Consider the following 72,089-nt stretch of genomic DNA (forward strand, 5'->3'; position numbering starts at 1 on the left):
TATTCTACATCTTACCAGTTATTAGACTTTCAATAAAAAGTCCTATTACGGGCTTCTCTGATGGCGCAGTGGTTGAGAGTCCGCCTGCCGATGCAGGGGACACGGGTTCGTGCCCCGGTCCGGGAAGATCCCACATGCTGCGGAGTGGCTGGGCCCGTGAGCCATGGCCGCTGAGCCTGCGCGTCCGGAGCCTGTGCTCTGCAACGGGAGAGGCCACAACAGTGAGAGGCCTGCGTACTGCAAAAAAAAAAAAAAAAAGTCCTATTAAACGTATCCCATATCTTTGTGTACTTGAAGGAAAAAGTTTCCTTTGTCAATCTAGGAATATATGATGAAGAAAGTGGCATTTCTAAGATGTCACAGAGGGAGAATGTTTATCATTTAATAGAAGTAGGCTTTTACAGCCCCATCCTGCAGTCATTCCCAGTTCAACCCTTTTCAATGTGAAGCCGTCCTTTCACTCTCACTCTGCTGAGAGATAATAGAGTTGGCAGTAATCGTCAGCAAAATAGCTTTTCATAAACCTATTAAAGTACTAAAAAAGACCTTTATATTGCACACTGTCGCCCTATTTTTTAGTTGTAGAAGCATGTTATATAATAGGTTTCATCATTTTTAAGTAGTCAGTGCTCAGGTCTGATCTATGTAAGATAATGGCCAACATCACTAACTTCATTATCAGTGCTGTGTTACATATATTCTTCTGGATAATCCTCACAACAGCCCTGGAAGAACTTTGTTCCCCTTTTACAGATTTAGAAGCTTAATTACCAAAGGTTACCTAATTAGGATTTTTCTTAATTGCAGTGGGTCAAGATCAATACCTTTTTATTTTGGAGGTTCCACATAATGGGTAGGAGACAGGTTATGTTGATAGTAAACTTACAATGGTTGTAGAAATTTCTGTTTCTTAAGGAGTAAATTATGGTTTAAACTCTTTTCATGTTACTAACAGTCACTGAGATCTTAAGAAAAGTACAGGGCTGGAGGTGTATACTTTGGGGGATTTAAAATCCTATAAGTGATGTCACTAGATTGTGCTTTCAAACATAACATTGACCTAGATGATGAGTTTCTTACAGGAAATGGTTGACTGCCATGACCTACTAATTGGACTAATTCCTTCGTGCTCCTAGTATTACCTCAGCACGTCAGTGTAGTCCTTGATTCTTAAACTAACTTTCATCCTTGTAGCCCATTCTGCACAGTCTATTCCAGTGTTCTCTTCGTGACCTTCCCTACCAATGAGCACATAGTCTGCTCCAATTAAATTTGAGAAAGAAACAAGTCAGATCTCAGATTTCTCTTTTGTCTTGGTTATGCTGTTTCCTTCATTTCTCATGACTTTCCTTTCAGAATCAAGATCCTATCCATCATTCAAAACTTAAACCCGCTTGTATCTGAGTACAACCCATATTGAGCTCTTCCCTTGTGAGCTCTTACTTAACAAAGGAGTCATGAGAAAACACAGCAAAGGACAGGAAGGACTTACATCACTCTCAGTGCTCACTCATACTCATCCAGGTAACTGGTGTGGAATACCTAGGGTTTATAGTGTACCTAGGTGTAAACCCTAGAGATTATACCACATTCCACCAGTTGAAACCAATTCTGGTATAGACAGCCACCACATACACACCTCTCTTTTCGCCTGGGCAGGAGTACAGATTGGTTGACATCAATCCCAGCGTCTTAAGGTATGTTATCGTCAGTTTGGAGTGGGTCATAATTGAATCACTAATAGTAAAATATGTAAAATACATACATATATTGGAATGTATGTGTGTGTTTTCACTCAACTGGAGAAGCAATTATTTGTAGCATAGTTATAAAATTTGGAATCAATAAAACAATGCATGGTAAGGGAAAGTGCAAATTCTCCATAAGAATCTGCAACATTTGTTCTGTCAGTCCATTCTAAAAATGCCCCCTAATTTGGTGAAAATTCATCCAGCTATTTTTTTATATGCCGTAGTAATAATAGAATCTTATTTTTCTAGTACATAGGTAGACAGAATGTGCTTGGGGTTTGGGGCAAGGCATTCTACCTTGTAAGAGGTATAAGAACTTTGCAACATACAGCAAAAGATTTAGCAGCATTAGTTCAAGAGAGCATCGTGCTAGAAAACTGTCAACAGTATTCTCTCGTGAATGTCCTCTTATTCTCTGATACTTTCTTCCTCTGCTTTTACTCATTCTGTTTACCAAAGTGAGCCACAAAACACCTTGAATAGCCAAAGCAAGAACAAAGCTGAAAACATCACACCTTCCTGCTTTCTGACTATATTACAAATCTATAGTAATCAAAACAGCATGATAATATTGGCATACAAACAGACACATAGATCAGTGGAACAGAATAGAGAGCCCAGAAATAAAGCCACACGTATATGGTCAATTAATCTATGACAAAGGAGGCAAGAGTGTACAATGGGGAAAGGACAGTCTTGTCCATAAATGGTGTTGGGAAAACTGGACCACTCTCTTAACACTACACACAAAAAATTAACCAAAATGGACTAAATTAGACTTGAACCTAAGACCTGAAGCCATAAAACTGGAAGAAAACGTGTGTAAAGCTCCCTGACATCAGTCTTGGCAGTGAATTTTTTGTGTTTGATACCAAAAGCGAAAGCAACAAAAGTAAAATTAAGTGGAACTACACCAAACTAAAAAGCTCTGCACAGCAAAGGAAAAACCATCAATAAAATGAGCAGGCAGCCTACAGAAGAGGAGAAAATATTTGCAAATTATATACCTGATAGATTTATATCCAAAATATAAGGAATTCAGACAATAGCTAAAAAACAGTTCTGAATAGACATTTTCCCAAAGAAGACATAAATACAGCCAACAGGTACATGAAACTGTGCTCATCATTAACCAGGGAAATGCAAATCAAAACCACAGTAAGACATCACCTCACACCTGTTAGAATGGCTACCAGCAAAAAAACAACAAGCATTGGTGAAGATGAGAAAAGGGAACCCTCGTGCACTGCTGGGAAGAATGTAAATTAGTACAACCAGTATGGAAAAGTATGGAGATTCCTCAGAAAATTAAAAATAAATTTACCTTATGATCCAGCAATTCCACTTCTGGGTATTTATGTGAAGGGAATGAAATCACTATCTTGAAAAGATATCTGCATCTATGTTCAAAGCAGCATTATTTACAATAGCCAAGACAGGAAAATATGTGTCCATTGATGGATGAATGCATAAAGAAAATGTGTCATCTATGGCCCACAAAGACCAGATCATTCAGCCATTAAAAAAAGGAAATCCTGTCATTTGCAACAAAACAGATGGATCCTGAGGGCATTATGCCAAGTGAAATAAGTTAGAGAAAGATGATGTATGACCTCATATGTGGAATCTCAAATAAACTGCACTCATGGATACAGAGAACAGATGGGTTGTTGCCAGAGGCAGATGGTGACGGGGTGAGCAAAATGAGGGAAAGTGGTCATGAGAGGCAAACTTGCAGTTATAAACGAGTCCAGGGAACGTAATGTACAGCACAGTGACTATAGTTAACAATACTGTGTTGTACACCACCAGTTTGAACTGTGCGAGTCCACTTATACAGGAATTTTTTAATAGTAAATACTACAATGCTGCACGGTCCACAGTAGGTTGAATCCACAAACGTGGAACCACAGATGCAAAAGAACCACATACACAAAAGGCCAACTATAAGTTATACATGGGTTTTCAACTGCAGAGGATCAGCAACCCTAACCCCCTCATTGTTCAGGGGTCAACTGTGTATATTTAAAAGTTGCTGAGAGTAGATCTTAAAAGTTCTCATCATAAGAAAAAAGATTTCTAACTGTATGGTCATGGATATTAACATGATGGTAATCATTCTGCAGTATACATGTATATAAAATCACCATTTTGTACACCTAAAACTAATGTTATATGTCAATTTTAATCTCAATTTTTTTTTTTTTAAGTTCCCATCTTCAGAGACTTCTAGTCATTCCAGAATAACAAGGACAGGACTTAACTTCCTTCCATAAACAACTAGAAAAGTAGACAAAATATATGAAAGTGTTTTCCAGACATTGGAAAACAGGCAGCACAAGGCTGTAATCTCTGAGAAAGGGGGCAAAGCAATAGTTGAGGTCTACAACCTTCCATCTCACTGCATGGAGGCAATACCCAGACTCTAGGAACTTCCATGGTGGTTCAGTGGCTAAGACTGGGTCCCAGTATAGGGGGCCCAGGTTCAACCCCTAGTCAGGGAACTAGGTCCCACATGCCGCAACTAAGAGTCTGCATGCCACAACTAAAGATCCCACATGCCGCAACGAAGATCCTGCATGCCACAACTAAGACCTGATGCAGCCAAATAAATATATATATATATATTTTTTTTTTTTTTAAATACCCAGATTATAGACACAGGGAGAGGGTAACCTAAACAGAGCTTGACAACCTTGCTGAGTTGAGAAGACTCTGAGATCAGAGTTTAGGAAAGCTGAGGTGATTGAAAGATGCAGCATTCTAGAAAGGAATCAAAACAGTGGTCCCCTAGAGTGTTTGCTGTGTACTTGGTTGCACATAAGTAGAATGACGCCTTACAAACCCAAGCAAAGAGTAGCTAGGGAGTTAGTTATAAACAGCAATTCCCAAAGCTCACATAGGGTGGGGAACCAGAGTAAACTGTTCTCAGTAGTCACTAAGGCATCAAATAGAGTGAGACCCCAGAGGGTCATGCCTCAATAGTAGGCTAAAATGGAGTAAAAGCTACTCTAGCTTAGAACCACCCTAGCTAAGGTGAAAAACAGGATTTGAGGGGATCAAACATTAATAAATAATTGTCAAAACATTTATATATATAGCATTTTTCACAGAATTAGGACAAAAAATTCCACAATTTGTGTGGGAACACAAAAGACCCTGAATAGCCAAAGCAATCTTGAGAAAGAAAAATAGAGCTTGGGGAATCAGGCTCCCCAACTTCAAACCATACTACAAAACTACAGTAAACCAAGGCAGTATGGTACTGGCACAAAAACAGAAATATAGATCGATGCTACAGGACAGAATGCCCAGAGATAAACCCACGCACATATGGTCACCTACCTAATCTATGACAAAGGAGGCAAGAACATACAATGGAGAAAAGACAGCCTCTTTGATAAGTGGTGCTGGGAAAACTGGACAGCTAAATGTAGAAATGAAATTAGAACACTACCTAACACCATACACAAAAATAAACTCCAGATGGATTAAAGGCCTAAATGTAAGACTAGACACTCTAAAACTCTTAGAGGAAAACAGGAAAAATACTCTGACATAAACCACAGCAAGCTCTTTTTTTTAACCCACCTCCTAGAATAATGAAAATAAGAACAAAAATAAACAAATGGGACCTAATTAAACTTAAAAGCTTTTGCACAGCAAAGGAAACCATAAACAAGACGAAAAGACAACCCTCAGAATGGGAGAAAATATTTGCAAATGAAGCGACAAAGGATTAATCTCCAAAATATGCAAACAGCTCATGGAACTCAATATCAGAAAAGCAAACAACCCAAGCCAAAAATGGGCAGAAGACCTAAACAGACATTTCTCCAAAGAAGACATACAGGTGGCCAAGAGGCACGTGAAAAGATGCTCAACATCACTAATTATTAGAGAAATGCAAGTCAAAACTACAATGAGGTATCAAATCACGCAAGTCAGAATGGCCATCATCAAAAAATTTACAAACAATAAATGCTGGAGAGGGTGTGGAGAAAAGGGAACCCTTTTGTACTGTTGGTGGGAATGTAAATTGATACAGCTGCTATGGAGAACCTAAATGTCCAACGACAGATGAATGGATAAAGGTGTGGTACGTATATACAATGGAATATTACTCAGCCATAAAAAGGAATGAAACTGGGTCATTTGTAGAGATGTGGATGGACCTAGAGTCTGTCATACAGAGTGAAGTGGGCCAGAAAGAAAAACAAATATCGTATATTAACACATATATGTGGAACCGAGAAAAAAAATGGTACAAATGAACAGGGCAGGAATAGAGACATAGATGTAGAGAATGGACATGTGGACACGGGGTGGGGGGTGAGGGAAGAGCGGGGTGGGATGAATTGGGAGATTAGGATGGACATATATACACAAAACACAACATTGTAAAACAATTATACTCCAATTTAAAAAAAAATACAGCACAGAGACAAAAAGACTAGAGAAAATGAAGAGCCTCAGTGACGTGCGGGATCATATCAAGTGGAGATTTCTACATATTGTGTGCCAACCACCCCCCACCCCAAGAAGGAAAGGAACAATTTTTAGGAAATAGTCAAATGTTTCCAAATTTGATGAAAATGATAAATCAACAGAGAAAAGAAGCCTTAATAAACTCTAAACAGGATAACCACATACCTCATAATATCATTGCTAAAAACCAGTGATAAAGAAAATTTTTTTAAGTAATCAGAGGTAAAAGTCACTTTGTAACCACAGAGACGAAGATAACCCACGGGTTTCTTGTTAAAAACTATGTACTTAGAAAACAATACAACAAAATCTTCGAAGTGCTTAAAAAGGGCCACCTCACATCCATTAAAATGGCCACTATCAAAAGCAGAAACACAAAATATGTGTTGGTGAGGATGTAGAGAACTTGGAACTTTTGTACACCGTTGGTGTGAATGTAAAATGTTGCAGCTGCTATGGAAAACAGTATGGCAGTTCCTAAACAAGTTAAAAATAGAATTTTGATATAATCCAGCAACTTTACTTCTGCATTTATACCCAAAAGAATTGAAAGCAAAGACTCAGAAATATCAGTACACCCATGTTCATAGCAGCACTATTCACAATAGCCAAAAGGTGGAAGCAACCCAAGTGTCTATCAACAACTGAATGGATAAACAAAATTGTATATACATATACAATGAAATATCATTCGGCCTTAAAAAGAAATCCTGACACATGCTAAAATGGATGGATCTTGAGGACATTATGCTAAATGAAATAAGCCAGTCAAAAAAAGATAAACATTATATAATTCCATTTATATAGAGAGCAGTCAAATTTTTAGAGAAAGAAAGAATGGTGGTTGTCAGGCTGTGAGGGCTAGAGGATTGAGTTGTTTAATGGGTGTAAAGTTCTGGTTTTGCAAAATGAAAAAGTTCTGGAGATTGGTTGCTCAACAACATGAATGAACTGTACACGTAAAAATGATTAAGATGGTTAATTTTATGTCTATTTTACAACTGTTATTAAATTTATAAAAAATGCTGAGGGAAAAATCTGTCTCCTCCCTGCCTATCACAGATCTGTTTGCTCTGCTCAAGCCTCACCACTTCTAAGATTTCCTCACCATTCTGCTTCACACGTTTCTTAACCTCCCCTGAACTCCCAGACCACCATACGTAGTGTTATGTAATCTACCTGTCTTGAAACTTAACCTGTAGGAGCCTTGAAAAAGACGAAGTCTTCAGCTTGTTTGGGGGCCCCTCTAGTGCCTATTTTATTTTTTTAAATAAATTTTTTTTTTTTTTTTTTTGGCTGTGTTGAGTCTTTCGTTGCTGCGTGCGGGTTCTCTCCAGTTGCAGCGAGCGGGGGCTACTCTTCATTGCGGCTCTAGATGCGTGGGCTTCAGTAGTTGTGGCTCATGGGCTCTAGAGCCCAGGCTCAGTAGTTGTGAGGCACAGGCTCAGCTGCTCTGCAGCATGTGGGATCTTCCCGGACCAGGGCTTGAACCCGTGTCCCCTGCATTGGCAGGCAGATTCTCAACCACTGCGCCACCAGGGAAGTCTATGCCTACTTTAGAGGAAATGTATCGATCATTGTCCACTGGGAAAAAGAAACCACATTAAGTATTTCAAACAGAAGGAATTTAATACAAGGAGTTTGTTACAAAGGTGTTCAAACAGCTTGAGCAACAGATGAAACGTAAGTGTGTCTAAAGAATAGGAACTGAGGAAGCAGCTAACATCCCTAGTGGTGGAGGAAGCAAAAAGGAAAACAGTATGACTCGGAGCCCAGAGTCACTATGCCACTGAGGCTGCTCTGTTGAACCATGTGCCTGATCAGAAACTAATTGTCCTACACTAACCAGCCACAGCTGCCACTGCATCTACTGTCACTTCTGCTATCACTGCCGTTGCTTGTGACACTACCAGAATGTCTAAGAAAGGTAGTTTCTCCCTTCTCACCTTCCAGTATCCCAGTAGTGCCTCTCAAAGGCAGAACTAAACAGAAATCCAGCTGCAGGGAGTCTGGGGAATGTAGCTTGTGGATCTCCTCCTGCCACAGCAGTGCAAAGGGAAATACAGAAGAGTTGATACGCATCTGAAAGAAAAGAGAATATCCAGCACCCTCCTTTGAGAGGTGCTGGATATATATATATATTCAGCATATATTCCCATCCTTTTGCCTGTTTTGAGGTTTACATACGACAACAAACTATCTCTTCTACAAAATATGCTTAATCTGTCCCCCACAAGAAAGACACAAATTCCCACCACTATGAACGTCTGCTAGAGATGTTAATTCCTTTCCTAGTTAATTCAACACACATACCCACTCCCCAGATATTTTGTACTGTTAAGACTAAGTTATAAAAATTAGTCGCCACTGAAACTTTTATATGTAACAACAGAAGAGAGAGGGAAATGATTAACGTGTAATGTTTATACACACACACACACACACACATGGAACAGACAGCATAGTTCTCATTTTTATAAATTAAATAGCCATCAGACTGATCTTTCTTTTCATAGCCCATATCATTTTCCAGTTGCCTTCAGTCAGCACCTTAGCTGACTGGGGGTCTTTACCTGGTGGGGAGACCCTAAACTTCATTCCTGAAGTATTTAAGTTTTTAGTGAATTTTCCTTTAATGAATTGCTATAGCCTTAACTTTTACAACTGAATATGGGGGCACTAAGGAGGCACTCCAGAGAGTCACATTGTTTAGCAGCAGCCATATGTTCCTTGATAATTAGGATCAAGCACCACAGTCCATATAATAACCCCCTTCTTTTCCCATTGGTCCAGTGGCACAAGAACCCTAAATGCTCAAATGGGAGTCTCAGTTTCCAGTTCACTGGGAGCATTGTTGGTTTCCTAGTGGATGTGTTCTTCCTTTGGGACCCAACCAGCAGAGCCCAAAATTACAGGTACGGGAAGCAAAAATTCTTTGAGTGGGTTATTAGATGTAACTTTGCCAAGTGTCATTCTCACTTACCCCCTTGATTCCTGGACCTTTTGATTCAATGACAACCCATTAGCAGAGAGCATCCCTAATGCACGAATTGTGGTTTATAAATACCATTCACACTTTAAAAATAAAAACTATGAGAACGGCTGATTAAAGGTAAGGGATAGGAAATATAATAAGCTTCGAAAGTCTTCTTGAAAGAGAAAATAAGGAAGTTAACCAAAATTACTGGAGTCATGTCACAAGGAAACAGGAGCCATCTTTAAAGGGTTCTCACTAGTTTTCATATGCTGAATAATGGTCCCCAGGGATATCAGGTCCTAATCCCTAGAATGTGTAAATGTTTCCTTATATGGTAAAAATTTTGCAAATGTTACTAAGGATCTTGAGGTGGGGAAAGTATAGGATAATCAGGATAGGTCCTAAGTGTAATCACATGTATTTTTACAAGAGAGATGCAGAAGGAGATTTGACATACAGGAGAAAAGCAAGCAATATGACCATGGAGGTAGAGATTAGAGTGATGTGGCTACAAGCCAAGGAATGCTGGCAACCACCAGAAGCTGGAAGAGACAAGGAACAGATTCTCCCCTAAAGCCTCCAAAGGGAGTGTGGCCACGCCAACACCTTGACTTGGCCCAGTGAAACCGATTTTGAACTTTTGGCATCCAGAACTGTGAAACAATAAGTTTGTATGGTTTCAAGCCACTATGTTTGTGATAATTTGGTACTGTAGCCATAGGAAAATACACTAGCCAAAGATGGAGCATTTTGAGCTTCATCAAATAATTGCAGTGAATCACAGCATATGAAGTATGTGGTGTTTTGTGTGTGTGTGTGTGTGTGTGTGTTTTTTTAACAATTCTTGAGTGCTAAATGAATACACATAGTTTGTCATTAGGTAACCAATTCATTGTTCTGAAAACTGGTAACGGGAAATAATTGTTCTTCAGAGTAGCAATACTGTTGATAAGGAAAAGTTTTGCTTTATAAAAAATTTTAAATAAAAAAGGATTTGTAGGGCTTCCCTGGTGGCGCAGTGGTTGAGAGTCCGCCTGCCGATGCAGGGAGTACCAAAAAAAAAAAAAGGAATTTGTAGAATTAGGATACCACCATTTTGCAATTTGTTATGAAATAAAAGAACAGTGATCATCAATGGCTACTAAAACGATTAGGTAAAAAGGTTACGGGAAATGTATAATCGGGCTGACAACTTCCAAACCCCACAGTTCAATCCCAACATTAAAAAAGAAGAAGAAGAGGGCTTCCCTGGTGGCGCAGTGGTTGAGAGTCCGCCTGCCGATGCAGGGGACACGGGTTCGTGCCCCGGTCCGGGAAGATCCCACATGCCGCGGAGCGGCTGGGTCCGTGAGCCATGGCCGCTGAGCCTGCGCATCCGGAGCCTGTGCTGCGCAACGGGAGAGGCCACAACAGTGAGAGGCCCGCGTACTGCAAAAAAAAAAAAAAAAAAAAAAAAAAAAGAAGAAGAAGAAGAAAAAACAGACCAAACAGACATATGTACCTCCTGATGTGATGGAATAGGAAATACAAAATACCAAAATGAAATTTTCTTGACAAAAATTCAAACCTGAATCCCTTCAAGCTTCTAAATCTAAATACCAGTTTACAAGAAATATTGGGGATGGGAATATATTAAATAATATTGCTGAGATCCTATCAGCAGAATCCAAAATATGGGGAACTGTTGAGGAAAAAGACCGAGTTTGTTCAACAAATAAACTGCCAATACAATAAACGTAGAGGGAGGAATCTACAATTAAAAGAGATTTAAGAGATATATCAACCCAACATGTCTTAATTCAAATAACCCACTGTAAAACATAATTATGACACAGTGGGGGAAATTTAAAAATATTTGGTATCTCATTAAATTAAGGAATTACTATTACTACTTTAGGTATGATATAGTTGGTTGAGTTTTTTAAATGTTTATTACTTATCTCAATTGTGATATACATACTAAAGAATGAATGGAAAAATGTATTTGGGCTTTACTTCAAAACAGCCCAGTTGGGGTTGGAAATTTAGGCCAAGGGTAGATAGAACAAGGTTGGTCAGGAGTTGATAATTTTTGAAACTGGATGATGGGTACTTGGGAATTTCATTATGCTATTCTCTCTATTTACGTATATGCTTGAAGATTTCCAGATTAAAGATCTCTTTTAAAAGTATCTTCTACAGATCCTCATTGCTTACAGATAAAGTCCAAACTACTTGACAGAAGCAGAACACTAGGTTTTCTGTAATCTGGCCACCTTCTAGGCTCATCTTCACCTGGCCTCATTCCCAGCTACCTCCTCTTTACCTATAAAGAGCTACATTTATTTCCCTGAACATACCCTGTATTTTCGTGCATTTGGTAATCCCACTTGCTTACCTAGAAAACCCTTCATTACTTTCATCATTTTGTGAACTCCAAGACCTAGTTCAAGTGTCACTGTTTCTAAAAATCTTTAATAGACTCCTTGAAATAGGACTACTCCCTCACTTCAATAGACTCCTTGAAGTAGGATTAATCCCTCACTTCAAAGCAATCCCAACACATCATGGACATGACACTCCAGTACACCCCTTATATCATCCCATCATCATCCCCTCCCCTCCCCACGTTACTCAGATAAAATTCTATGGTCCATCGTTATGATCACTCCCTTTAATGTAACCTCAGCTCCTTTGCCTCTTGCTCGTACTTGCTAGGATAAATCACAAACCTGAGTAAATGCTACCCTCTGCCTACTGTATGCCTGTACTCTTGCAGCTGAACGTGAATGAGTGGCTGATTTCTTTTCAAACTCACTTTCCCTAATGTCATTGGGTTCTTAATACTGCCAGGCATCATTTTTCCCCCCTTAATCTGGCTTCTTTTCCAGTTTCCAATCTGAAACAATCATTTAATACATTTTCCTCTTTTCTAAACCTCCAATATCTCTTCCCCCATACACATCTCATAAAGTCATCTTTATTTCACTGAACAAAACAAAGGTAATCAGAAGAATTTCCAGGATAACCAAATGGCAATAAGCGTATGAGAAGCTACCAGGTTGGCCAAAAATTTCGTTCGGGTTTTTCTGTGCCATCTTACGGAAAAACCCAAAAGAACTTTTTGGCCAAACTGATACTTAACATCATCAGTCATTAGGGAAATGCAAATTAAAACCACCATCTGATACCACCAACACCCAGCAGAATGATTAAAATGACCAAGACAGATGAATAATATTAGCAAGGAAGTGAAGCAAATGCACCTCTCACACGTTGCTGGCGAGAGTTAAATTGGTAGATCATGTTGTAAAAACTATATGACAGTATTTACCAAAGGTAAACATATGTATACCTTATGGCCCAGCAATTTCACTCCTACATACCTACTCGATTGAAATGTATGCATATGTTCCCTATAAAACATTTCAAGAGGTTCATAGAGCACAATTCATAATATATAGATAAAAGCTGAAAGCAACCCAAATGTCCATCAGCAATAGAATAAAGTATGGTATATTCATATAGGGAATATTACACAGCAGTAAAAATCATTGAGCTATGGCTACACACAACAACATAGGTGAACCTCAATGTTGAGCTTAAGGAGCCATAAACAAAAGAGAACATAGTATTTATTTTAAAAATTCAAAAACAGGCCAAAAAACCTATGGTGTTGTTACTGAACGCAACTTGGGTCCACTCACCTGACACGCAGCAAAGCCAATCTAACACCAGGCTGTAATAAAGGAAAGTACTGCATTTATTTGCAAGGCACCAAGCAAGGAGAATTAGCAGCTAATGCTCAAAAGACCCAAACTTCCCAATGGCTTTTGGTTTTTAAAGGCAACTTTAGGGGTGAGGGTTGCAGGATTCGTGATCAGCTTGTGGACTTACTTCTGATTGGTTGGTGGTGAGGTAACAGGGTGAAGTTTCAGGAATATTAATCATTAATCTTCTGGTTCCTACCAGTCTGGGGTCTATGATCTTGTGATCCACATGTAGTCAACACCCTCCACCAGATGTGAGTCTTAGTTTCTGCAGAACAACTCAAAGATATGCATCAGACTGTTATCTATATCCCTTCAGGAGGAACTAGGAGTCCTCTGACTCTATTGTTCAAGCCCTTCGTTTCGCATTTTCTACTTCTCTAATCATTAATTTGAGTCTGCTATTCGAAACTTCAGGAAGGCCTAGGAAAGGAAAGCTTTTTCTACAAACCAGAACTGGAGACACAGAAGGGCTTGCATCCAGGAGCGCCCTGCAGGGTCCTGCTCAGTTTCAGTGTCAGGACAGTGGTTATCCTTGCTGCAGCTTGGGTAGTAACTGGAAAGGGACACAGGAGCCCTCTGGGTTGCTGGTAATGTTCTGTTTCTTGATCTGGGTTCTAGTTAACACAGGTTTGTTCACTTTGTAAAAATTACAAGCTATATATTTGGGAATTTTATACTTTTCTAGATGGATATTATACCTAAAATAAATTATTAAAGAATAGAAAAATAGAACTCCACAAATTTCACAAACCACCACATTGACCCATCTATGTACATCTGAGCCCAACTGCCCTGCCTGCACTCCTGTTACTGTGGGTGAACTGTTGTTCACGCTTCCATCAGAGACAGGCCCTTTCTCCTGTGTACCACATAACTACCCTCTTCTTCACAAGGGTGTCACCCTGGCAGGTATCCCATCTCATTCCTACATCTTCTCTTCTTGACTAGATCTTTCCCGTCAACTACAAACATGCTATCACTTTCCTAATTTTTAGGACAAACTGCTCTTAACCTTCCATTACTTTTATTCTCCTTCTCTTGCCTTAAAGCAAGACTCAAACAATTCATCTATACTTGCTGAATCCAGATTTGTTCTAACATTCTCCTTGAACTACCTCCAATCATGTTCTCACCTCCACACTCCACAAAAACTGATCTTATCAAGGTCACCTCCACATTGTTAAATCCAACAGTCACTTCTTCATTCTCATCTTAACTCATTAACCAGTTTTGGGCATAGTCATCAACTTCCTCTTTCCTGAATCACCTTCTCCTTCACGCTTCTAGAATATTATCCCGGTTTTCCTTCTATTTACTACACTAGCTGCTTCTTTCCAACTCTCTCTTGTTGGTTCCTCTTTGCCTCTGTGATCTCTGCATTTTTTTTTTCACATCTTCATTGGAGCGTAAGTGCTTTACAATGTGTTAGTTTCTGCTGTACAACAAAGTGAATTAGCCATATGTATACATATATCCCCATATCCCCTCCCTCTTGAGCCTCCCTCCCACCCTCCCTATCCCACCCCTCTAGGTCATCACAAAGCATCAAGATGATCTCCTTGTGCTATGCAGCTGCTTCCCACTAGCCATCCATTTTACATTTGGTAGTGTATACATGTCAATGCTACTCTCTCACTTCACCCTAGCTTCCCCTTTCCCGCCGTGCCCTCAAACCCATTCTGTACGTCTGCGTCTTTATTCCTGCCTAGCCACTAGGTTCATCAGTACCGCTTTTTTAAATCCCATATATATGCATTAGCATACAATACTTTTCTCTTTCTGACTTACTTCACTCTGTATGACAGATTCTAGATCCATCCATTTCACTACAAATAACTCAATTTCGTTCCTTTTTATGGCTGAGTAATATTCCATTGTATATATGTGCCACATCTTCTTTATCCATTCATCTATTAATGGACATTTAAGTTGCTTCCATGCCCTGGCTATTGTAAATAGTGCTGCAATGAACACTGTGGTACATGTATCTTTTTATTTTTAATTAGTTAATTAATTTTTGGCTGCATTGGGTCTTCGTTTCTGTGCGTGGGTTTTCTCTAGTTGTGGCGAGCAGGGGCTACTCTTCATTGTGGTGGGTGGGCTTCTCATTGCGGTGGCTTCTCTTGTTGCGGAGCATGGGCTCTAGGTGCGCGGGCTTCAGTAGTTGTGGCACACTGGCTCAGTATGTGGCATATGGGCTTAGTTGCTCCGCAGCATGTGCGATCTTCCCGGACAGGGACCGAACCCATGTCCCCTGCATTGGCAGGTGGATTCTTAACCACTGCGCCACCAGGGAAGTCCCACGTGTATCTTTTTGAATTATGGTTTTCTCAGGGTATATGCCCAGTAATGGGGTTGCTGGGTCACATGGTAGTTCTGTTTTTAGTTTTTTAAGGAACCTCCATACTGTTCTCCATAGTGGCTGTATCAATTTACATTCCCATCAACAGTGCAAGAGGGTTCCCTTTTCTCCACACCCTCTCCAGCATTTATTGTTTCAAGATTTTTTGATGATGGCCATTCTGATCGGTGTGAGGTGATACCTCATTGTGGTTTTGACTTGCATTTCTCGGATGATTAGCAATGTTGAGCATCTGTTCATGTATTTGTTGGCCAACTGGATGTCTTCTTTGGGGAAATGTCTGTTTAGGTCTTCTGCCCATTTTTGGATTGGGTTGTTTTTTTGTGTGTGATATCGAGCTGAATGAGCTGCTTGTATATTTTGCAGATTAATCCTTTGTCTGTTGTTTCACTTGAAAACATTTTCTCCCATTCTGAGGTCTTTTTGTCTTGTTTATAGATTCCTTTGCTGTGAAAAAGCTTTTAAGTTTAATTAGGTCCCATTTGTTTATTTTTATTTCCCTTCCTCTAGGAGGTGGGTCAGAAAGGATCTTGTGGTGATTTATGTCATAGAGTGTTCTGCCTATGTTTTCCTCTAAGTGTTTTATAGTGGCTGGCCTCACATTTAGGCATTTAATCCATTTTGAGTTTATTTTTGTGTATGGTGTTAGGGTGTGTTCTAATTTCATTCTTTTACATGTATCTATCCATTTTTTCCAGCACAACTTGTTGAAGAGGCTATCTTCTCCACTGTATATTTTTGCCTCCTTTGTCAAAGATAAGGTGACTGTACGTGCATGGGTTTATCCCTGGGCTTTCTATCCTGTTCCATTGATCTATATTTCTGTTTTTGTGCCAGTACCATACTGTCTTGATTACTGTAGCTCTGTAGTATAGTCTGAAGTCAGCGAGCCTGATTCCTCCAGCTCCATTTATCTTTCTTAAGATTGCTTTGGCTATTCGGGGTCTTTTCTGTTTCCATGCAAATTGTAAAATTTCTTGTTCTAGTTCTGTGAAAAACGCCACTGGTAATTTGATAGGGATTGCACTGAACCTGTAGATTGCTTTAGGTAGTAGAGTCATATTCACAATATTGATTCTTCCAATCCAGGAGTATGGTATACCTCTCCATCTGTTTATGTTATCTTTGATTTCTTTTATCAGTGTTTTATAGTTTTCTGAGTACAGGTCTTTTACCTCCTTAGGTTTATTCTAGGTATTTTTGTTGTTGTTGTTGCAATGGTAAATGGAAGTGTTTCCTTAATTTCTCTTTCTGATCTTTCATTGTTAGTGTACAGGAATGCAAAAGATTCTGTACATTAATTTTGTATCCTGCTGTTAACATTACCAAATAAATTCATTGATTAGTTCTAGTAGTTTTCTGGTGGCATCTTTAGGATTTTCTATGCATAGTATCATGTCACCAGCAAACAGTGACAGTTTTACTTCTTCTTTTCCAATTTGTATTACCTTTATTTCTTTTCCTTCCCTGATTGCTGTGGCTAGGACTTCCAATAATATGTTGAATAATAGTGGTGAGAGTGGACATCCTTGTCATGTTCCTGATCTTAGAGGAAATGCTTTCAGTTTTTCACCATTGAGAATGATGTTGGCTGTGGATTTGTCATATATGGCTTTTATTATGTTGAGGTAGGTTCCCTCTATGCCCACTTTCTGGAGAGTTTTTATCATAAATGGGTGTTGAATTTTGTCAAAAGCTTTTTCTGCATCTATTGAGATGATCATATGGTTTTTATTCTTCAATTTGTCGATGTGGTGTATCACATTGATTGTTTTACATATATTGAAGAATCCTTGCACCCCTGGGATAAATCCCACTTGATCATGGTGTATGATCCTTTTAATGTGTTGTTGGATTCTGTTTGCTAGTATTTTGTTGAGGATTTTTGTGTCTATGTTCATCAGTGATATTGGACTATAATTTTCCTTTTTGTGTTACCTTTCTCTGGTTTTGCTACGAGGGTGATGGTGGCCTTGTAGAATGAGTTTGGGGGTGTTCCTCCCTCTGCAATTTTTTGGAAGAGTTTGAGGATAGGTGTTAACTCTTCTCTAAATGATTGATAGAATTAACCTGTGAAGCCATCTGGTCCTGGACTTTTGTTTGCTGGAAGATTTTTAATTACAGTTTCATTTTCATTACGTGTGATTTGTCTGCTTATATTTTCTAATTCTTCCTGGTTCAATCTTGGAAGGTTGTACTTTTCCAAGAATGTGTCCATTTCTTACAGGTTGTCCATTTTATTGGCATATAGTGGCTTGTAGTAGTCTCTTATGATCCTTTGTATTTCTGTGGTATCCATTGTAACTTCTCATTTTTCACTTCTAATTTTACTGATTAGAGCCCTCTCCCTTTTTTTCTCGATGAGTCTGGCTAAAGGTTTATCAATTTTGTTTATCTTCTCAAAGAACCAACTTTTAGTTTTATTGATCTTTGCTACTGTTTTCTTCATTTCTATTTCAATTATCTCTGTTCTGATCCTTATGCTTTCTTTCCTTCTATTAACTTTGGGTTTTCTTTGTTCTTCTTTTTCTAGTTGCTCTAAATGTAAGGTTAGGCTGTTTATTTGAGATTTTTCTCAAATAAAAGGTGAGAAAATTGAGGTGAGTTTGAATTGCTATGAACTGCCCTCTTAGAACTTCTTTTGCTGTGTCCCATAGGTTTTGGATCAGCATGATCATGGTGTTTTTGTTGTCATTTGTTTCTAGGTTTTTTTGAATTTCCCCTTTGATTTCTTCCGTGATCTCTTGGTTATTTAGCAGCGCACTGTTTAGCCTCCATGTATTTGTGGGTTTTTTTCCTGTAATTAATTTCTAATCTCATAGCATTTGTGGTTGGAAAAGATGTTTGATATGATTTCAGTTTTCTTAAATTTTCCAAGGCTTGATTTGTGACCCAAGATGTAATCTATTCTGGAGAAGGTTCCATGTGCACTTGAGAAGAAAGTGTATTCTTCCTCTTTCCAGCAGAATATCCTAAAAATGTCAATTAACTCTATCTGCTCTATTGTGTCATTTAAAGCTTGTGTTTCCTTATTTATTTTCTGTCTAGATGATCTATGGGTGTAAGTGGGGTGTTAAAGTCCCCCACTACTATTGCATTACTGTTGATTTCTCCTTCTATGGCTGTTAGCATTTGCCTTATGTATTGAGGTGCTCCTATGTTGGGTGCATAAATATTTCTAATTGTTGTTTTCTTCTTAGACTGATCCCGTAATCATTAGGTAGTGTCCTTCCTTATCTCTTGTAACAGTCATTATTTTAAAGTCTATTTCATCTGATACGAGTATTGCTACTCCAGCTTTCTTTTGATTTCCATTTGATGGAATATCTTCCATCCCTTCACTTTCAGTCTGTATGTGTCACTAGGTCTGAAGTGGGTTTCTTATAGACAGCATATATAAGGGTCTTATTTTTGTATCCATTCAGCCAGTCTGTGTCTTTTGGCTGGAGCATTTAATCCATTTACATTCAAGGTGACTATCTTGAATGTATGTTCCTATTACCATTTTCTTAATTGATTTGGGTTTGTTCTTGTGCGTCTTTTTCTTCTTGTGTTTCCCGCTTAGAGAAGTTCCTTTAGCATTTTTTGTAAAGCTGGTTTGGTGGTGCTGAATTCTTGTAGCCTTTGCTTGTCTGTAAAGCTTTTGACTTCTCCGCCAAGTCTGAATGAGATCCTTGCTGGGTAGGTTTTTCCCTTTCATCATTTTAAGTATGTCCTGCCACTCACTTCTGGCTTGCAGAGTTTCTGCTGAAAGATCAGCTGTTAACCTTATGGGGATTCCCTTGTATGTTGTTTGTTGATTTTCCTTTGATGCTTTTAATATATTTTCTTTGTATTTAATTTTTGATAATTTGATTAATATATGTCTCGGTGTGTTTCTCTTTGGGTTTATCCTGTATGGGACTCTCTGCACTTCCTGGACTTATTTCCTTTCCCATGTTATGGAAGTTTTCTACTATAATCTCTTCAAATATTTTCTCAGACCCTTTCTCTTTCTGTTCTTCTTCTGGGACCTCTATAATTTGAATGTTGGTGCATTTAATGTTGTCCCAGGTCTCTGAGACTGTCCTCTATTCTTTTCATTCTTTTTTATTTATTCTGCTGCCCGGCAGTTATTTCCACCATTTTATCTTCCAGCTCACCTATCCGTTCTTCTGCCTCAGTTATTCTGCTATTGATTCCTTCTAGAGTATTTTTAATTTCTGTTACTGTGTTGTTCATCACTTTTCTCTTTCATTCTTCTAGACCCTTGTTAAGCGTTTCTTGTATTTTCTCCATTCTGTTTCTGAGATTTTGGATCATCTTTGCTATCATTACTCTGAATTCTTTTTCAGGTAGGTTGCCTATTTCATCTTCATTTATTTGGTCTTGTAGGTTTTTACCTTGCTTCTTCGTCTGTGACTTTTTTTTTTGTCATTTCTTTTTTTTTGGATAGGTGGGGCTGTATTCCTGTCTTACTGGTTGTTTGGCCTGAGGCATCCAGCACTGGAGTTTGCAGGCAGTTGGGTAGAGCCGGGTCTTGGTGCCAAGATGAAGACCTCTGGGAGGCCTCACTCCAATTAATATTCCTTGGGGTTTGAGGTCTCTATTAGTCCATAAGTTTGGACTTGGTGCTCCCAAAACAGGAGCTCGGGCCCAACCTCCGGCCTGGGAACAAAGATCCTGCGAGCCGCATGGCACAGCAAAAAAAAAAAAAAAAAACCAAAAAAACAAAGGAAAATAAGGGCAGTACAATAACAAAGAATAAAAAATAAAATAAAATTAGAAAGATAAAAAAATATATTAGGAAAAATAAAAATATAATTGAAACAATGGCAACAAGGTAAAACAAAACCACAACAAAAAAATGAAAAAAAAAAGGGGAAGACAAGCCAAAAGGAGAATAACAAAGTATAAAGAATAAAATAAAATTAGAAAAATAAAAGATTAGAAAATATATATATATAAATGAATCAACAACAAACACCGCCAGACCCCTAACCGTGGGTGGGTCCCACTGGGTGTAGGAACTCCTCCCCTCCCCCAGCCGCCCCTCAGGGATGCCGGTCCGGGAGGTCCGGCTTTTATTTTTGCTTCCCCTTCCCTCCCTCCCACTCCCTCAGGACCCGCGGCTGGAGGGGGCCTCGGTGGGCAGAGGATCAGGCCCGGGATCTCAGCAGGCTCCCGGGGGCCCAAGTGGGCAGGGGAAACCAGGGATCCCTTCGTGTCCCCCAGCCGCCCCTCAGGGGCACCAGTCCCGTAGTGCCTCCACTTCTCCTCCCCCCTCACTCCCCCCCACGCCCCATGTCCTACCTGGTCACTGTGGATTCCTCCTGACCCCTTAGGTGTCCGTGGTCCCCCACTGGTGCCTGGCAGGTGCCCTAGTTGTACAGAGATGCGAATTCTGCATCCTCCTAGTCCGCCATCTTGACTCCACCATCCTCTGCATTTTGGAGAGCCCTCAGAACTCATTTGGGAGGCTCTTTTTTTCCATTTCTGCCACTCCTTTGGGACTCTCATCCAGTTTCATGGGTTTACATATAAGCTGATGAATACCATATAAGTGTCTCCAGTCTAGACCTCTCTCCTGAACCCAGATTCCTGTCACATTCATCTCCTCAACATCTCTTACTCAGATGTCTAATAGGCATCTCCAATTTAACATGTTCAAAATCAACCCCCTGATCTTCCCCTAAGAAACCACTCTTTCACAGTGTTCCTCTCTTGGTTGACGGTAACTCTGTCCTTCTAACTTATCATCAGAACAAAAGCCCTGGAGTCATTCTTGACTCCTCCATTGCTCTCATACACAAATTCAATCTGTCAGCAAACTCTCGGACTGAACCTTCAAAACATTTCCAGAATCTGACCACTTTCACCATTTCTACTGCTCGTGCTGAGATTAGTACCATAGCCTCCTAACGAGCCTCCCTGCTCCCACCCCTACCTCCCAACCAGTGTCCTCAACACAGCATTAAAATGTTAGTCAGATCACGTCAGCCCGCTGCTCAAAACCTGCCAGGGGCCTACAATATCTCTCAGAGAAGACAAAGTCCATGTAACGGGGCACAAGGGCCTTTACAATATATCCTCCTCCCCTGTATTCTTAACTCTTCTCCCCCTCCTTTACTCCGCTCTGTTTACACCAGCTTCCTTGCTGTTCCTCTAACGTGCTTCAGTGCTGAGCAAGTCTTTCTTTCCTCTTGGCCTAGAATGCTCTTCCCGCATTTGTCCTCACGGATCATTCCTTCATCTCCTTCAAATGTTGACTCAAATGTCACCTTTTCATTAAGGGCCTCCCTGACCACACTATTTAAGATTTTCCTCCCCACTGTACTCTCCTAAGGTCTCATTCACTTCCTTCAATTTCTCTCCAGCGCTCGTCTCCTCCTAATATACATATACATTACTTATCCGTTTGTAGTTGTTTTCCCACTGGTATGCACATACCAACATGAGCATGGGGATTCCTGTTTTGTTGACCGCACTATCCCCAGTGTCAAAAGCAATATCTGGTAAATAGTCAGAGCTTACTTAATATCTGCGGAGTGAATGAATGAGTTATTTCATCGCTCATCATACACTCAAGCGTCACAGAGATGGGAACCATACCTTTGTCATGACGGACCGACTAAGGGGAAGAAGTAAGAATAGGTATGCAGTTCAATTGAAGGACTTAAGGCAGGCAATGGATTTAATTATTCTTTCCATTTTTTAACTGAAATACTTTTTCTCCTCAAATAAATTATATCTTCTGTTGCCAGACAGGGTTAACTGTCTGTTCTTCCTTTCTTAACTTTTCGCTCAGTCAAGAAAAGAGCAAAGATTACAATAGGCAGAGTGTGCAACAAAAACTATAGTTATTAAAACAACACTTATCGGGACTTCCCTGGTGGTCCAGTGGTAAAGAATCCACCTTGCAATGCAGGGGATGCGGGTTCAATCCCTGGTCCGGGAACTAGGATCCCACATGCCGTGAGGCAGCTAGGCCGGCGTGCCACAACTACTGAGCTCGCGCGCCTCAACTGGAGAGCCTGCGTGCAGCAAACTACAGAGCCCACGCACTCTGGAACCCGCACACCACAACTACAGAGCCCATGCACCCCGGAGCCTGTGTGCCACAACTAGAGAAGAGAAAACCCGCACGCCACAACTAGAAAAAAGCCCGCACACCTCGACAAAGAGCCTGCACACCACAATGAATGATCCTGTGTGCCGCAACTAAGACCCAACACAGTCGAAATTAAAATTAAAAAAAATCACTTACCAACAGGCCACAAATCAAAAATAAAGAGGAAATTCAAACCTTGAGAATATAAACATAGTTGCTCAATTCTTTAATGAGATTTTTCCTTTCCAGAGAATGGGTATAGAAACAGATACGACTCAGAGGGAAGGAAAAATCAACAGATGTGTCGGTTTAATTGTACGGTTTCTAAAATACACTCACCAAATAAGGGAGAAATTTGACCCTTCTGATAAGAAGACCTTAGGTTTTTTATTAAATAAAGAGCACTTCCTATTCACCTTTGAATGTATTTCTAGAGGAAATTTCCATGCTTGGAGAATTCCAGCAACTTGCTCCCCCAAAATGACAAGTTCACATTTTAATCTTTTTAACGTATTTATATAAAACCTCATTTATTTCACGTGATAATTTAAAGAGGAAGTTGACTATGAAGCCAAAAACCCACGTTGTTTTCTCAGAACACATGCACTCGGAAACTTTTCTTCCCCCTTGCAGCCCTCTCAGAGGAGGACCAAGGACAGTCACAAAGGCTAGCAGGTGGAGAGGTTCACAACCACCACTGCTAGGGACAGACCTTACAGGGCTCATCTGTGGAGCATCCAGCTATTCATTAGTCATCCCCATGATGGGGCTGAGAGCAAAGTGAAGAGGACTCAGTGTGACAGTGCAGGTAAGTTGGTGGTGGCGATGCCCATTACCAAAGGAGTACAATCTTACAAAAAGCAATCACTAACTTAGAAAATTCACTGTGTCAGACACAGTGATAGCTATGTCAGAGTACATGGGTTGCAGGGAAAGTTGGTTGTGAGAGAACACTCGATTAACTGAATCAAGATCAGAAAAGAAGAAACACACTAATGACATCACGACATATTAATGGGAACATCATTCAAAGTACACAAATTAACTGGTATATAGATCACTTTTGCAGAGCAGATTGTATGCAGAAGACCAGCTCTACCATATAAAAGATATGCTTATCTGTTTATGAGGTATCCTTTTCCCATCACAGAAGAATATAACTAACAGCTAATTGCCTTCCGATTACCTGACAATTATCTCTGAAGCTTTAGAAAGGAAACTATTTCGCCACGTAACATTTGTTAGGCAGGTGGATGGAAGTGTGGGGCAGAGAACACATGTACACACACACACACACACAACTGTTTCCCCACATGGAAATGTATAAGCCACAGAACTATGAACAATGACCATTCCATTCACATACTTAAATAAGAGTTTAGACTCAAGACGCATAAAGATAGAATAACCAGACCTAGTTTATTCTTGTTATCTAACATAATTATTAATACTACAGCACCCACCCACCCCCAAGTAAAATGTGTTCCAGTTTTGACAATAAATTATACAGTGACCTTACTTAATGGCAACTACCATCTTTCTCATGGAACGTTAAGCTTTGGTTGTGAAGCTTGCAAAATTAGTGCTGTAATTTCCCCATAAGGATATGGAGGGTCATATTGGTTAAATCACCCTGCCTTTTCCCTTACAGAAAAGTCATGAATCTGGCGATGTTAACAAAATGAGGAGGGCTTTCAATAATGAAAGAATCAGCTGTGTTCCTCTATATTCTTTTGCATCTGCCATTTATACAGCTTGCCATGATCATTCCGGAACAATGGGGATTCCCTTGGTAGCCACCAGGGATTTTAAATGTCACCAGTAGTTATGAGAAAACGTCTCAGAGTTTTATCTTATCTCTGGCTTACTAGACAAAGAGTAGAGTCAGGGATGTGAATCAGAAGCTCTTTATTTTTAAGCTAGTAGTACAAAATACAAGGCCTTTTTTCCCTCAAAGTCCCCTCCCTACTACCAAGCCTAGAATTATTAGGAATGGCATCTCCAAAGAGTGAAAAAGCCAATACCAAGAATTGAACTAAAATCCAGGGTCTCCTGCCACACTTCCCTCCCTTATTCATGCAGAGAGCTGGTTCTTATTCCCAACTCGGTGGGAAAGTCAGTGGAGAAGCTATTGGAGGTGAGGTGAGGACACAACAGTGTTCACCCAGAGCAGCGATTTGCAAGGCAACAAATCTACTCATCACACTCCGAGAGCCGCCCCCTGACCCAGGGAGATGCCACGGATTCCAGCGCCCTGGTCTCCCACCCCACACTGTCCCAGCATGTTCTGGGCACGTTTGTACATGTTCCTGCCCCTTGGGTAGCAATCCTCTCACGGTGTGTCTCAGAGTGCAGTCCCATAGATGGCCTTATAACGTAAATACTCTTCTAAGCACTGCAGAACGTTATCATCCACCTTTGGGTCAAACTTGTTCGCCAAGAGGTGATGACTCTGAAGAATCCAGTGCAGGTCCCCAGCCCCATAAATGCAGATAGCCCGCTGGTGGATTCCAGAGCAAGGTGCATAAGGTGCCCCCATACTGATGTCTCCCTCATGGAACTGCCATTTGACCAGCCTGGCAATGGCGGTCATGTCTGAGATGTGAAACTTGGGGTGGTAGGGGACAGAGCCAGGCATCCACGGTGCACGCTGAAGGGTGGCCCAGAGGTGTTCATCGGGGCTGTAGGTGTCTTTTACCCATTCAATCAGTCGTTGGGATTTGGGGTTCTCTAAGACATGTTGGACAAAGGCCCGAGAAGCCACAAAATAGGCATTCCCTGTGAACACAGGTAAGTTATCAGGGGGAGGGTCCTTCATCTTGCTGGTTAGGTGCAATGTGTCTGTCACCTCATAGTGGTATTTCCAGCGAGACTTTTTGTACTCAGTAGGTATCTCGGACTCCATACTGTTCTTCCCATTCAACATCTTGAGGGCCAGGACCATCTCAGCATTGGTCTTTATAGGAAAATCTGTCCCACATGTATTCAGTAAGTATTTCCATGGCACCGAGCTCCGGAGCAAGTCTTCCATACAGTTCAGGTCAGCCTGCACCCTGGACCAGGAGGCGTAAACCACCCGGACCAACTTACTGGCCATGAAGACATTTGGGAAGCAGGAAACAATGGCCTTGACTGCCTCTTTGAAAGTTTCTGGGGACTTCTCATCCACATGGACGCAGTATATGTTCTGAGGGGCATACACAGCTCGCAGCAGCCGTTCAAAGTTTTCAATCTTCTCATGGACCACCACAGAGTATGCGATGGGGAAGTCTAACTCTTCTTTGCTCAGTGGGAACTGTATGAACTTCCTTTGGGACTTAAACTGCTCACAATCTCTGGTCATGTTGAGGTAATCGGTGTCTGTGAAAGGCTCCCGCTTCTTCTTGACCTCCAGATTGTCCAGGAGAGCCTTGACCACTGCTTCCTGGTCCCCTCGGGTGACCCCAGAACAGTTGATGGATCTCTTTGCTGGCAGCTTCAGGGACTTGTACAAGATGTCCCTACAGCGCTGGCTTTGAAAGTCCCTGGATTCCAGATCCAGGAAATCTATGTCACATTTTAACCTGAGAGAAAGTCTCAGAGCAACAATGGCCAGCAGCATATAGCAGCCCACGGCCCACAGGTGATGCCCCCTGCAGAGTTTCTTCTTCCACCCAATCATCTTCATGGAATGGGAGATCGGTAGAGTTTGGGCACAGGGAAGGAGGAGGATGAAATCCTTGGACAGAACAAAATGCCTTCAGTTACAAACTAACCTGGAACATGCTCAAGGAAAATCAAGTTCAACTCCGCAGTGATGGCAAAAATAGGTTTCTTCTCTACACAAATATCCTAAGTCCTGCCCAGGAACTTCATACACCCAGCTCACTGATGGAGGTCTAGAGCCTGACACTACAAACCAGCTGATCATGCTGGCATTGGAATCAGGATCTGGGTCCACCTCCACCTCAGGAGAGAGAAAGGGAAGCAGAGCTGAGTACCTGTTGCTGTAGAGGTGTAATTAATAAGAGAACTCCCCACCCTTCATTTTTCCTTCTTCCCCCCAAACCTTACCACCCTGTTTCTAACATAGCTCTTAACTGGGGGATAGAATTTCTGATCGGTCTAGAGAGAAAATCCATGAAATTCAAACTCTCAGCTTCAGTTCTAGAAATATCCTTTTAAAAGATAAAGTAGGGCTTCCCTGGTGGCGCAGTGGTTGAGTCCGCCTGCCGATTCAGGGGACACAGGTGCGTGCCCCGGTCCGGGAAGATCCCACATGCCGCGAAGCGGCTGGGCCCGTGAGCCATGGCCGCTGAGTCTGCGCGTCCGGAGCCTGTGCTCCGCAACGGGAGAGGCCACAACAGTGAGAGGCCCGCGTACCGCAAAAAAAAAAAAAAAAAAAAAAAAAAAAGTACAGTTCTTGCTCTTATTTGGCAGTTTACATTTTAGGATGCTTTCACCACATATAATTCATTGGTTAGATGTGGCATCTAGCCACGCTTTAAAGAAAATGTTCTTAAACAAGTACAAAAAATTGGATGTAATTCCAAAAATACATTGTAATCATTCATACAGATAACTCTCAGTCTATCCAAATTTAAAATATATCCACACAGAGACACACAAAGCTATGCATATGCAATATTTAATGAGAACTTTCTTTGAGCCAGAAATTTCTTTACATTTTCCCATTGAATCTTCACAACATGCCTAAAACATAGTGATATTAGGCCTCTTTTATAGAGAGGAAAACGGAAGCAAAATAACATGCCAAATGTCATATACATTATAGGAAGCAAATCTGGGACTCTTCCATGCTCCCTCTTCCCCCAATTTTTTTTTGGGGGGGGCGTGTCTGTAAGCCTAATACTTGTTCCTCCAAACCACAGCTACCTTTTAAATATAATACAGGGTACTTAAAACTACTATGTAAAAAACAGATAAACAACAAAGTCCTACTATATAGCACAGGGAACTATATTCAATATCCTGTGATAAACCATAATGGAAAAGAATATGAAAAAGTATGTATATCTGAATCACTAAGGGTACTTAGTACCAACAAAGAAAACCAGATAGTATAGGGGAAAAAAAAATCCCCAAAAGGAGAAAAAGAGGAACAAAGTGTGACATATCCTTCCAGCAATAATTCTTTTCCCTTATCGTAATCTTGTTCAAAGCATAAGACTGTATCCTCTTTAGTAATAACTTATGGGAATCTAAGAGGATGAAAAAATGAAAAGTAAAGAAAACTCTCACCTTTAATAGCTTCTTTCCTATTTAGGGAAGATCTTTTTCCCAAGGGAAGAGCTGTTGGGTTCCATGGAAGCAAATGTGAACACCATGTCTCTTCTTTTTTCAGCCTCTCCAAAATATATTTTCCAACATTCACAGGATGTCCAAGAAACTGTGTCAGACTCCTTAATCTCTGCAAAGTAAAGAGTAGCAGGTGGCTCTGTCACTCACCTTCTAGCTTCCTGCTCTCAGATAAGAGAGCCAGCTCAGATATATCATTCAGGAGTATATTCTCAAGAACAAGTCATTCAGGGAGGTGAGCAAGTAGGAAAAACATGCTGGCAATGCGTGAGCAGGCAAGCAGCTATTTCATCCAGAATAGCCCAGTTTGTACTCATGTTCTCCTGCCACAAAACCATTCATAAAAACTTTTCAGTACTCATACAAGAACTTGAAAGCTTTTTTTCCCCTTAACAAGGAACCATGGAAACACACAGGTATGCCCCTATCTTCTTTTGGCCTGGAGTTCAAATATCTCTCCTCTTATGTTCCCTGAATACTCCCTGAATTTCACTGAAGAGTGAGGCAATAAAAATGACCTTCAAGGATTATTTCTTTTGTTCTTTTACTTTAAAGGAAAAGTCAGTGAAAAACAGACTTTGCTCTTCCATGGCAACTACTCAAAAAAAAAATTCATTTGCCTGTCTTTCCATTACTGTTAATAATTTGTAAGTTGGAGAAATATCCTCGGGGCTCCAGACTGTAGATCTCCGTCACTAATGTCTGTGAGTCTAGGGTTCCTGGCAGTCTGAACAAGGCTAAAACTAAGGGTGGTTGGACTTCAGTGAGAGCCCCATGGGTGGTTTTGGCAATACAGTGTGAAAACTTACTTCTTCAAAACTGCTGCCATTGTTTGCCACTGTTTGCCTTTCCCCATCACCCCCAAAGCACCCCTCCAAATATGCAGCATTCCTGGCCAAATATTTGAAATAACAAATTTAATAATTTCACATAAAGAACTTAACCAGGTATCAAGTTAAGTAGACAACGGAAAGCAGGGGGAGGGGTAGATGATGCTAAATTATTAAGGAAGTAACAATTGCTGGAAGTAGCTACCACCCCTAGGCTGGAAGAAAGAGGAAAATATTGGGGGATTATTGAGAATTTGGTAAGGGGATGCCAACAAGCAGAAACTCAGACCTCTGGTTGGTGCTGGGGTCTCTGAGCTCAGAGGAGGGTCTCCTAGGCTGAGATCCAGACATCTCCTGAGGAGCCTGCTGTCTCTGTGCTCCGTTACTGTAAACTAGGTTCAGGGCAGCTACATAAAGGAATCACACAACTGCGAAGGAAAAGGGTGTTGACATAGTGACGCTCACAGAAGCAGGAAATATGTTCGACGCCAACAGGAAGTCCCGCCTCCAGTCTGTCTTCCTCCAACGCCCCCTATTGGCAGACCCTAATAAGGGGCAGCTGGCAAAGCACAAACGTGATTTGCAGACTTCCCTCATCCAGCACCACAAAGCTGAGTCCAGGAGGGCAGGCTTCATCTGAAGACAACAGCTTAATAACGAAGATGAGTTAGCGTTGCCTTCCTCCTGCAAGAATTGTTTATGCAGCCCGCAATAAAGCACCGGGAATTTAGGTCTTTTCTTTTTTTGGACCTCCTCCGCCTGTTTCTGACTGTAGATGAACACAGACCAATGGCACGGAGCCATATGGAGTCATGTGCGCCCGCTCTTTTATTGACCCCGCTCCACCGGCTCTGTCTTCTGTCAGCTTTGGTCACTCCGGGGCAAAAACGATTAAAGGATCAACACTTGCTCCAGTATCGGAATCTAGCAAAATCTTTCCAATTTGTTTATATCTTACGTCTCTGATGGCCACCTCAAAGTCCCACCTTCTTTCCCATAAAAAAAATCAAAGAATCTCTCAATAGAGAGAAAATATTTGATTTTTAAGGTAACCAAAACAGGTATCCACTTTTATTTGCTAAATATATGCTAATGTAACATTAACAAATTGTGGATATATTTTGTTAAGATAATCTACGTATGAGTAACACCAAGTGGCTAGTAGTTATGGGCACACCTGGGCTTTGGCAGGAGAGAGCTAGGTCTGAATCCTGGCCCTGCTACTTTCTAGCTGTGTGACCATGGGAAAATTCTGTAATCCCTCCGTGCTTCAGTGATTTCCTTGGTATAACTGGGGCTAATACTAAATAGCTATTTTATAGGATTGCTGTGAAGATTAAACAGGATAACACATATTGGGGCTTCCCTCGTGGCGCAGTGGTTGAGAGTCCGCCTGCCGATGCAGGGGACACAGGTTCGTGCCCCGGTCCGGGAAGATCCCACGTGCCGCGTAGCGGCTGGGCCCGTGAGCCGTGGCCGCTGGGCCTGCGCGTCCGGAGCCTGTGCTCCGCAACGGGAGAGGCCACAACAGTGAAAGGTCCGCGTACCGCAAAAAAAAAAAAAAAGGTCGGATCCCTGCTGCCTTCCCAGGGCCTTCCTCTGACGCTCTTGTTGGGACTGCAGGTTCCCCTGTACCTCCATCGAAGTTAACACCAAACTCCACTGGATTCTTTCAGATCCACCCTGATGAGCCTGGCTTAGTCTCCCCATTATTGGAACGCTTAGACCATTTCACAGACATACAGGGATTTACAGTTCAAAATAGCAGAAGGAGGCAAAACTATCTGCCCAGTAATCAGACTAAACTCATGATTAGGAGAAAAGGATTGAGGTGTCTGAGCAGGAAAAGTCTGCTATTTCAGAAATGACACCATAGCAGTAGTCATTGTGGGAACTCTGGACTGTGTTAGGCTTATACTTATTATCGGGTTTAATGTTGCTTTTATTCTCAGTACTTGAGGGAGCTGAGTGCTCTCATCATTTTCAGTGCTTGGGACTTGTAAGTATCTTCATGTAATCCTGGACCCTTGGACACATTTGCCCCCAGGCTCACCTGGCTCTGTTGGGCCTCAGCAGGGCTAAAAGAAACCCCTATGAAGGGATTCATTCCTTAGGTCTGGGCTCCTAGACCTTGAAACTTGCCTGGTCCCCACCTTCTCTTTATGGTCAGCATGGAGTTAAGGTGTGGAATCTGCTGCTTTGTGATCTCTGCGGGTTACCTGGCTCCTGATCTTCCTGTGCCTCTCTCCAGCTATTCTGTTTCCTCTCTTGCACTTCCCTGGGGTCAGCTGCAGCTCACCTCTCCCCTCTGCACTGCTAACACTGACCACTTAAACTGAGCCTCTTTCCAGAGCACAGAGAAGGGAACAATTCCAGGTCTCTTCCCTGATCTACCCACATCACCAGCATCAATACCTTCCCTTGATCCAGAATTAAAGAACACTATTTGTACCCTCCTTGAGCTATTCTGTGAGCAAAATGGCCTCTGTCGGCTGGTACTGGAGACTACTTAACAGTAACCTTCACCCAGGGCCTGCATATGCCAGGTTTTAAGTCTCCCATATGTGTTATCTTTTTTTTTTTTTTGCGGTACGCGGGCCTCTCTCTGTTGTGGCCTCTCCCGTTGCGGAGCACAGGCTCTGGACGCGCAGGCTCAGCGGCCACGGCTCACGGGCCCAGCCGCTACGCGGCACGTGGGATCTTCCCGGACCAGGGCATGAACCCGTGTCCCCTGCATCGGCAGGCGGACTCTCAACCACTGCGCCACCAGGGAAGCCTGGGATCCGACCATTTTAAGCTGAGTTTACAAACTGGCAAATGCACCCTTTTACTTATTTCATCGTGGTGGTGTTTATCTCTAGTATGTGTCTGTTTTGTCCTCTTATTAGACTACAATCTCCTGGAAATCATATTCATTCTCTCTCAGCACCCAGCACAGTAGGTGTTGGCAGAATTCTAAGGCTGCGCAGAAGAGAAAGGTTGCATGTGGTCACGGAGAGCAAGGGGAGCCCCACTGACTGGCTAAGGAGAAGAGGCCATGACTAGGAGAGGCAGGAAATAGAAAGAGAGAAGCAAGCCAAGTTCATTTGTTACCAGATGGGTGGAGCTGGAGTCTGAAAGAGACAAAAGGTACTGAAGAAGATGGGGTGCGGGTACCTTGAGCCCTAACCTTATTCAATGTTCTGTATCAGTAAGCTCTTGGAGAAGATGGGCTATGATCTCTAGCCACAGAGAAGTGGTTCAAAGACTCAGTATGATCATCTTTGTCTCCAATCAGGGATGTAGGACACAGCTCAGGGTCAGCTGAGATTTGCTGGCTGGCTGGCTGGGGGCACTCTCCAGTCCCACCCAGACCTCCACTCCCTCTATGCACCCAAAGCTCTCCCTCCCCCTGGACACACTCCACCTACAGTGAAGGAAAAAAGAGATTCAAGAAAAAAAAGAAAAGAAAAAAAAAAAACAGCCCACAGAACTCAATAAGTACTTATTTGCTGAATGCAGAGGAAACTTTTGAGAGTAGAGAAGAAAACAATCTCCTTGGGTGAAATAATCCAACTTGTTCCTCCCTGCTCCTCATGTTTCCAAGGTGAATCATTTGCTAAATTATAAAGGAGGCCACCTTTCCTTACTCCCCATGCCCCACCTTTGGGTGATGCTCTGATTTCTACCAAGACCAGGGTTCCTGCTTCTCAGCAGGAAGAGGGGCAGCCACGCAGACCGAGGGGCAGCCACGGCTAGGCTTTTTCTATGCCACCCCCGCCCCATGAACTCATCAAAACTCACTCATCCTTGGGCTTCCCTGGTGGCTCAGTGGTTGAGAGTCCGCCTGCCGACGCAGGGGACACGGGTTCGTGCCCCGGTCTGGGAAGATCCCACATGCCGCGGAGCAACTGGGCCCGTGAGCCATGGCCGCTGAGCCTGCGCGTCCGGAGCCTGTGCTCCGCAACGGGAGAGGCCACAGCAGTGAGAGGCCCACGTACCACACACACACAAAAAAAAACCTCACTCATCCTCATTGTGGTGTCCTGATCCCAAGGGCAAAGGCCATTTCTAACTCAGCTCTGCCTCCTTAGAGCAGCTAGCATGAGAACTTCCAAGTGACAGATGCACCAGGAATGTTTCTTGAATGAACAGCTTCCCCAGGGTCCCTGAGAGGTCCTCTAAGTACTGGAGTCTTGAAACCCTGGCTTACTAATAGTTACTGGAATTGATGTATGGAGGTACCCTCCAATTGTCCACAAAAATACAATGCCACAGAGTTGAAACCAACTGAAGTCCAAACAGCATTAATGGGATTAATTTTGTTGAGGAAACTTCCTCAGAAGTAACGTCCCAAAAATGAGATTTAACTAAGAGATTAAGGTACCTCCTACTGAGTCATTATAAAGTAACCTTTTAAAGGGAACTAGTAACAAATGGCATGTAACATGACACTCTTTCATTCGTTCAGTCAGTTTAACATTGATTGAGGAAGCTGCTAAATTTTCAATGTTAAAAATACCAAGTGGATTAAGACAGTCCCTACTCTCAAGGTGCTCACACTCCTGTGTGGGTGAAATGTTTGAACATGGATTATAATGCCATGTATGAGTGCAAAAAAGGACGTGTGTTGGATACAATGGAGGTCCAGAGGTTAAAACTCAAAAGGGAATGGTTAGCAATACAAGTGTGAGCAAATTAGTGTAGGTCTGAATGAAACCTAGAAAAAAAAGATTAAGAATTTGTCTGGGTGCCTCTTGTACTGTCTAGGGAAGGATCTTGGCTAATGGCTACAAGAGGAACAGATATTGTGGGTTAAAGAAAATGTCCCTTTACAGCAGCCATTTGGAAAAAGAATGTTAGATCTCTACCCCACTCTATAAACATAAATAAATTTCAGATTAAAACTAAAGAGAAAAAAACAGTTCTAAAATTCCAGAAAATGTACAGAATACTTTAATGATACTAGGTTGGGAAGATATTTTTACTATTATACCAAAACCTGAAAATTATAAACAAAAAAGAAATAGATTTGACTATGAAGAAATCATAAATAAAATTACAATTAAAAGTATAAAAGGGGACTTCTGGGAAAGCTCCTTAAAAGCGAGAGGCTAAGCCCTTCTTCCCTTCCTTCTTTTACTATCATGAATGCAGATGTAATGGTTGGAGCTCCAGCAGCTATCTAGGACCTGGAGGCAACAATGAGAAAGGAAGTCATGAGCTGAAAGATAGTCATACCATACAGCCACTTCACCAGTTCTAGACTGCCTACTTCTGGGTTTCATTTATATGAGAAAGAAACAAATTTCTGCCTTATACAGCCACTACTTTTTCAGGTCTCTTACATGAGTCACAAATTCTTAACCCATACAGAAGCTGTTTCCTAATTCAGGGACATTTAGAAACATAGGTATGAAAAAGGCATAGGTTTCAGGGAAGTAAAAAGAAGTTAGTCTGATGCCTGCAGAGTACAGAACAGGAGCTCTAATTCCTGTTCTCTCTACCACCACTTCTCCCATCCCCATACCACCACCACCACCACTGTTTGTGTCTTATTTAAAAACACATTTCAGGAAAAAGTCTGGAAAGGAATGCACTAAAATATTAAGCACGGTATTCTGGGTTGTGTGATTGCTACTGGTTTTCCGTTTCCTTTTTTTTGTCTTATCAGTTTCTAGAATGCACAGGTATTGTATATTTTTTAATTTAAAAAAAAAACCTATTTTAGAATCATCTTAGGAAGCAAAACAAAATAATGCCTTCCACTATTTACAATAGCCAAGACATGGAAGCAACCTAAATGTCCATTGACAGAAGAATGGATAAAGAAGATGTGGTATATATTTATACAATGGAGTACTACTCAGCCATAAAGAAAGGATGAAATAATGCCATTTGCAGCAACATGGATGGACCTAGAGATTATCACACTAAGTGTAGTCAGTCAGAAAGAGAAAGACAAACACTATATATCACTTATATGTGGAATCTACAATATGGTACAAGTGAACTTATTTACAAAACAGAAACAGACTCACAGACATAGAAAACAAACTTATGGTTACCAAAGGGCAAACGGGGTGGGGGAGAGATAAATTAGGAGTTTGGGATTAGCAGATACAAACAACTATATATAAAATAGATAACCAACAAGGTCCTACTGTATAGCAAAGGGAACTATATTCTGTATCCTATAATAAACCATAATTTAAAAATGAAAATATATATTTACATGAATCATATATATATATGTGATATATCACATATATATATACTGAATCACTGCTGTATACCAGAAACTAACGTAACGTTGTAAATCAACTATTCTTCAATAAAAAAAATATCATGTTGTCTTTGATTGCAGAAGTCAACCATAATTTTACCTCTTTGCAGGTCTATGTGAACAGATCCAGTCTTTATTTTGGGGGGGAATGTAGGATCGTGTGCATGTGTATATGTATGTATATGCATGTATTTATGTCTAACTGGATACTAATAGAAGTACCTTTTTAATGAATGTCAAACTGGAAGTTTTTATAATGAGAGCAACTTAAACAAGATAATTGAAATACTTGCACCACCTCACACTCACAGAATGCCACTTCACTTACTCATATGATCTTTTAAAGGAAAATGACCACCATGCCAACTAATATGAAAATATAAAAATGTATGAAATGACAAAACAACACACAGTACATCTTAGTTCTATTTTCTTGGTCTTAAAAAACAAATTAGAAATAAGGAAACTACCGGCTCTTCATGCCATCCTTTTGGATAGCACGTGAAGAAAGTATTTCTAGGGTAGGGCCCTCTCTAGGCTGTCTTAGCCCATAAGGTCCCATCATCTGTGTACACTCTGTGGTTATGGTCATGGCCATCTTTCAGGCATAGACCATTGAGACAACATGCTGGGCCCCAGGCAGAGAGAATCTCCCTTCTTGGGTGGGGAGCAGATGGAAAGGTGAGGGGGGGGGGAGTGCAGGCCTGTAGGAACCAGTGGCGTCTATGACTTCTCTCCAACCCACACCTACCAGTCAGGAAGGCAGAATGGATTCCTGAGCAACCGAGAGGCCAAGCAGACTGAACTTGGTCCTCGGTACCTCTCAAGCCCTCAAATACTGTAGTTCCAGCTCATCAGAGATGGGCTTTGTCTGTTTTTCTTTTTACCTGTTTTTAAAATTGAAGTCTAGTTGATTTACAATGTTGTGTTAATTTCGGGTGCACAGCACAGTGATTCGGTTTCATACATAGACGCATGTACGTGTACATATATGTATATTCCTTTTCAGATTCTCTTCCCTTAGAGGTTATTACAAAATACTACATAACGAGCTTTGTCTTTGCCCTGACCAGCAAAGCTCGGCTGCAGCCCACATCTGGCCTGGGTATGTACCTGCTTCCCGTAGTTGGTAGTGGAGTCCATGGTGTAACGGTTGTGGAATTTAAGAACTCGAGCGAAAATTCTATCTCCCTTTGTCCTTGGGGAAGCTCCTGGACCCTCTCCTGGCCTCTGTGAGCTCATCCATACTAACAGGTATGCATTGGTAAACAAGTGCCATGCAAATATCACCATGGAGGAGCTCCTAGTTTGGTAGGAAGAGCAATCAACAAGCAGGGACAATAAAGTTTGGAAAGTACCAAGGGTACTCGTACCAAGTAGACATAAAGCTCTGTGGGAAAGTGGGATCCCTGGAAGACATCCTGGAGGAGGTGGCATTTAGGCTAATACTTGATGGGTAAAGAGATCAGTCAGGCAAATAGTAGGGGTAGAGGAAACAGCCAGGCTGAATGTCCACCTTAGTCGCCTTATCCTCAAAATCAGGATACCTGTGCTCAGGGATTTCACCTGCTTTACTTTAAACTCCTGGAAACAACAAGGCTCAATCTCAGCTCTGGACTTTGACCCTGGCTGTTCTGTCCACCCAGAGGGAATGACCACCTCTGCCTCCTCTAGGTCTCAGCTTGGCTGTGGCTTCCCCTGGGCAGCCTCCCCTGACCCTCCAAGCCTGGGTTGGAGGCCCCCCTTCCTCGCTCTCTTAACATCCTGAAACATTACCTCATCATAGTATTTCCCACACTCTATTCTCCACTGTGTCATAAATGCCTTCAGTTACAAGGACTGTGCTTTCTGGTCCACCTTTTAATCCCCAGTACCTTGCAAATGATAATCATAGACTGAGACATATTGTGTGCCGGGCACCGTCTTAAGCACCTTACATTTAATTCTCACAACAAATCCTGTAAGGCACAGAGACGCTGAATAACTTACCCGAGACTACACAACTAGTAGGTGGCAGGGCCAGAATCTGTACCCTGATGTCTGGCCCGGCTCCCACCCCCTTATCACCTCTGCACGCCAGCTGCCCACACTAGGAATACAATTCCTAGCCAGGCTGCCTCTCCTGGGACAGTTCTAGCTCAGCCTCTGCCTGTCCCTAACTGGGAAGCCACCTAGGATGCAGCGTGTACCTTCACTGGGCCTCAGTTTTGCCACCCATGATGGAAGGTAGAGTGGATCATGTGTAAGGGAAGAAATTAACCTGCCCGAGAAGAGCGCCATGTGACGGGTTCACACTTAGGCAATCCCATTTCACAGTCACTTTACTTAACCTCACTCACTGCCTCAGGTGCACAACGAAAATTTGTGCAATTAGTGAGTGAGCAGGTGATTGAGTGGCTGAACCCTGACCCTCTCTGAAGGGACGGAGGATCACTGAACCTATTAAGAGCTATTAATCCAGCAACCTAATTACTGACTCATGGTATCTTTGTAGGAATCTTCTAGAAGAATGCATATCAACAGCAGTCAAAATATATTATTCTAATGATGATGCAAAAAACTGGATTCTGTTTTACCTGCCCTTTTGAATCTTGCTTTTTCTCTTTACAATACACACTGAAAAACATTCAATGTCAGTACATTTTTATTATCTATGTAAATGAAGTTATTTCCAACACATTTTCAATTATAAAAATTGCTGCATTAAAAATTACAGTTTTGTACATTTGTTATTTTTATAGAATAATTTATTCTATAAAAATAACTTCTAATAATTTATTAGAAGAATAATTTCTAGGTCAGAGATGCAGATTTAAAATTGTTTAATTGGCACTACCCAAAAGGTTTTACCCACTTTAACCATAAAAGTACCTGTTCCCCTCATCATCACCTGGTATTATCTTTCATTTTTTGTCTTTTCCACAATCAATAGATGACAAATGATAGCCTACTATGATTTTCATCTACTTTTCTTTGATCATTAGTAAGCTTCGGCTTCTTTTCATGTTTTTGGCCATTTGCATTTCATTTTTTTTTTTTTTTTTTTTTTTTTGGCCATGCCTTGTGGCTTGCAGGGTCTTAGTTCCCCAACCAGGGAATGAACCCAGGCCCCAGCAGTGAAACCATCAAGTCCTAACCACTGGACCACCAAGGAATTCCCTACATTTCTTTTTAAATTTCTTTCCTGTTGATTTTTTCTAACCATTTTTCTATTGGATTGTTAGTTTTTCTTATTCATTTGTGAAAGCTCTTTGAATTTATCAGTTAATTATCCTTTGTGTTCTGGTTTTGGAGGTATTTCACCCCAGTGTGTTGTTTGACTTTGACTATGTTTTATGGGGTTCTTTCCAAGGCGCAACATCTGATACGTAGAAGTTTTGCAGTTACTTTACGTAGTTAAATTTATCTATCTTTTCCCTTTGGCTTCCAAAATTCATATAATCCTTAGAAAGCCCAGTTCCACTCCAGGGTCATACAAAATGTTCACCCACACTTTCTTTTAAAAAATGTTCTGCGATTTGCTACATTTAAACTTTGGATCCATCTGGAATATATTTTGAGGTATGGAATGAAATAGTCAAGGCAATGATTATGCTAGGACCAAACAGCTATGCTTTGAAAACAAGCTATGAACCTTTTGGCTTGGCACTTCAGGAAAAAGCCAAACACCAATGAATGGAGGGAGGAATGGGCATGGGGACCTAAGGGCACAGTACTGGCTTGAAGGGGAGGTGTCACTAAGTTCCAAAAATGCACTTCAATTTTGATTATGTAAACACCAGTCAGTGATTTTGAAAAACCACACAATGCTGGCGATTTTGGAGGGGAAATCAGAACCTGGCTAAAGAAGGAGAGAGCAAACAAACTAAATCGTAGCTGGTATTACACATGGGACTGTACTACCTCTATTAGGGACCATCTAATCTTGGCTACATCCTGAGAGGCAGAGCCCAGATAACTCAGGTGTTATTTAAATATTCTTGTGGGCTCTAATCATGACCCCGATTGCAAGAAAGTGGATATGATGTGTACTTCGATCTAGGCAATCGCGCAAAGATAAACAGCATGTAACACAAAGCTGACTCAATTATAGTTGTAGGGGAAAAGTTTAAGGGACTAACTCACTTACTGGTTCCCTGTGGGAGAACCACAAAAAGGAGCGGTTAGAAGGTAGTATTCGTGGAGGAAGAGAGAAGTAGCACTGGGAGGCCAGAGGGCTGGAAGAAAGCAGAAACAGACCGTGGGAGGAAAAAGAAAACAGAATTAATTATGGGAGTATCAGGATAAACCAGCCACATGATCCAATGAGTGGCGGAAGAAGGAAGCCAGCCCTATCTGTTGTAAAAGTGGGCAAGATACTGAAGCCAAAGGAAACGGGTCAGGACGGCTCTGGGAGGTGCTGATTGAAGCCAGAAAAGCTTGGATTAATTGGCACTCCCTTCTCCATGCCCATTAACGGAAATACTTTCTGCCCTGTACTTTGCAATGGAAGTGACGGGGGAACAGGTAACAGCTGGGATTTATGCACAAAGCCAGTTTCCAGAGACTCTCCCAGCACATTCAACCTGATTACTAACCTCTTCAAAATGATTCCCCTCCCTCCCTGTGTGACTTTAACTGGGTCTCTGTTTCCTCACTGTGTGGGAACCCTAACCCGAAACCTTAACCCTAACCCCTAACCCTGAATCTGAAAGACCAGCTTTTTCACAGCAGCACTATCTACAATATCCAAGACATGGAAACACAACCTAAATGTCCATGGACAGGTGAATTGATAAAGAAGATGTAGTACATATACATAATGGAATATCACTCAGCAATCAAAAAGAATGAAATAATCCTGTTTGCAGCAACATGGATGGACTTGGAGATTATCATACTAAGTGAAATCAGTCAGAAAGAGAAAGACAAATACCATATGACGTCACATATATGTGAAATCTAAAATACAATACAAATCAACATATCTGTGACAAAAACAGACTCACGGACATAAACAACAGACTGCGGTTGCCAAGGGGGAAGGGGAAGGGAGTGGGGGAGGGAAGGAGTGGGAGTTTGGGATTAGCAGATACAAGCTATTGTATACAGGATGGATAAACAAGGTCCACTGCATAGCACAGGGAACTATATTCAACATCCTATGACAAACCATAATGGAAAAGAATATGAAAAAAGATATGTATGTATAACGGAGTCACTTTTCTGTACACCAGAAATTGACACAATATTGTAAATCAAGTATACTTCAATAAAATTTAAAAAAAGAAAAAGAAAAAAAGAAATTCTGTGTTCCTGCTGCCTGTTTGTCTTTGTCCTACAAACATCATGTCAGAGCCACAGTTCAAAAATCCTTATTTGGGGACTTCCCTGGTGGCACAGCGGTGAAGACTCCAATCTCCCAATGCAGGGGTCCAGGGTTCGATCCCTGGTCAGGGAACTAGATCCCACATGCATGCCGCAACTAAGACCCGGCAACACCAAATAAATAAATCTTTAAAAAAAAAAAAAAAAAAAAAAAAATCCTTATTTGGAGGTGGATCTTATCAGGGATGGAAGGAAGGGGCAAAAGACTGGCAGTGAGGAAGCCTGTGGGGGGCAGATATTACAGTGGTCAAGTGGATATGATGAGGGTCCAACCAGGTGGGTGGCTGGTCGATGTGGATAGCAAGAGGAGAGGGCTGTGTGGGACAGGAAGAATGTAAAAGCACCAGAGAGAGACATTTGAGAAGGCTTGGGAACCAAATCTGAAAGCTAGGAGCCTTCTGACCCAAAGTTCACAGTGGCAGCCCCAGATCATAGGACTGCCAGGAAAATTAACCATGCTAAAGCATAACTTTCCCTGAAGTTAAAAAACCACTCTCCCCAAATACACATTGAACGTGCATCAAATGCTCAGCTCACTACTTAATGGACGCAGTAAGATGGTAAATCTGGTTCCAAGAGCATTTTGCGAAACTGACTATTTGTACGCACTTATAAAGGAAGGTTAGAGTCAAGTTTCTAGTGTAGATGTACTACCGGTTAACGCCCTACAAGATAATACAAAACCATACCATTTGGAATCTCCCTTCTACTGGGGAAAAATTATTTGCTTCTCAACAGAGTAAGATCTGCAAATTGAGAAGTAACTGGACCGAGTGTGAGCCTTTAACAGCAAAGAGCAGATGTTCGATAGCAAATAACAAATGTTCATTCTTCTAAATCTGTGATTCTCAGACAGGGGCAGTTTTGCCTCCCAGGGGACATTTGGCATTATCTGGAGACACTTTTGGCCACAACTCAGCCAGGAGTAGGGAGTGGGGAAGAGGGATGGCATCTAGTAAGGAGAGGCCAGTGATGCTGCTGGACACCCCACAGCACACAGGCCAAGCCCCACACAAAGAAGTATCCTGCCCAAAAGATCAGTAGAGTGAAGGTGAGAAGTCCTTCCCCAGATAATGAACGAGCCTGCAGGTAAGCTTCTTAAAGAATGCCCTTGTGTGGGACTTCCCTGGTGGTCCAGTGGTTAGGACTCTGTGCTTCCACCGCAGGGGGCACGGGTTCGATCCCTGGTCAGGGAACTAAGATCCTGCATGCCATGCAGCATAGCCAAAAAAAAAGAGAATACCTTCGTGCAAAGATATGCTGCCCCCCTCTTTTTCTTATTTCCAAGTTCTAAATAATCTTTCTTAATGGTAATCGTCAACCATCTGCCTTTAAAGGAAAGTAGACTTCTTTTTATGAATATTTCACCTGAGTATGTTAAAAAGGTTTCTAATTTACCTGAAGGACATCAGAAAAATTCAGTTAAACAGCACACCCCTTCCCAGTTACTGAGCCTTTTGTCTTATTAAGATCTTACTACAGTTGCTGTCCAAAGACTATGGGATTTTTCCAGAGAGCATGCAAACGCCTGGAAGTTTCTTAAAAACAAGAATATCCAACCCCCCAGAAAAGCAACAACCAAAAAGATGTGCTGATATCACTGGGAGAAGTTGGCAGCAGGGCAGAAGCATAGTCACAGGAAGTACACCTGGGAAAAGACAGAGGCTGATGACCCCTCCGCTGACCCAGCTGGGACACATCTCCTTCCTCCCTGTTCCTGCTCCAGCCCCATTGTTCCAAATCTTGGCCAACTCTACCGTCTACCCAGGTACCCAGGCCAGACTTCGCAATGACGCCTTAGCTTCCTCTTCTTTCCCTCCCATCTACAGGAATTCGCTCATTCAGTAAGACATTTATGGATGGAGCAATGACTCCCAAGCACCAAGTATATACAGAGCAGTGAGCACAACGGGCTTGCAGCAGATTGCCAAGGCCCTCGGATTCTTCCTTGATTAACTCTCCATTCTCACCACCCTCCTTTCTTGCCTTTAAGCTCTGTAGCTGCAGCCTCTTAAATTATTCCCCTGAGTCTAGCCCCTCCTGTTTTCAGATTATCACCTTGAAACACAGCTCTGCCTGTACAGCTCCCCTGCCAAAAACAACTTTGAACTTCCCTTTGCTCAGGGAATGGGCTCAAAGAATAAAATCCAGACACCTTTGCACAGCAACCAGGTTCCTTCATACTTAACCCACCTTGCTCAGACACTACTGCCAAAAGCAGCATTCACAGCTCCCAGGACAGATGGCAGGCTTTCCCACACCCATGCCTTTCTTTCTGCATCCTCATTTTTGTCAATTCCCTCATCCACAGGTATCAAAATGTACCAATTAACATATCTGTTATGCTAGATAAATACTTGCCGGCCCCCAAATAAATTTCCTAATGTGAGAAGACAATTTATGATAATCTACAGCATGTCTGTAGGTTAACAACACATTTTAAAAGATTTTTCATTAAAAAAAAATAAATTTTGCTACTTTAAAAGATTCAAAGGTAGAGTTTTAGAAACCTAAATAGGAGGAATAAATTCTCTGGAAAAAAAACATTCATCAAGGGAAGCAAGTTCCTAAAATTCTCTCTAGGAAATTTTCACAAAGAACATTTATCATTTCAATACTGCATAAAAGGGTGTACTTGGTGGACCAAATGTGGGCTTATCTCAGGACATAACAGACTTCTAGAGAATACAAGCAGGTATTAGACCATGAGTTAGATGATCGGATAATGTGCTTTGGAAACAAGTATGTGGGTCAGAGAGGACTCGTGAAAGAGGTCACTTCTAGGCTGAGACCTAATGTTTGTTTAATTTTTTTCATTTTGTTTTATAAGCAGAAAGCTAATTAAGACTGGATTGTCCAGTTCAAAACCTGAACCTCTTTTAGCACTTGTCACAACGCAGCATAGAGAGTCATTTAATCTCTGGCCTTGCACCCCACTACCTCACTCCTTTGGCCTGTCACCTTGTTGCAGATAAAGATTGCATCTCACTCATTATGTAACCCCAGGACCTAGGATTGTGGCTAGTATTTGTGCCAAACAAATGTTGTTGGAACAGACTGGAACGAAATGAATGGAATGGAAAACGAATTCATGTGGTTATATTGGTGAACAAATTCAATTAATAAGTGATTGATTCACCTATAATGGAAAAGAATCTGAAAACGAATGTGTGTGTATATATATGTATATGTGTGTGTGCGTGTATATATATATAACTGAATCACTTTGCTGTACACCGGAAACATCATAAATCTGCTATACTTCAATTAAAAAGAATGTGATCCATTCAGTCCAAACACTGCATTGACTTCCCTTTTCTCCACTGAAGTGAACTTACCAAGCCAACCCTTCCACAGGCAATTGCCACTTAAAACACTCTATAGCACAGCTGGCCCAGAATGGAGACTGGTTAAATGAATCTACATATCTACCTTCTCTTTCTCAAGTGCTATGTATGAATCCCAGAAATGAACAAGAAGGCAGTAAATATTTATTGGTTTGTGAGAGGCTGAACTCACACAGCAGCTGAAAGGTATGCAGGGCTGGGCATTTAACCATACTTCTCTCATTTCAGGGAAGACTAGCTGAGTTTGAAGTTATCCGGCTGACCTTTGAATAACACAGGTTTGAACTGCACAGGTCCGCTTCTACGTGGACATTTTTTTTTCAGTAAATACAAACTACAGTACTCCACAATCTGTGGTTGGCTGAATCCATGGACGTGGAACTGCAGATATGGAGGGCTGACTGTAAAGTTATATGTACTTGGATTTTTGACTGCATGGGGGTCAGCGCCTCTAACCCTTGTGTTGTCCAAGGGTCAACTGTAGTTTGAATGCATGTGAAATGTTTCAGATTGGACTAGTAATAATACATAAAAAGGACTGTCTAGGTGTGGTTGACCAGGTGAATCTTCAGACCAGGTGGGATCCCATCCTGTGCTGCTTGTACCCAAGCTGCCCCTAAGACCTAAGGTGGAGGACACAAAGGCATCTCAAGAAGGAAGTGAAAACCAGAAACATCTCACTTGGAAGCTTGAAACTCCCTTTCATATCTTTTCCTAAGCACCGCCTTTCTTCAAGTTAGATTCCGTTGATTAAAAGATACATCGCTGTTTTATGAGCCACTGAGGAAGAACAAATGCCACAACAAATAAAGCTGGACACGAAGCTTTCTGGGCATTTATTTATTTATTTTCATATCACATTTTAGTGATGTGAAAATAAATAAAGGTAATTTTAAAATTTTAATTCATAACACAATCACAGAGCACTTAGCTCTCTTAATGAACATACTTCTCATACTCCAGGGAATTTTAAAAATCTCTCAGTTCAATTACAAAATGCTCAGTGAGATTCAGTCATACTGAGTGCTTGTTCTATATTCCAAGGGTAAATAATACATTAGTGCTCACATATATATATGGAATCTAAAGAAAAAAATAATGGTTCTGAAGAACCTAGGGGCAAGACAGGAATAAAGACGCAGATGTGGAGAATGGACTTGAGGACACAGGGAGGGGGAAGGGTAAGCTGGGACAAAGTGAGAGAGTGGCATAGACATATATACACTACCAAACGTAAGGTAGATAGCTAGTGGGAAGCAGCCGCGTAGCACAGGGAGATCAGCTCGGTGCTTTGTGTCCGCCTGGAGGGGTGGGATAGGGAGGGTGGGAGGGAGGGAGACACAAGAGGGAAGAGATATGGGAACATATGTATATGTATAACTGATTCACTTTGTTATAAAGCAGAAATTAACACACCATCGTAAAGCAATTATACTCCAACAAAGATGTTAAAAAATAAAATAAAATAAAGAATCAGGATAAAGAATAATAGAAAAAATAATAATATATTAGGACAAGCAACAGGTACAAGATGGGGAGGAGTTAATTAACATCCAATTCAAAATGCTTCTATGGACATCAAAACAACGAACTGTTTTTTGTTTTGCTGTTTGTTTTCATAAATAATGCAAATATTCCAAGAATCAAGCAAATCTGTACAAAATACAATAAATGTGACTGGAAAAGACTGAGTAGTTGTACAGCCAACTAAATGAATAAATTATTTCAGTATTTCAGGCAAGCTCTCCTTTTGTAATCAAAAAGGCTGTGCCTTGGTCAGTGATAGTTAAGAATGAAAACTGCATAATTTCACATAAATGTTTGAATTTCATATCAGGAAAACAAGACAACATTATTTCTGTAGGGAGACACTGGTGAGTAATGCTTACCACATATCATTAAAAAATAATTTAACTGTTGGAATTTGAGTATAAACTGAAAAATAAAAAGTGAGTTTGTTGTGTTTCTAGACTAGTACTAGTTCAAAAAACTTAGAATCTTTTCAGCTATAGCCAGGTATTTTAACAAGTAACATATTTTAATTCAGCAGAAAACAATTCTTTTGAGTTATGCTAATAATAAACACAACACATTTTATTCAATGGGATAAGAAACAAAGAAACAGCAGTGTTGTACAAATTCACATTATTAATCTAACTCTTACATGACAAGGATTGTTATATTAAATAGAAACAGATTGCTTTGCCTTAGCTGGAATGCCCATCCTGGATGGACTACTTTACATGGTAAAGTAAATTTGGTCAATAGAAGGTTGGTTTGAATTTTAGAACCTGGAAGAGTTTAGAGACAATCTACATATACCCTCTATTATGTTTTCTGTTTTGCTGTTCTCTCAATTTCTCTTTTCCTATCCAAACCCATTCTTTGATTGCTGTACACCTGAAACTGACACAACATTGTAAATCAACTATACTCCAATAAAAATTAAAACAAACAGAACAACACCACAAAACCCCATTGTTTGAATAGAGAAATAGCCTTTGGTAAGTCCACCTAGCACAGCAACACCAAAGTATCTTCCTCAATAATCTTCTTGATTCATTTCAACCTCTTTGAGGTCATATTGTTATTATTATTACCTATAAAGGTTTGGTAGAAATTCCTTGAATTAATTTTCCTCCTCTTTCCCTGCTTGTGATTTCTTGACAATCAGTGTGACCCTTAGACAAGCTTGTTTTCCACTCAGATTTGTTCATGCTGTTGAAAGAAATGTCCTGTAAGCATGACTAGGGCTGTTGCTAGTAGAACCTTCCTATAAACACCTTACTTATTTTTATTTTTTTAATAAATTTATTTTTATTTATTTTTGGCTGCATTGGGTCTTCATTGCTGCACACGGGCTTTCTCTAGTTGCGGCAAGCGGGGGCTACTCTTCGTTGCAGTGTGCGGGCTTCTCATCGCGGTGGCTTCTCTTGTTGCGGAGCACGGGCTCTAGGCACGCAGGCTTCAGTAGTTGTGGCACACAGGCTCAGTGGTTGTGGCTCGTGGGCTCTAGAGCGCAGGCTCAGTAGTTGTGGCGCTTTCTGGTCATTTAGAATGTTTACCTTATGCTTACAGAAAGAGCTCCTTCCTGTTTGAACATATTTGAACACAAATGACCTGTAACCTGTGCTCTAACTTTTAGCATTTACATTGTAATTTTGAGGATGAAGAGCCCTGGGGTTTAGTCAGCATTTTATATTTGGCTACATTTGTAGTTTGGGTTTTGGCTCCACTGAATCATCTGTCTCTGGATTTTGAGCAGCTTCTGTTCAAACTCAGCAGGAAGCTCCCAACGATTAAAGATCAACTCCTTAATCATAGTTCACTGTGATGCACATCACGTTGACGTGTCATGGCTTTGAAATTTGTTTCAAGGAATGTGTCAATTCTTCCTAACTTCAGGTACAGTGCTTGGCCTAGTATCAGTAATAAAATACAAGTTTTTATGACCTTAGAGCTAAACTTCTTTGCTATCTCTCATAACATACTTCGCTGATGTTGGTAAGAAAATATTGGATTGTGATTATTCCTCCAACAATGAACGTGTGCTTCCCTAATATATAATCTATGCCTCTTTTGTACTTTGACTTTTTGTTTTAATGCTATAGCATAAAGTAATCTTTTTTTTATTGAGATGATGATTTTATGGAGATACATATATATATATATATATCCCTACAGATGTGCCTTGGAGACATTGCAGGTTCGGTTCCAGACTACCACAATAAACCAAATATCACAGTAAAGCAAGTCATGCAAAATTTTTGGTTTCTCAGTTCATGTAAAAGTTATGTTTACACTATACCGTGGTCTAATAAGTGTGCAATAGCATTGTGTCTGAAAAAAATGTACATACCATCATTATTACTTTATCACTAAAAAATGCTATCATCTGAGCCTTCAGCATGTTGTCTTTTGGCTGGCGGAGGCTTTGAAATATCACGAGAATTAACAAAATGTGCCACAGAGACACGAAGTGAGCAAATACTGTTGGAAAAATGACGCCAACAGACTTACTTGATGTAGAGTTGCCACAAACCTTCAATTTTTTATTTAAACATCTTTATTGGAGTATAATTGCTTTACAATGGTGTGTTAGTTTCTGCTTTATAACAAAGTGAATCAGTTATACGTATACATATGTCACCTTATCTCTTCCCTCTTGCGTCTCCCTCCCTCCCACCCTCCCTATCCCACCCCTCTAGGTGGTCACAAAGCACCAAGCTGATCTCCCTGTGCTATGTGGCTGCTTCCCACTAGCTATCTATTTTACGTTTGGTAGTGTATATATGTCCATGCCACTCTCTCACTTTGTCCCAGCTTACCCTTCCCCCTCCCCGTATCCTCAAGTCCATTCTCTAGTAGGTCTGTGTCTTTATTCCTGTCTTGCCCCTAGGTTCTTCATGACCTTGTTTTTTTGATTCCATATATATGTGTTAGCATACGGTAATTTGTTTTTCTCTTTCTGACTTACTTCACTCTGTATGACAGACTCTAGGTCCATCCACCTCACTACAAGTAACTCAATTTTGTTTCTTTTTATGGCTGAGTAATATTCCATTGTATATATATGCTACATCTTCTTTATCCATTCATCTGTTGATGGACACTTAGGTTCAAACCTTCAATTCGTTAAAAAAAAAAAGAAAATGCAGTATCTGCTGAGCACAATAAAGCAAAGCACAGTAAAATGAGGTCTGCCTGTATGAGAGAGAGAGAGTAGACTTGAAATGTGCAGTTCACTGTATGTCGATTATACCTCAGTCAAGCTGTTTTTAAAAAGCATTGTAAATCATCAATAGGTGAATGGATAAAACAATACGTGGTGTATATATATATATAATAATATAATTATATATATATAATAATATTATTATATATATATATAATTCAGCCTAAAAAAGGAAGGAAATTCTAATATATCTACAGCACGTAGTCAGCTCTTATACTCATCTGGCGCCGGGGTTTTACGTCTGCTGCCCAGGGGATGATTCTGGATCCCCTGGCTCTGGTGGCCAGGGAGGCTTGCATTCCTAGGTCCCTGGAAACTAACAATTCTGGGGACAGTCCTTGACAAGTTAACACCCCTAGGGCATGGCACAGAGCCGACTGAAACACATCCTTGTTTTTCTGTGAAAGAGGCCTATTTACTTGTCCTGGAGCTTTGGCCTGAGGGGCAGTTTCAGGTTTGACTCACAACTAGAGGCTGGTGGAAGTGCACTCAGAGAACACAGGCTGGTGGACACCGTCTCTGCATCCTCCCTTTGCCTCACTACAGCATTTTGGTATCTCCCAGAAAGTAACTTATACACTTGTCTGGAGCCCTGATTTTTCACCTGCTTCCCACAGGACACCTCCAAATTGCCAGGCTCTGGTGGACAGGGAGGCTTACCCTTACAGTCCCACAGGACTCCATTTATTTGCCTACTTTAAAAACTGCTGCCTGAGGGTCTGGCTTCTAATTATCCTGAATCTAGGTGCTGACTGAGACCCTCCCCTTTGAGACAATGACAGGTCTGGGCATAGCCTCAACTACTGGCAGCGATTAAAAAATAAAATAAGGGCTTCCCTGGTGACGCAGTGATTGAGGGTCCGCCTGACGGTGCAGGGGACGTGGGTTTGTGCCCCGGTCCGGGAGGATCCCGCGTGCCGCAGACTGGCTGGGCCCGTGAGCCATGGCCGCTGGGCCTGCGCGTCCAGAGCCTGTGCTCCGCGGCGGGAGAGGCCGTGGCAGTGAGAGGCCCACGTACCGCAACAAAAAATAAAATAAAATAAATAAAATAAGCTGTTTGGACAATCACAAAGGTTTGAGAGACAACCAAGAGCTAGGGCAGGGTTAAATAATAAGGCTTAATCTGCTACATGAGGCCCCTTATTTAAGAATGAGACAGATGGCTGCTTTATCTACTGCATAGAAACCAACACAGAGAGTCAAGCAAAATGAAGAAACAGAGGACTATGTTCCAAATGAAAGAACAAGATAAACCTCAGGGGAAAGAACCCTTAATTTAACAGAGAAAAGTAATTTACCTGATTAAAGGTCCAAACTAATGGTTATAAATATGCTCCCTGAACTTGGGAGAAAAATGGATGACACAGTGAGAACTTCAACAAAGAGATAGGAAATATAATAAATTACCAAATAGAAGTCAGAGAGCTGAAGAATACAATAACTGTATCAAAAAATACACTAGAGGGATTCAACAGCAGACTAGATGAAACAGAAGGATAAGTGAACTCAAAACAGGGCACTGGAACTCATCCAATGAGAGCAGCAAAAAGAGAAAAGAATGAAAATAAAAATGAAGATAGCTTAAGTGACTTATGTGAGAACATCAAGTGGACTGACATTTGCATTTCAGGGCTCCCAGGAGGAACAGAGGGGAAAAAAATAGCAGAGAACTTACTTGAAGAAATAATGGCTGAAAACTTCTCTAACCTGAAGAAGGAAACAGGCATTCAGATCCAGGAAGGCAGAAAATTCCAAACATTAGGAACCCAAAGAAACCCACACTGAGGCACGTTATAATCAAAATGTCTAAAGTTAAAGACAAGGAATGAATCTTAAATGTGGCAAGAAAAAAACAACAACTCATTACATACAAAGGATTCCCTGTGAGAATATTATCAGGAATTTTCCAACCGGAAAGGAATGGCACTATATATTTAAAGTGCTGAAAAGACAAAAAACAAGAATACACTACCTGGCAAAGTTATCATTCAGAATTGAAGGAGAAATAAAGAGCTTTCCAAACAAGCAAAAGCTAAAGATGTTCATAACCACTAAATTGGCTTTCCAAGAAATATTAAAGGAAGTTCTTTAAGCAGAAAAGCAAAGGTGCTAATTAAGAACAAGGAAACATCTGAAAGTGTAAAGACAAATAAATAGTAAAGGTAGGGGATTAATCACTTTTAAAGTTAGCATGAAGATTAAAAACAACTAGCTACAATAATTAGTTAAGGAATAAACAAGATAAAAATATGTAAAACTGTGACATCAAAAATATAAAACATTGTGGGGGGAATAAAGATGTGGGTTTTTTAATGCATTCAAACTTAAGTTGCTATCAACCTAAAATAGACTGTTATAAATATAAGCTGTTTTATGTAAGCCTTATGGTAATCATAAAGCAAAAACCTATACTAGATAATCAAAAGGTAAAGAAAAAGGAATCTAAGCATATCACTACAGAAGGTCATCAAAACACAAAGGAAAAAGAAACACAAAGGAAGAGGGCAAGAGAAGAAAGGAACAGAGAGAAACTAAAACAGCAAGAAAATAATTAACAAGATGGAATAAGTAAATACCTAAAAATAATTACTTTAAATGTAAATGGACTAAATTATCTAATCAAGAAAAAACAGAGTGGTTTAATGGATAAAAAACAAGACCCATCAATATGCTGCCTACAAGAGACTTGCTTCAGAAGTCACACACAGACTAAAAGGGAAGGGACTGGGAAAAGATATTCAAAAGATATGCAAATGGAAACCAAAAGAAAGCTGGAGTAACTATGCTTATATCACACAAAACAGACTTTAAAGCAAAGACAAATAAGGGTATTACATAATGATAAAGAGGTCAATCCAAGAAGAGTATATAACATTTGTAAGTACTGATGCACCCAACACATGGGTACCTAAGAATGTGGGGCAAATATTAACAGACTTAAAGGAAGAAAAAGACAGCAATCTTCTGATGATAGTCCTAATGAACAATTCAGTGTAACAGATCAAATCACAAGAAGAGCAGGACTAAAGGGACTACAAGCTGCTAACCTTTCCCAGAATTGGAATTCTGTTGAAATTAATGCTCCTCTAAAGGAACTGCAAAAATTCAGAAGAATTTGAATATCCCACTTAGTTCAGCCCCTGGATGCAGTGTTGGATGATGGCATTAGCTGTGCTGTCTGGCTTGTTCTACAGAAATTGGGTGGTTAGTGACCCAGGATGAAGAGAAATCATATCAGAGTAATACAAAGGTAGTTCTTACTGAAACTGATGCAGATGAGCAACTTGTAGCTTATTCTCATCATCATGTCCATTTTGAGACATGCGGGATGGACAGATTGAATAAAGAAATTGAGATGGAACTGGGTCAGATTTCTGCTAGAAATCTTGGTTGTGACGACAGAATTATTACTTAACACAGTAAAGCAGCAAGATCTCCTTTCCTGGATGAAGATGTCTCCTTTCTAAATTCCTTACAAGTTTGGGAAAGGGCAAACTTGACTTTACCTGGTGAAATTGGTAAAAAACTATTTCTGTGTCTTGCAGCAGTGAAACTTGACCTAACAATCTCCACTCTTCTTCTGAAACAGGCCATGAAATTTGGATCCAAAAGTGCAAAAATGGAAAAAAAATAATGAAAAGCCATCTGATAAATGTGGAAGGCTCCAAGTCATTTCCTTAGAAAACCTTTCTATTGAAAAGGAGATTAGAAGATGGTGCAGTGGGAGGATGTGGAGGTCATGTCTCCCCACAAGTAAGGCACCTACCGGATGCTGGTGGGAGAACTTGAAGCCCAAGGAGATGGGAGGAACCCCTGAGTGATTGGGTTGGACATTGGGGAGGAGTGAGGGGGGAGGAGAAGTGGATGTCGGAAGGGATGAGCACCCCTGAGAGGTGGCTGGGAGAGGGGAGGGGCATGCCTGGAAGGACCCTCAGGGGCTCGAAGAATCGGGGGGAGCACAGTTAGTGTTTCCCCTGCACAACTGCACCCCAGGAAGCCTGCTGGGGTCCAGGGCTGGGTCCTCTGCCTTTCAGGGTCTCCTCTGGCTACGTTGGTCTTAGGAGCAAGGTGGGGTGGCGGGGAGGGGAGGAGAGGAGAAGAGAGGTGGATGGGGAGGGCCCAACCAGGAACAGAGGATCAGGGGGAAAGCACCTAGCATTTCCCTTGCCCACTTGGCCTCAGGGAGTCTGCTGGGCTCCCAGGCTTGGTCCTCTGCACTACAAGGCCCCCTTAGGCCACGTGGGTACTAGGGGTATGGGAGGAAGAGAGGCAGGGGGAAGAGGAGGAGAGGCAGACAGTGGCGGGGGGGACTCTCAGGGATTGGAGGATCAGGGGAGACATGGCTAGTTTCCCCTGACCACTCGGGCCCCAGGAGCCTGTTGGGTTTCCAGGCTTGGTCCCCAGCAAGCCTGTTGGGCTTCCAAGCCTGTTCCCCAGCCTTCCAGGGCCCCCTCTGACCAAGTGGGTCCTAGGGGCATAGGAGGGAGGGAGCAGGGAAGAAGAGGAGAGGTGAATGGGGAGGGACCTTCTAGGATCAGAGGATTGTGGGAATGCATGTAGCATTTTCCCCACCCACTTGGGCCCAGGGAGCCTGCTGGGCTCCCAGACCTAGTCCTCTGGCCTGAGGCCAGAGGCACTGCTGGGTCCCTCCAGTCTGCTCTGGGCCTAAGCCCCGCCCCCCAGGGCCTTTTTGACCCCACCCACTGTCTAAATCTCGCCCCTGCCTAAGCCCAGCTCCCCACAGCCAAGGCCTTTTTCTGGGTTTTTTTTTCCTTCTTTTTTGCTATTGTGGTTCTGTCTTAACTTTCAGTTGTTGTTTCATCTATGTTTTTATTTTTTCTAACATATGTTAGTTTTCTAATCTTATTCTATTTTTCACTCTTTGTTATCATTCTGCTCCTTCCTTTTTTTTTTTTTTTTTTTTGCGCCACCCCTGCATGGCTTCTGGGACCTTGGGTCACAAGCCAGTGGTTGGGCCTGAGCTCCTGTGGTGGGAGCTCTGAATTCGAACCACTGGACTAACAGAGAAACTGAGACCTGAAGGAATATTCATCGGAGTGAGCTCTCCCGAAGGTCCTCATCTCAGCACCAAGACTGAGCTCTACCCAACAGCCTGCAAACTCTAGTGCTGGAAGCCTCAGGCCAAACAACCAGTAAGACAGGAACACAATCCCATCCGTCAAAAAAAAAAAAAAAATGAGACGACAAAAATATATGTTACAGATAGAGAAGCAAGGTAAAAACCTACAAGACCAAATAAATGAAGAGGAACTAGGCAACCTACCTGAAGAAGAATTCAGAGTAATGATAGTAAAGATGATCCAGAATCTCGGAAACAGAATGCAGGCGTGGACTGAGAAAATACAAGAAATGTTTAACAAAGATCTAGAAGAACTAAAGAACAAACAGAGATGAACAACACAATAACTGAAATGAAAAATACACTAGAAGGATTCAGTAACAGAATAATGGAGGCAGAAGAACAAACAAGTGAGCTGGAAGACAGAATGGTGGAAATAACTGCCAAGGTACAGAATAAAGAAAAAAGAATGAAAAGTTGAAGACAATTTCAGAGACCTTTGGGACAACACTAAATGCACCAATATTCGAATTATAGGGGTCCCAGAAGAAGAAGAGAAAAAGAAAGAGTCTGAGAAAATATTTGAAGAGATTATAGTCAAAGATTTCCTTAACATGGGAAAGGAAACAGCCACCCAAGACCAGGAAGCACAGAGAGTCCCATACAGGATAAACCCTAGGAGAAACACATCAAGACACATATTAATCAAACTAACAAAAATTAAATTCAAACAAAAAATAAAACCAGCAAGAGAAAAAAATAACATATAAGGGAATCCCCATAAAGTTATCAGTTGATTTTTCAGCAGAAACTCTGCAGGCAGGAAGGGAGTGGCAGGATATAGTTAAAGTGATGAAAGAGAAAAATGTACAACCAGATAAAGATACCACAAAATAAAATTACAGACCAATATCACTGACAAATATAGATGGAAAAATTCTCAACAAAATACTAGCAAAGAGAATCCAACAATAAAGTAAAAAGATCATACACCACAATCGAGTGGGATTTATCCCAGGAATGCAAGGATTTTTCAGTATCCACAAATAAATCAGTGTGTTACATCACATCAACAAATTAAACAATAAAAACCACATGATCATCTCAATAGATGCAGGAAAAGCTTTTGACAAAATTCAACACCGATTTACGATAAAAACTCTCCAGAAAGTAGGCATAGAAGGAACCTAGCTCGACAAAGGCCAGACGTGACAAACCCACAGCTTACATCATACTCAATGGTGAAATGCTGAAAGCATTTCCTCCAAAATCAGGAACAAGAAAAGGATGTCCACTCTCACCACTTTTATTCAACATAGTTTTGGGAGTCCTAGCCATGGCAATGAGAGAAGAAAAAGAAATAAAACGAATCCAAATTGGAAAAGAAAAAGTAAAACTGTCCCTGTTTGTAGATGACATGATACTATACATAAAAAGTACTAAAAATACTACCAGAAAACTATTAGAGCTCATCAATGAATTCAGTAAGGTTGCAGGATCCAAAATTAATACACAGAACTCTGTTTACATTTCTATACACTAACAACGAAAGATCAGAAAGAAAAATTAAGGGAAAAACTCCACTTACCCTCAAATCAAAAAGAATAAAATACCTAGGAACAAACCTACCTAAGGAGGCAAAAGACCTGTACTCTGAAAACTATAAGACGCTGATGAAAGAATTCGAAAATGACACAAACAAGGGCTTCCCTGGTGGCACAGTGGTTAAGAATCCACCTGCCAATGGAGGGGACATGGGTTCGAACCCTGGACCGCAAAGATCCCACATGCCGTGGAGCAGCGAATCCCATGTGCCACAACTACTGAGCCTGTGCGCCACAGCTACTGAACCCACATACCTAGAGTCCATGCTCTGCAACAAGAGAAGCCACCGCAATGAGAAGCCCTCTCACTGCAATGATAGGTAGCCCCCACTCTCCACAACTAGAGAAAGCCTGCACACAGCAATGAAGACCCAATGCAGCCAAAAATAAAATAAAATAAATTTATATATATATATATATTTGTATGTATGAAAATGATACAAACACATGGAAAGATATACCATGTTCCTGGACTGGAAGAATCAATATCATCAAAATGACTATACTACCCAAAGAAATCAACAGATTCAATGCAATACCTATCAAATTACCAACGGCATTTTTCACAGAACTAGAACAAAAAATCTTAACATTTGTATGGAAACACAAAAGAATCCGAATAGCCAAAGCAATCCTGATAAAGCAAAACGAAGCTGAAGGAATAAGGCTACTTGACTTCAAACTATTGTACAAAGGTACAGTAATCAAAACAGTATGGTACTGGCACAGAAATAGAAGTATAGATCAATGGCACAGGACAGAAAGCCCAGAACTAAACCCACGCACCTAAGGTCAATTAATCTATGACAAAGGAAGCAAGAACATACAATGGAGAAAAGACAGTCTCTTCAATAAGTGGTGCTGGGAAAACTGGACAGCTACATGTAAAATAATGAAATTAGAACATTCTCTAACACCACACACAAAAATAAACTCAAAATGGATTAAAGACCTAAATGTAAGACCAGATACTATAAAACTCTTAGAGGAAAACATAGGCAGGACACTCTTTGACATAAATCATAGCAATATCTTTTTGGATCCACCTCCTAGAATAATGAAAAGGAAAACAAAACTAAATAAATGGGACCTAATTAAACTCAAAACTTTTGCACAGCAAAGGAAATCATAAACAAAATGAAAAGACAACCCTCAGAATAGGAGAAAACATTTGCAAACCATGCGACTGAAAAGGGATTAATCTCCAAAATATACAAAGAGGTCATGCAGCTCAATATCAAAAAACCAAACAACCAGGACTTCCCTGGTGGTGCAGTGATTAAGAATCTGCCTGCCAATGCATGGGACATGGGTTCAATCCCTGATCCGGGAAGATCTCACATGCCGCAGGGCAACTAAGCCCATGTGCCACAACTACTAAGCCTGCGCTCTAGAGCCTGCACAACTACTGAAGCCCACACACCTAGAGCCCATGCTTCGCAACAAGAGAAACCACCGCAATGAGGAGCCTGTGTGATGCAACGAAGAGTAGCCCCTGCTCGCCGCAACTAGAGAAAGTCCATGTGCAGCAACGAAGACCCAATGCAGCCAGAAATAAATATATACATATATTTAAAAAAACAACTTAATCAAATAATGGGCAGAAGACCTAAATAGACATTTCTCCAAAGAAGACATACAGATGGCCAAGAGGCACATGAAAAGATGTTCAACATGGCTAATTATTAGAGAAATGCAAATCAAAGCTACAATGAGAAATCACCTCATACCAGTCAGAACAACCATCAGCAAAAAGTCTACAAACAATAAATACTGGAGAGGGTGTGGAGAAAAGGGAACCCTCCTACACGGCTGGTAGGAATGTAAATTGGTACAGACACTATGGAGAACAGTATGGACGTTCCTTAAAAAACTAAAAATAGAACTACCATTTTATCCAGCAATCCCATTCCTGGGCATATATCCAGAGAACACCATGGTTCGAAAGGATACATGCATCACAATGTTCACTGCAGCACTATTTACAATAGCCAAGACATGGAAGCAACCTAAATGTCCATCGACAGATGAATGGATAAAGAAGATGTGGTACATATATACAATGGAATATTACTCAGTCATAAAAAAAAAGAATGAAATAATGCTATTTGCAGCAACATGGATGGATCCAGAGATTATCATACTAAGTGAAGTCACACAAAGAAAGACAAATATCATATGATATCACTTATATTTCGAATCTAAAAAGATGATACAAATGAACTTATAAACAAAACAGAATCAGACTCACAGACTTCGAAAACAAACTTCTGGTTACCAAAGGGAAAAGGTTGGGGGGAGGGATAAATTAGGAGTTTGGGATTAACATACACCCACTACTATATAGAAAATAGATAATCAACAAGGACTTACTGTATAGCACAGGGAACTCTACTCAATATTCTGTAATAACCTATATGGAAAAAGAATCTGAAAAAGAATGGATATATGTATATGTATAAATGAACCCACTCTGCTATATACGCAAAACTAACACAACATGGTAAATCAACTATACCCCAATATAAAATAAAAAATAAATTAAAATAAAATAAAACAATCATACACCATGATCAAGTGGGATTAATTCCAGGGATGCAAGGATTGTTCAGCATTCACAGAGTAATCAGGGTGATAGATCACATTAACAAATGAGAGATAAAAATCATACGATCATCTCAATAGACACAGAAAAGGCATTTGACAAAATTCAACATCCATTTATGACAAAAACTCTGAGAAGATGGCAGAGTAGAAGGACATGCTCTCACTCCCTCTTGTAGGAACACCAGAATCACAACTAGCTGCTGGACAATCATCAACAGGAAGACACTAGAACTCACCGAAAAAGATAACCCGCATCCAAAGACAAAGGAGAAGCCACAATAAGACAGTAGGAGGGGCGCAATCCCAGTAAAATCAAATCCCATAACTGTTGGGTGGGTGACTCACAGGCTGGAGAACACTTATACCACAGAAGTCCACCCACTGGAGTGAAGGTTCTGAGACCCACGTCAGGCTTCCCAACCTGGGGGTCCAGCAATGGGAGGAGGAATTCCTACAGAATCAGACTTTGAAAGCTAGTGGGATTTGATTGCAGGACTTTGCCAGGACTGGGGGAAACCCAGACTCCAATTTTGGAGGGCACACACAAAGTAGGGTGTGCACTGGGACCCAGGGGAAGGAGCAGTGACCCCAGGGGAGACTGAACAAGACTTACCTGCTAGTGTTGGAGAGTCTCCTGCAGAGGCAGGGGGTGGTGTTGGCTCACTGTGGGGACAAGGACATTGGCAGCAGAAGTTCTGGGAAGTACTCCTTGGCTTGAGCCCTCCCAGAGTCTGCCACTAGCCCCACCAAAGAGCCCCAGTAGGCTCCAGTGCTGGGTTGCCTCAGGCCTAACAACCAACAGGGAGGGAACCGAGCCTCACCCACCAGCAGACAAGCAGATTAAAGTTTTACTGAGCTCTGCCCAAGAGCAACAGTCAGCTTTACCCACCAACAGTCCCTCCCATCAGGAAACTTGCACAAGCCTCTTAGATAGCCTCATCCACCAGAGGGCAGACAGCAGAAGCAAGAACTACAATCCTGCAGCCTGTGGAACAAAAACCACATTCACAGAAAGATAGACAAGATAAAAAGGCAGAAGGCTATGTACCAGATGAGGGAACAAGGTAAAATCCCAGAAAAACAACTAAATGAAGTGGAGAGAGGCAACCTTCCACAAAAATAATTCAGAATAATGATAGTGAAGATGATCCAGGACCTCGGGAAAAGAATGGAGGCAAAGATCGAAAAGATGCAAGAAATGTTTAACAAAGACCTAGAAGAATTAAAGAACAAACAAACACAGATGAACAATAAAATAACTGAAATGAAAACTACACTAGAAGAAATCAATAGCAGAATAACTGAGGCAGAAGAACAGATAAATGACCTGGAAGACAGAATGGTGGAATTCACTGCTGTGGAATAGAATAAAGAAAAAAACAATGAAAAGAAATGAAGACAGCCTAAGAGACCTCTGGGACAACATTAAATGCAACGACATTCGCATTAGAGGGGTCCCAGAAGGAGAAGAGAGAGAGAAAGGACCTGAGAAAATATTTGAAGAGAATATAGTCGAAAACTTCCCTAATGTGGGAAAGGAAATAGCCACCCAAGTCCAGGAATTGCAGCAATTCCCATGCAGGATAAATTCAAGGAGAAACATGCCAAGACACATAATAATCAAATTGGCAAAAATTAAAACCAAAGAAAAACTACTGAAAGCAGCAGGGGAAAAACAACATATAACACACAAGGGAACTCCCATAAGGTTAACAGCTGATTTCTCAGCAGAAACTCTACAAGCCAGAAGGGAGTGGCTTGATATACTTAAAGTGATAAAAGGGAAGAACCTACAACCAAGATTACTCTACCTGTCAAGGATGTCATTCAGATTCGATGGAGAAATCAAAAGCTTTACAGACAAGCAAAGGCTAAGAGAATTCAGCACCACCAAACCAGCTCTACAACAAAAGCTAAAGGAACTTCTCTAAGTGGGAAAGACAAGAGAAGAAAAGAACCTACAAAAACAAACCCAAAACAATTAAGAAAATGGTCAGGGCTTCCCTGGTGGCACAGTGGTTGAGAGTCCGCCTACCTATGCAGGGGACACGAGTTCGTGCCCCGGTCTGGGAAGATCCCACGTGCCACGGAGCGGCTGGGCCCTTAAGCCATGGCCACTGAGCCTGCGCATACGGAGCCTGTGCTCCGCAATGGGAGAGGCCTGCATACCACAAAGAAAAAAAGAAAGAAAGAAAATGGTCATAGGAACATACATATTGATAATTACCTTAAACATGAATGGATTAAATGCTCCAACCAAAGGACACAGACTTACTCAATCGATACAAAAACAAGACCCATATATATGCTGTATACAAGAGACCCACTTCAGCCCCAAGGACACATACAGACTGAAAGTGAGGGGATGGAAAAAGATATTCCATGCAAATGGAAATCAAAAGAAAGCTGGAGTAGCAATACTCATATCAGATAAAATAGACTTTAAAATAAAGAATGTTACAGGAGACAAGGAAGGACATTACATAGTGATCACAGGATCAATCCAAGAAGAAAATATAACAATTATAAATATATATGCACCTAACACAGGAGCACCTCAATATATATAAGGCAACTGCTAACAACTATAAAAGAGGAAATCGACAGTAACACAATAACAGTGGGGGACTTTAACACCTCACTTACACTAGTGGACAGATCATCCAAAATGAAAATAAATAAGGAAACAGAAGCTTTAAATGACACAACAGACCAGATAAATTTAATTGATATTCATAAGACATTCCATCCAAAAACAGCAGATTACGCTTTCTACTCAAGTGCGCACAGAGCATTCTCCAGGATAGATCACATCTTGGGTCACAAATCAAGCCTCAGTAAATTTATGAAAATTGAAATCATATCAAGCATCTTTTCAGACCACAATGCTACGAGAGTGGAAATGAATTACAGGGGAAAAAACGTTAGAAACACAAACACATGGAGGCTAAACAATATGTTACTAAATAACCAAGAGATCACTGAAGAAAGCAAAGAGGAAATTAAAAAATACCTAGAGACAAATGACAATGAAAACACAACAATCCAAAACCTATGGGATGCAGCAAAAGCAGTTCTAAGAGGGAAGTGTACAGCTACACAAGCCTACCTCAAGAAACAAGAAAAATCTCAAATAAACACTCTAATCTTACACCTAAAGGAACTAGAGAAAGAAGAGCAAGCAAAACCCAAAATTAGCAGAAGGAAAGAAATCATAAAGACCAGAGCAATTGAGACGTGGATGGATCTAGAGAGTGTCATACAGAGTGAAGTAAGTCAGAAAGAGAAAAACAAATATCGTATATTAACGCATATATGTGGAACCTAGAAAAATGGTACAGATGAACTGGTTTGCAGGGCAGAAATTGAGACACAGATACAAAGAACAAACATATGGACACCAAGCGGGGAAAGCTGCATGGGGGTGGGGGTGGTGGTGGTGTGCTGAATTGGGCGATTGGGATTGATGTGTATACACTGATGTGTATAAAATTGATGACTAATAAGAACCTGCTGTATAAAAATAAAATAAAATTCAAAAAAAAAGATTACTGAAACACAAAACCACCAAAAAAAAAACCTCTCAACAAAGTGGGTATAGAGGGAACATAACTCCTATCATAACTCATGATAAAAGCCATATATGACAAGCCCACAGCTATCATCATACCTAAGGGTGAAAAGCTGAAAGCGTTTCCTCTAAGATCAGGAACAAGGCAAGTATGCCCACTTTGACTACCTATATTCAACACAGCATTGGATTTTCTAGACAGAGCAATTAGGCAAGAAAAAGAAATAAAATGCATTCCAATTGAAAAGGAAAATGTAAAATGATCGATATTTGCAGATGACACATTATAGCTGATTCACTTTGCTGTACAGCAGAAACTAACACAACATTGTAAAGCAACTATACTCCAATTAAAAAAAAAAAGCAGAGGATCTGAACAGAAATTTTTCCATACATATGAAAAGACGTACAGATGGCCAACAGGTACATGAAGAGATGTTCAACATCACTAATCATCAGGGAAGTGCAAATCAAAACCACACCTGTTAGAATAGCTGTATCAAGAGGACAAGAAATAACAACTGTTGGCGACAATGTGGAAGAAAAAGGGAACACTTGTGCACTGCTGGTGGGAATGTAAACTGCTACAGCCACTATGGAAAAAGTTTTTGAGGTTACTCAAAAAACTTAAAAATAGAACTACCATATGATCTAGCAATTTCACTTCTGGGTATTTATCCAAAGGAAACAAAAACACTCAAAAAATACCTACACCCTCATGTTTTTTGCAGCATTATTTAAAAATAGTGAAGACATGGAAACCACCTAAGCGTTCATCGATGGACAAATGGATAAAGAAAATCTGGAATATTATTCAGCCATAAAAAGGAATGAAATCTTGCCATTTACAACAACATGGAGAGATCTTGAAAGCGTTATGCTAAATGAAATGTCAGACAAAGAAAGACAAATACCATATGAAAATATAATATGATCTCACTTCTATGTAGAATCTAAAAAACACCCCCCAAAACACAAAAAACTGACCTCATAGATACAGAGAAGAGATTGGTGTTTGCCAGAGGCTGGAGATGGAGAGTGGGCAAAATGGATAAAGGAGGTTAAAAGGTACAAACTTCCAGTTATGAACTAAGTCAGTCATGTAATGTACAGCATGATGACTACAGTTAATAACATTGTATTGCATCTTTGAAAGTTGCTGAAAGAGTAAACCTTACAAGTTTTCATCACACATAAAATTTTTTTTAAACTATGTATGGTGACAGATGTTAACCAGACTTATGGTGATTGCTTATACGAATATGGAATCATTATGTTGTATACCTGAAAGTAACAATGTGTCAATTATATTTCAATAAAAATAAAAACAAAATGTGGTATACTTATGATGTAATATTATTCAATCTTAAAAAGAAGAAAATGATGACATGCTACAAGGATGAACCTTAAAGAACTATGGTAGGGCTTCCCTGGTGGCGCAGTGGTTGAGAGTCCGCCTGCCGATGCAAGGGACACGGGTTCATGCCCCGGTCCGGGAAGATCCCACATGCCGCGGAGCGGCTGGGCCCGTGAGCCATGGCCGCTGAGCCTGCGCGTCCGGAGCCTGTGCTCCACAACGGGAGAGGCCACAGCAGTGGGAAGCCCGCGTACAGCAAAAAAAAAAAAAAAAAAGAAAATTGTAAGGAAGAGAAAATTCAGTATCAAAAATTACAGTACTATAATGTAAGTTTACATTGTCTGCTTACAAGATGAATCGTCTGTTCGTCAGTACCTACATCAATATTGCCTCATATGATACAAAATACGGTAGATGTTATACATATTACTAACATGAGACATCAAAAGTGAAAAGCTAGTGTGAAAAAGAAATTCATATTTACTTACAGGTGTAATGATTCATGCACTGATAACAAAGCAGCAGCGGTATGATTGCTTAATGGTAGCCTAGTATAATCAACACACTTGTTTCATGATAGCTTAGCCTATACCCTAATAAACAAATCATTATACAATTTTTATGGCACACTGCATTACCATGATTTTCATAAAACAGTATTGGAAAGAGTGTTACTTTTTTTTAAAAAAAACATTTACCTTTGATGACAGGCTGATATACCGTTTCTCCAAGGGAAAGAGAAAGCTACACTATTCACCTGCTAGCTTTTTCAAATTGTTGCTCATCTCCAAAAAATTTTCCAATATACTTAGTGAAAAAATATAAGTGCAACCCCGCAGTTTAAACCCATGTTTTTCAAAGGTCAACTGTATTACTAGAGTAGTTCCATTATACTACTCTAGTCTATCTCATAAGTTAAGAAACTACAGATAAGTTCCTCTTTTTGTTTTGTTTTTTTCCTACTATTACCCTTATTCTTTATTACCTAAAAATTTAAAACAAAAATATTTAAATCAACATGACCACATTTGATCATGTTACATATATATAATGTGTATAGTTTCAAAATCAGATCCATTTATTAGTAAATTTTTCCTAGGCAATGTTTTCTAATGACAGTGAGAGAAATATTTTCATGTTACGTCAACTGAAAGACATTTAGCTTTATCTGAGCAAACCTAGTATGTGATTATTTGAGATTTGATCTATTGACAAGCAATTTCAATAGAGGTAGCCCAAAACAATGACTCAAATAAGTAAACTGTGTCTTGCTTTTATGTCCTAATTTAAGAATATATTTACAGATAAGATGGTGTCATATCTGGGAATGCTTCAAATTAATAGTGAATGGAGGTATGAATAGGACAAGACTGGCCAATAGGTTAACAAATACTGAAGTTGTATGATAGGTTCATGGAGGTTCATTTCACTATTCTGTCCACATTTTGTGTCCTCAAAATCCTTCATAATGAAGGTTTTTTAGAGTACATTTACTATCAAAAAATGATGAAAGCCAATGTTATTGATGCAATGCTGCTGTGATTACAATTCTCAACAACTATTTCTTGGAATTTATAATTATATGTACCAAAGAATAGAATAAATAGTAATGGACAAATCTGATACTTTTTTTTTTTTTTCCGGTACGCGGGCCTCTCACTGTTGTGGCCTCTCCCATTGCGGAGCACAGGCTCCGGACGTAGAGCCTCAGCGGCCACGGCTCACGGGCCCAGCCGCTCCATGGCATGTGGGATCCTCCCGGACCGGGGCACGAACCCATGTCCCCCGCATCGGCAGGCGGACTCTCAACCACTGTGCCACCAGGGAAGCCCAAATCTGATATTTTTAAGGTAGTTGCATTTTTAAAAATTCAAAATATAAAAAAAATTCAAAATATAAGTTAGTCCAAGTGAAATTTTAGTAATATGGGTTTGAACTATCAAAGTATAAATTTCAAGAAGTTTAAGACATGACATAAATTAATAGTGAGTACAGGTCAAAGACATACTTAACTCATTAATAAGGGAATCAGCAGGATATTAGAGCTGGTTCCAAGGAGGATAGGATTGGTAAATATATAATTAAGGGAAAAAAGAACACCAAAATAAACCTTCTGGTTAACGTCGTACAAGATGTATCAACTGTAAGCTTTCAGGTTCTCTTTTCTAACAGACAAAATCATTTGCATCTAATCAAGACAAAACTCCACAAGTTAACGTTAATTTCATGGACTCTGGGCCCTAATCAGTCACAAATAACAGGCTAAACTCTCATCTGTTAGAATCAGATGACTTAGCAAGTGTGTTAGACAGTGCTTTAGTGACTAATATGATTTTTAATTTTTTTTTTTTAATATGATTTTGAAAGGGCGTGCAGCACTCTTTGCCTCATTTCTCAGGTTTACATAGTTTTCCTTAATAAGACCTCACTCCCCAACAACCATGAAGCATTACAGTTCTTTGCATCATCAAGTCTCAACCAGAAAATTAGGGACTAGATTTCCACACGTTATCATTTCACTTCAAGTTCAGTGAAATTGGCAAGGATTTACTCAGTGTCTTCTTTGTACCCCAGTTTCTATTCCAGGTTCCAGGTTGCCTGAATAAAGACAGCACTTCCCCAGCCAGTCTGGAGAGGCGACAACCCAGACTCACCCACATTCTACCTGCAGGGTCAGAATGTACACATCAGGTGTTTTCAGCCTCCGTGGGCATCATCTCTACCTGACCTGCCTCATAGGCTTGTTCTCTTGCTCATTTATGCCATAGTTTATGAAAACACTTTGAAACAATAATGGCACGTGAGCATAAACTGATATTACTGTCATTACTCCTTCGTTTTGGCCTAGAGTCTGGAACTATGTTTATCCCCACTACAAATACAGCAATGGGTCGGAGGTTTCCCCTTTTCTAGGGTCTGGTAAGGATCAGTTGCAGAATTTGGTGAACAGATCTATATTGGAATCTACACTTTTCATGTATCACACCAGTTTCCCCAGGCTGTACCAATCTTGAGGTAAAAATGAAATTTTTAGAAGTCTGTCTCTGGCTCCAAATCCCACAAGCTTTGGGGACCAGGACCACCACCCTTTGCCCTTTAAAGTCATCCCTGAGAGTGTGTCCTGTGCTCTCTGGGATGCCATATTCTCCTTTCTTCAACCGCTCTTTTGAACCGTACCCTGGCTGAAGAGCTACCTGCAAGAACCTCATGGCTTCCATTGTAGCTGGTGTCACCTGTTAATGGCATTGTTGCCCATGCCAAGTTCCTGTCGCTCACCGCCCCTAAAGCTACTCGTGCCTTTAAAGTCGCAGATGTCTTTAAGATAGTGCTGAGCTGACAATATTCTGAGCCAGGACTGCCGGGGGACCCTGTGGTGATGTCTGAGGCCAGAGCCTCCGACGTTCCACCAAGACAGCTCATTTTAGCTACTGCTGGCAAATGGAGTGTAACGGGGCTGGCACCATCTCTCATCTCTTATGGACACCCAGGACTGGCTACATAATTTGCATGGCCTAGATAAGACAGAGCCCCTTGCCAAGAAAAAATAAAGTATTAAGAATTTCAAAATAGTGACAGAGGGCATTAAAGCAAAAGCACAGGGCCCTTAGTGCAGGGCCCTGGGCGATGGCACAGGCCACAGGGCCACAGAGCTGATCCTGTTGACACTCTGAGACGGTCTTGAAGATATGGCCCGAAGAATTCATCGCTTCCTTCACCTATGTGCCCCACCGCATTAAACTGGGCTTAATGCAAGCTCAGCCTCTTCGAGACTGTGTACCTAACCAGAAGAATAAGCTCTTCTGGTTTGGTTGTTACCGTTGCTGTTGTCGCAGCTGTTTCTTTCCCTCATCCCCTGCACTGGACCCGCGCACAGCGTACCGGTGCTGTACCCTCAACTGCCACACTCCTCCTCTTACCCCATGCCCAGCCACAGCCCTGTACTTGAACTTCTCTTTCCTTGGGTCAACTCCCGTCAGCCCATCTCCTCAGCCTCATGCAAGTGAACTTACGGTGGCCACCTGCACCCTCCGCCAGAGGAATCAAGCTCCCAAGGCACCCACACAGTGACGGATGCACCCAACAATTCTGGCAGTCTGATAGGTAGAAGCCAGGGAGACCACTGTGCCGAAACTGCCAGGAGTCTTATGTTTAAAGGAGAGGCAGCATTCAAACTTTGGGGCTGAAGTTAATTGTTTATTCTGCAATACTTCATGGCTATTTCGGAGTTGCAAAAGAAACAGCCAGATCCTGCCCAAGAACAGGAGGCTTGAATCTGAAGGGGTGTCATCCTTGAAGATAGAGCCACATATCCAAAGGGGTGCTGAGGACAGAAGGGGAGGATTTCCTCCTTCCTGGGTGTGATATTGTGATTTATAATAAGAAATATATACTTGGGTCTTTATGCCCTTTTCTGGCACTGGGCTCCTAAAACCCTTAGAATTTTGTAAGTTTTGAGAGCAGCAAAGGTGTCTTTTGTTATGTTAATGGAGTGACTTTTGGAAGGTTGGGGGCTGGGTGCCAGAAACACCAACCATAAGATTAGGGAGTTGGAACATTCAGTCCCACAGCCATGACCTCTGGGGGAGGGGAGAGGAGGTGGAGGCTGAATTGATTGTCAATGGCCAATGAGTTAATCAAATCATGCCTATGTAGTAAAGCCTCCATAAAATCCCAGGACAGGGTTCGGAGAGCTTCTGGGTTGGTGAACACATGGAGATTTGGGGAAAATGGCACACCTGAAGAGGGCATGGAAGCTCGGAACCCTTTCCCCGTATCTTGCCCTATGCATCTCGCTCTTTCTGAGTTCCATCCTTATATAATAAACCAGTAATCTAGTAAGTAAGATGTTTGAGTTCTGTGAGCTACTCTAGAAAATTAATTAAACTCAAGAAGTGGGTCATTGGAATCTCCCATCTAAAGCCAGTTGGTCAGAAGCACAGGTGATAACCTAGACTTGCAATTGGTGTCTGAAGTGGAGGGGCGATGTAGGGGAGAAAATCTTGTAAGACTGAGTCCTTAACCTGTGGAATATGACTGTATCTCCAGGTAGATAGTGTCAAATTGACTTAAATTTTAGGACACCCAGCTGGTGTTTGAAAATTTCTTGGTGGTGTGAGGGAACACGCACACATTGGAAATTGGTATCAGAACCATTACCGGGCAAAGGAAAGATAAGGGGCTGGATCAAAGAAAGCAAGTAGGCTCCTGCAGCAAGACAGCCAGTAGGAGTCAAGGGAGAGCATGAGCCTTCAAATGACCCTTCCTGTTATCCCCAAGGCTTTGTTTATCAGGGGAAAAGCCAATGTCCTTGCTTGGGGGCAGGGATGGCAACTGCTTGGAAAGGCTATTTAGTGATGGCTAGAGTATCCCAGGGAGGGTCTGAAGCAAGAATCATGGCTGACACAAGCATGACCTCAGGACAGAGACGGAGACAAGCTCATAGCATCTGGGCAGTCTCTGAAATACTCATGGAGGAGAACCCAGGGGAAATTCTATCTCCGTTATGGAGGTGAGAATTGTGTTATTTGGGTAAAAAGGGAAGGTGACCCCTACCAGCTGGAGAAGTTTGAGACATCTGGGTTACTTGTGTTTTACCCAACTCAGATACGCTGCTTTCAAGGTTGGCACCTGTAATCTGTCTTGGGATTTCAGACCAAATTTAGGAGTGACCTCCAGGGCAATGGCAAGTAAGTCAAAGTTTCACAAGATTCTTTTTCTAGATATTCTGTTAAATTTTTCATGTCCATTTCCAAGATGAAATACTTCTGCCCACAGCACTGAAAGTAATAAAAGGATTACTGTAAGAGGAGACATTACAACTGACACCAGAGAAATACAAAGGATCATAAAAGACTACTATATTATACACCAACAAATTGGACAACCTAGAACAAATGGATAAATTTCTAAAAACATACAAACTACCAAGACTAAATCATGAAGAAATAGAAAATCTGAACAGACCAATTACCAGTAAGGAGAGTGAATCAGTAATCCAAAACCTCCCAACAGTCATGTGATCCAGGACCACATGACTTCACTGGTGAACTCTACCAAACAGTCAAAGAAGAATTAACACTAGTCCTTCCCAAACTCTTCGAAAAATAGATGAGGAAGGAACACTCCCAAACTCATTTTACGAGGCCAGCATTACCTGTATACCAAAATCTGATAAGGTCACTCTAAGAAAAGAAAATTACAGGCCAATATCCCTGATTAACACAGATGCAAAATCGTCAACAAAATAGTAATGAACCAAATTTCACAATACTTTAAAAGGATCATACACTGTAATCAAGTGGGATTTATTCCAGGGATGCAAGTATGGTTCAACATCCACAGAACAATCAATGTGATACACCACACTAACAAAATGAAGGATAAAAATCACATGATCATCTCAACATATGCAGGAAAGGCATTTGACAAAATTCAACATTCATTTATGATTTTAAAAAACTCTCAATAAGGGCTTCCCTGGTGGCGCAGTGGTTGAGAGTCCGCCTGCCGATGCAGGGGACACGGGTTCGTGCCCCGGTCCGGGAAGATCCCACATGCCGCGGAGCGGCTGGGCCCGTGAGCCATGGCCGCTGAGCCTGCGTGTCCGGAGCCTGTGCTCCACAACGGGAGAGGCCACAACAGTGAGAGGCCCGCATACCGCAAAAAAAAAAAAAACCTCTCAATAAATTGGGTACAGAAGGAATGTACTGCAACATAATAAAGGCCACATATGACAAGCCAATGGCTAACATCATACTCAACAGGGAAAAGCTCAAAGCTTTTCCTCTAAGATCAGGAACAAGACAAAGATGCCAACTCTCACCATTTATTTGATACAATATTGGTAGTCCTAGCAAGAGCAATTAGACAAGAAATAAAAGGTACCAAATCAAAAAGAAAGTAAACCTTTCTCTCTTTGCAGGTGACATTATAATATATGAGAAAACTCTAAAGACTCCACCAAAAAACTGTTAGAATAAACAAATTCAGTAAAGTTGCAGGATACAAAATCACTATACAAAAATCAGCTGCATTTCTATACACTAATAACGAACTATCGGAAAAAGAAATTTTTTAAAATCCCATTTACAATTGCATCAAAAGGAATGAAATACCTAAGAATAAATTTAACCAAGGAGGTGAAAAACTTGCACACTGAAAATTATAAGGTTGATGAAAGAAACTGAAGAAGAAGGCATGACAACCAGCAGTACAGTCAGCAGGACACGAAGAAAAATTGTGTAACTGTGTGTGGTAAGAGATGTCAACTAGATGACTGTGATGATCATTTTTCAGTATTACATATATTGAGATCAGGGTTGATGGGGACCCGCTGCCGGACCCCCAGGCACGCAGCCTTCCTCCTGATCCTCCTGGGGTGCATCCCTCTCCTCGGGGCCATGCCTGAGACTGGGGACTGGAGATCGGGGACCAGGCAACTTTTTTCCCAAATGTCTCTGGGTGAGGTACAACTGCCAGGGAAGGGACAAGTTCCTCCCTCCCTAACACACCTCCTGGCCCATGGTGGGCCCATTCTGGGCAGCAGAATTCAGGAATTCACTTCCAGGTTTCACCACAGGCCACCCTCACCCAGAGTGAACACACAGAGAAGTTTCACCGTCACCTTTGGTTAATATCACACCCTTTGTACATGCATGAAGAAAGTTTCCATGTTTTCCCCCTGCTGCCGCTGGACCACTGTCTTATACCATACACAAAAATCAACTCAAAATGGATTAAAGACTTGACCATAAGACCTGAAACAATAAAACTTCTAGAAGAAAACATAGGGAGTAAGGTCCTTGACATTGATCTTGGCAGTGATGTTTTGGATTTAACACCAAAAGCAAAGGCAACAACAAGAGCAATCATTTAAAAGTAGGACTACATCAGACTAAAAAGCTTCTGCACATCAAGGGAAACCAAGAAAATGAAAAAGCAGCCTACAGAATGGGAGAAAATATTTACAAATCATGTATCTGAAAAGTGTTAATATCCATTATTATAAAGAACTCATGCAACTTAACAGCAAAAAATAAGTCTGATTAAAATCAGGCAGTAGTACCAAATAGACATTTTTCTGAAGAAAATGTCTAACCATCTAAAGATGGCTAACAAGTAGACAAAAAGATGCTCAACACTGCTAATTATTAGAGAAATGCAAATCAAAGCAACAGTGAGATATCAGCTCAAACCTGTGAGAATGACTATTATCAAAATATCTAGGGACTTTGCTGGTGGCGCAGTGGTTAAGAATCCGCCTGCCAGTGCAGGGGACACGGGTTTGAGCCCTGGTCCAGGAAGATGCCACATGCCGTGGAGCAACTAAGCCCATGCGCCACAACTACTGAGCCTGCGCTCTAGAGCCCGCGAGCCACAACTACTGAGCCCGAGTGCCACAACTACTGAAGCCCGCGCGCCTAGAGCCCATGCTCTGCAACAAGAGAAGCCACCACAATGAAAAGCCCGGGAACCGCAACGAAGAATAGCCCGTGTGCAGCAACAAACACCCAAGGCAGCCAAAAATATAAATAAATAAATAAATAAAAATTAAAAACAACATCTACAAATAACAAATACTGGGGAGGATGTGGAGAAAAGAGAACCCTTGAGCATTTGTTGGTGGGAATATAAATTGGTGCAGCCACTATGGAAAACAGTATGGAAATTCCTCAAAAATTTAAAAGTAGATCCACTATAGGATCCAGCAATTCTACTTCTGGGTATTCATCCAAAGGAAACACTAACTTTAAAAGACAACTTCAATCGCATGTTACTGCAGTATTTACAATAGACAAGACAGGCAAACAACCTAAACGCCCATTGATGGATGAACGGATATATACACACAATGGAATTTTAGCCATAAAAAGAAAATCTTGCATTTATGACAACACGGATGGACCTTGAAGGCATTTATGCTAACTGAAACTGGCAAACTGAGAAAGACAAATACTGTATGATCTCACTTACATGTGGAATCTAAAAACAAACAAAAACCAAACCCAAAGACACAGAGAACAGACTGGTGGTTATCAGAAACATGGAGTGGGGGGTGTGCAAAAAATGGATGAAGGGGCGCCAATTATAAAATAAATAAGGCCTGGGGATGCCATGTACAGCATGGTGACTATAGTTAATAATACGGAATTGTGTATTTGAAAGTTGTTAAGAGAAAAAATCTTGTAAGTTCTCATCACAAGAAGAAAAATTGTGTAACTGTGTGGTAAGATGCCAACTAGATGACTGTGATGATCATTTTTCAATATTACATATACTGAATCAATGTTGTACACCTGAAACTAATATCATGTTATATGTCAATGATCTCTTGATTAAAAGAAAATTTCTACATGTCACTGGATCTGACAAGAACTTATGTAAGTGTTCAGCTCCATAAAGCAGGATTAAGTAGCACCAATAGCTTTTCTAAGATTGGGGGTGGGAAAAAGCAACAATAAAGCTGTTTGCTCTCTCTCTTCCTATTAAAAGAAGGGCATACCCAGCAACATTACCAATAACTGAATAGTTGATCTTTTGATAAACCAAATAGCTTGTAGCCATACCTTGCAAGTTAAACTCTTAAGCACTACGTGGCAGTGTAATAA

The 72,089-nt window shown here is 41.0% G+C and overlaps 1 protein-coding gene across 1 annotated transcript; it reads right to left on the reverse strand.

Moving 5' to 3' along the window:
- Positions 1-24,315: 24,315 nt before the first annotated feature.
- GCNT3 (glucosaminyl (N-acetyl) transferase 3, mucin type) lies at positions 24,316-58,229 on the reverse strand. Its single transcript, XM_024735299.1, has 3 exons — positions 58,167-58,229; positions 27,662-27,830; positions 24,316-26,138 (listed from the first exon to the last, which is right to left on the reverse strand). Exon 3 carries the CDS (start codon positions 26,085-26,087, stop codon positions 24,765-24,767), a length of 1,323 nt encoding a protein of 440 aa, XP_024591067.1. The 5' UTR covers positions 26,088-26,138; positions 27,662-27,830; positions 58,167-58,229; the 3' UTR covers positions 24,316-24,764.
- Positions 58,230-72,089: the final 13,860 nt, after the last annotated feature.

This window comes from Neophocaena asiaeorientalis, unplaced genomic scaffold, assembly GCF_003031525.2.
Source record: "Neophocaena asiaeorientalis asiaeorientalis breed wild unplaced genomic scaffold, Neophocaena_asiaeorientalis_V1.1 scaffold264, whole genome shotgun sequence".
NCBI classification, from domain to species: Eukaryota; Metazoa; Chordata; class Mammalia; order Artiodactyla; family Phocoenidae; genus Neophocaena; species Neophocaena asiaeorientalis.

What these genes read in the sequence shown, in the direction of transcription:
- GCNT3 (XM_024735299.1), bottom strand. Translation starts at nt 26,087, where the DNA reads ATGAAGATGATTGGGTGGAAGAAGAAACTCTGCAGGGGGCATCACCTG.